General features: G+C 38.0%; 2 protein-coding genes and 1 long non-coding RNA gene across 10 annotated transcripts in view; 2 read left to right on the top strand and 1 right to left on the bottom strand.

Annotated features, from left to right (window-relative positions):
* Positions 1–15,297: 15,297 nt before the first annotated feature.
* On the top strand, positions 15,298–40,032 carry BNIP2 (BCL2 interacting protein 2). 6 transcript variants are annotated; one of them, XM_082388135.1, is made up of 14 exons: positions 15,298–15,681; positions 20,482–20,529; positions 22,129–22,235; positions 23,365–23,432; positions 23,916–24,092; positions 25,967–26,143; positions 29,691–29,793; positions 30,469–30,600; positions 31,738–31,824; positions 31,942–32,040; positions 32,771–32,806; positions 35,412–35,459; positions 36,525–36,563; positions 36,926–40,032. In XM_082388135.1, the coding sequence occupies exons 1-14, from the start codon at positions 15,481–15,483 to the stop codon at positions 37,050–37,052; spliced, it is 1,449 nt and encodes a 482-aa protein (XP_082244261.1). In that variant the 5' UTR covers positions 15,298–15,480; the 3' UTR covers positions 37,053–40,032. The 6 variants fall into 6 exon arrangements, with proteins under 6 accessions (XP_082244261.1, XP_082244264.1, XP_082244262.1 ...); XM_082388140.1 differs by having other exon boundaries at positions 15,304–15,681; positions 36,525–36,592; positions 36,926–37,095; XM_082388138.1 differs by lacking the exon at positions 20,482–20,529 and having other exon boundaries at positions 15,301–15,681.
* Positions 40,033–40,901: 869 nt separating this feature from the next.
* On the top strand, positions 40,902–62,599 carry GTF2A2 (general transcription factor IIA subunit 2). 3 transcript variants are annotated; one of them, XM_082388204.1, is made up of 7 exons: positions 40,924–41,060; positions 47,885–47,934; positions 50,870–50,934; positions 55,400–55,520; positions 56,133–56,237; positions 59,657–59,783; positions 62,291–62,599. In XM_082388204.1, exons 4-7 carry the CDS (start codon positions 55,449–55,451, stop codon positions 62,314–62,316), a joined length of 330 nt encoding a protein of 109 aa, XP_082244330.1. In that variant the 5' UTR covers positions 40,924–41,060; positions 47,885–47,934; positions 50,870–50,934; positions 55,400–55,448; the 3' UTR covers positions 62,317–62,599. The 3 variants fall into 3 exon arrangements, with proteins under 3 accessions (XP_082244329.1, XP_082244330.1, XP_082244331.1); XM_082388205.1 differs by lacking the exon at positions 47,885–47,934; XM_082388203.1 differs by lacking the exons at positions 47,885–47,934; positions 50,870–50,934 and having other exon boundaries at positions 40,902–41,060.
* A 1,535-nt stretch (positions 62,600–64,134) lies between these two features.
* The window catches only part of LOC309626855, a 19,741-nt gene continuing 12,080 nt past the window's right edge, over positions 64,135–71,795 (bottom strand). The window contains exon 2 of the long non-coding RNA XR_014243446.1: positions 64,135–71,795. This exon is cut by the window's right edge and continues 4,023 nt beyond it. This is a non-coding gene — a long non-coding RNA (uncharacterized lncRNA).

Raw genomic sequence — 71,795 nt, 5'->3', positions numbered from 1 at the left:
TTTTAGTAATAAACCAAGCATGGTAATACTATGTCTCATACTTTTGCAAGAGCATTAATTAATAAGTGGAGTGATTTTTTGGTAACGACCCCTATTCAGGGTAGATAGATCTCTGTCCATCATCTTCTTTCCAAATATGAATCACGATCTCCAATCTATTTGTTGCCATGATTTTGCCAAATTTTGTGCTTTTATATTATAAAATGTATACTGTCAGATACTTTTTAACTCATATTTGCCATTTCTTTTATGACACTGCATTAACATCTTCACAGAGGACTTGAATATGGACTTGAAGGTTTGTTCACACTATTAGTTTTGATCAGTAATCTGAGGTAGTACTAGTCTTTCCTAACTTCTGATGGATGAAATGCACATCATCCCCAACAAACATGACCATGTCCAGATCTGAACTCTTATTCTCACATGACTTTAACCCATAACCTAGCTATTTCCCTGTATAAGTTGAATCCTTAAAATCCTGCGGACTAAAATTGTCCAGTAAATAAGCCTAGTTTTCCTCTAAAATGGCCATAACCTAACTCTGCCTGTGAAAATATTTCGTAGGAATGTGTGCTGCTGCATCCCCGTACCTATCCTGTGGGATGTGGAAGCATCACTCAAGAGTGAGGTGTAATATATGTATGCCATCCAGTTTGAATTTTCTGAAATAGGGAAGCAGAAATTCTCTCTGGAACAATTTCTTTTACTGGTTCACTGTAGAAAAGAAACTTGTCACCATGCCAAAGACAAAACTGCTGCTGGGTTTAGTTTTGAATTTTATAAAGTGAATAAGTGAAAAATATATACACATTCATTTCAGACTCAAGTTATGAATAATTAAATGAATATATAATTGTATCCGGTTTTACCCTCAAGCTCAACCAGCAAAGACATCTTCAGCCCATGTAAAAAGGATACTTCATTTTTTTTTCAAAATTATGAGTGAGCTGCCAAACATCACTGAATTTATATGCTCATAAGCAAGAATAACAATCTGTCTATAAAATTATACAGTGGAGAGTGCAGCAGTGTTCAAGAATTTTGTTTAATGTACATTATATCTTCTGAAATTTGAATTTACACACGCATTTTCTTAGCATTGTCTCAGATGTCTTCTTCGTCATCACCTCTCATCTGACCTCTGGTCCAAGGTTGGGGTGGGGCTGGAATAGGGACAGCACCTCTTAAGTCCATCTTGACTGAGTGCTTTTGTTTTTTTTTTTGTTTTTTTTTTTTTCAATAAAAGTTTTTAAAATTTTATTTATTTATTTATTTATTTTTTTTGAGTTTCTAACGTTAATTTTTGTCCTTTATTTATTTATTTTTTTTAATTTTTTTAAACATCTTTATTGAAGTATAATTGCCTTACAATGGTGTGTTAGCTTCTGCTTTATAACAAAGTTAATCAGTTATACATATACAATATGTTCCCATATCTCTTCCCTCTTGCATCTCCCTCCCTCCCACCCTCCCCATCCCACCCCTCTAGGTGGTCACAAAGCACCGAGCTGATCTCCCTGTGCTATGCGGCTGCTTCCCACTAGCTATCTATTTTACATTTGGTAGTGTATATATGTCCATGACACTCTCTCACCCTGTCACATCTCACCCCACCCCCTCCCCATATCCTCAAGTCCATTCTCTAGTAGGTCTGTGTCTTTATTCCCGTCTTGCCACTAGGTTCTTCATGGCTTTTTTTTTTCCTTAGATTCCGTATATATGTGTTAGCATACTGTATTTGTTTTTCTCTTTCTGACTTACTTCACTCTGTATGACAGACTCTAACTCCATCCACCTCATTACAAATACCTCCATTTCATTTCTTTTTATGGCTGAGTAATATTCCATTGTATATATGTGCCACATCTTCTTTATCCATTCATCTGTCGATGGACATTTAGGTTGCTTCCATGTCCTGGCTATTGTAAATAGAGCTGCAATGAACATTTTGGTACATGACTCTTTTTGACCTATGGTTTTCTCAGGGTATATGCCCAGTAGTGGGATTGCTGGGTCGTATGGTAGTTCTATTTGTAGTTTTTTAAGGAACCTCCATACTGTTCTCCATAGTGGCTGTATCAATTTACATTCCCACCAACAGTGCAAGAGAGTTCCCTTTCCTCCACACCCTCTCCAGCATTTATTGTTTCTAGATTTTTTGATGATGGCCATTCTGACCGGTGTGAGATGATATCTCATTGTAGTTTTGATTTGCATTTCTCTAATGATTAATGATGTTGAGCATTCTTTCATGTGTCTGTTGGCCATCTGTATATCTTCTTTGGAGAAATGTCTATTTAGGTCTTCTGCCCATTTTTGGATTGGGTTGTTCGTTTTTTTGTTATTGAGCTGCATGAGCTGCTTGTAAATCTTGGAGATTAATCCTTTGTCAGTTGCTTCATTTGCAAATATTTTCTCCCATTCTGATGGTTGTCTTTTGGTCTTGTTTATGGTTTCCTTTGCTGTGCAAAAGCTTTTAAGTTTCATTAGGTCCCATTTGTTTATTTGTGTTCTTATTTCCATTTCTCTGGGAGCTGGGTCAAAAAGAATCTTGCTGTGATGTATGTCATAGAGTGTTCTGCCTATGTTTTCCTCTAAGAGTTCGATAGTGTCTGGTCTTACACTTAGGTCTTTAATCCATTTTGAGTTTATTTTTGTGCATGGTGTCAGGGAGTGTTCTAATTTCATACTTTTACATGTACCTGTCCAATTTTCCCAGCACCACTTATTGAAGAGGCTGTCTTTTCTCCACTGTATATGCTTGCCTCCTTTATCAAAGATAAGGTGACCATATGTGCGTGGGTTTATCTCTGGGCTTTCTATCCTGTTCCATTGATCTATATTTCTGTTTTTGTGCCAGTACCAAACTGTCTTGATTACTGTAGCTTTGTAATATAGTCTGAAGTCAGGGAGCCTGATTCCCCCAGCTCCATTTTTCGTTCTCAAGATTGCTTTGGCTATTCGGGGTCTTTTGTGTTTCCATACAAATTGTGAAATTTTTTGTTCTAGTTCTGTGAAAAATGCCAGTGGTAGTTTGATAGGGATTGCATTGAATCTGTAGATTGCTTTGGGTAGTAGACTCATTTTCACAATGTTGATTTTTCCAATCCAGGAACATGGTATATCTCTCCATCTGTTTGTATCATCTTTAATTTCTTTCATCAGTGTCTTATAATTTTCTGCATACAGGTCTTTTGTCTCCTTAGGTAGGTTTATTCCTAGATATTTTATTCTTTTTGTTGCAATGGTAAATGGGAGTGTTTTCTTAATTTCACTTTCAGATTTTTCGTCATTAGTGTATAGAAATGCAAGAGATTTCTGTGCATTAATTTTGTATCCTGCTACTTTACCAAATTCATTGACTAGCTCTAGGAGTTTTCTGGTAGCATCTTTAGGATTCTCTATGTATAGTATCATGTCATCTGCAAACAGTGACAGCTTTACTTCTTCTTTTCCGATTTGGATTCCTTTTATTTCTTTGTCTTCTCTGATTGCTGTGGCTAACACTTCCAAAACTATGTTGAATAATAGTGGTGAGAGTGGGCAACCTTGTCTTGTTCCTGATCTTAGTGGAAATGGTTTCAGTTTTTCACCATTGAGGACAATGTTGGCTGTGGGTTTGTCATATATGGCCTTTATTATGTTGAGGAAAGTTCCCTCTATGCCTACTTTCTGCAGGGCTTTTATCATAAATGGGTGTTGAATTTTGTCGAAAGCTTTCTCTGCATCTATTGAGATGATCATATGGTTTTTCTCCTTCAATTTGTTAATATGGTGTATCACATTGATTGATTTACGTATATTGAAGAATCCTTGCATTCCTGGGATAAACCCCACTTGATCATGGTGTATGATCCTTTTAATGTGCTGTTGGATTCTGTTTGCGAGTATTTTGTTGAGGATTTTTGCATCTGTGTTCATCAGTGATATTGGCCTGTAGTTTTCCTTCTTTGTGACATCTTTGTCTGGTTTTGGTATCAGGGTGATGGTGGCCTCGTAGAATGAGTTTGGGAGTGTTCCTCCCTCTGCAATATTTTGGAAGAGTTTGAGAAGGATAGGTGTTAGCTCTTCTCTAAATGTTTGATAGAATTCACCTGTGAAGCCATCTGGTCCTGGGCTTTTGTTTGTTGGAAGGTTTTTAATCACAGTTTCAATTTCAGTGCTTGTGATTGGTCTGTTCATATTTTCTATTTCTTCCTGGTTCAGTCTCGGCAGTTTGTGCATTTCTAAGAATCTGTCCATTTCTTCCAGGTTGTCCATTTTATTGGCGTAGAGTTGCTTGTAGTAATCTCTCATGATCTTTTGTATTTCTGCAGTGTCAGTGGTTACTTCTCCTTTTTCATTTCTAATTCTATTGATTTGAGTCTTCTCCCTTTTTCTCTTGATGAGTCTGGCTAATGGTTTATCAATTTTGTTTATCTTCTCAAAGAACCAGCTTTTAGTTTTATTGATTTTTGCTATTGTTTCCTTCATTTCTTTTTCATTTATTTCTGACCTGATCTTTATGATTTCTTTCCTTCTGCTAGCTTTGGGGTTTTTTTGTTCTTCTTTCTCTAATTGCTTTAGGTGCAAGGTTAGGTTGTTTATTCGAGATGTTTCCTGTTTCTTGAGGTAGGCTTGTATTGCTATAAACTTCCCTCTTAGCACTGCTTTTGCTGCGTCCCATAGATTTTGGGTCGTCGTATCTCCATTGTCATTTGTTTCTAGGTATTTTTTGATTTCCCCTTTGATTTCTTCAGTGATCACTTCCTTATTAAGTAGTGTATTGTGTAGCCTCCATGTGTTTGTATTTTTTACAGATCTTTTCCTGTAATTGATATCTAGTCTCATAGCGTTGTGGTCGGAAAAGATACTTGATACGATTTCAATTTTCTTAAATTTACCAAGGCTTGATTTGTGACCCAAGATATGATCTATCCTGGAGAATGTTCCATGCGCACTTGAGAAAAATGTGTATTCTGTTGTTTTTGGGTGGAATGTCCTATAAATATCAATTAAGTCCATCTTGTTTAATGTATCATTTAAAGCTTGTGTTTCCTTATTTATTTTCATTTTGGATGATCTGTCCATTGGTGAAAGTGGGGTGTTAAAGTCCCCTACTATGATTGTGTTGCTGTCAATTTCCCCTTTTATGGCTGTTAGTATTTGCCTTATGTATTGAGGTGCTCCTATGTTGGGTGCATAAATATTTACAATTGTTATACCTTCCTCTTGGATCGATCCCTTGATCATTATATAGTGTCCTTCTTTGTCTCTTATAATATTCTTTATTTTAAAGTCTATTTTGTCTGATATAAGAATTGCTACTCCAGCTTTCTTTTGATTTCCATTTGCATGGAATATCTTTTTCCATCCCCTCACTTTCAGTCTGTATGTGTCTCTAGGTCTGAAGTGGGTCTCTTGTAGACAGCATATATATGGGTCTTGTTTTTGTATCCATTCAGCCAGTCTGTGTCTTTTGGTGGGAGCATTTAATCCATTTACATTCAAGGTAATTATCGATATGTATGTTCCCATTCCCATTTTCTTAAATGTTTTGGGTTTGTTATTGTAGGTGTTTTCCTTCTCTTGTGTTTCCTGCCTAGAGAAGTTCCTTTAGCATTTGTTGTAAAGCTGGTTTTGTGGTGCTGAACTCTCTCAGCTTTTGCTTGTCTGTAAAGGTTTTAATTTCTCCATCAAATCTGAATGAGATCCTTGCTGGGTAGAGTAACCTTGGTTGTAGGTTTTTCTCCTTCATCACTTTAAGTATATCCTGCCACTCCCTTCTGGCTTGCAGAGTTTCTGCTGAAAGATCAGATGTTAACCTTATGGGGATTCCCTTGTGTGTTATTTGTTGTTTTTCCCTTGCTGCTTTTAATATGTTTTCTTTATATTTAATTTTTGACAGTTTGATTAATATGTGTCTTGGAGTGTTTCTCCTTGGGTTTATCCTGTATGGGACTCTCTGTGCTTCCTGGACTTGATTAACTATTTCCTTTCCCATATTAGGGAAGTTTTCAACTATAATCTCTTCAAATATTTTCTCAGTCCCTTTCTTTTTCTCTTCTTCTTCTGGGACCCCTATAATTCGAATGTTGGTGCGTTTAATGTTGTCCCAGAGGTCTCTGAGACTGTCCTCAGTTCTTTTCATTCTTTTTTCTTTATCCTGCTCTGCAGTAGTTATTTCCACCATTTTATCTTCCAGGTCACTTATCCTTTCTTCTGCCTCAGTTATTCTGCTAGTGATCCCATCTAGAGTATTTTTAATTTCATTTATTGTGTTTTTCATCGTTGCTTGGTTCCTCTTTAGTTCTTCTACGTCCTTGTTAAATGTTTCTTGCATTTTGTCTATTCTATTTCCAAGATTTTGGATCATCCTTACTATCATTATTCTGAATTCTTTTTCAGGTAGACTACCTATTTCCTCTTCATTTGTTAGGTCTGGTGTGTTTTGACCCTGCTCCTTCAACTGCTGTGTGTTTTTCTGTCGTCTCATTTTGCTTATCTTACTGTGTTTGGGGTCTCCTTTTCACAGGCTGCAGGTTCGTAGTTCTCGTTGTTTTTGGTATCTGTCCCCAGTGGGTAAGGTTGGTTCAGTGGGTTGTGTAGGCTTCCTGGTGGAGGGGACTATTGCCTGTGTTCTGGTTGATGAGGTTGAATCTTGTCTTTCTGGTGGGCACGTCCACGTCTGGTGGTGTGTTTTGGGGTGTCTGTGGCCTTATGATTTTAGGCAGCCTCCCTGCTAATGGATGGGGCTGTGTTCCTGTCTTGCTACTTGTTTGGCATAGGGTGTCCAGCCCTGTAGCTTGCTGGTCGTTGAGTGAAGCTGGGTCTTGATGTTGAGATGGAGATCTCTGAGAGATTCTTGCCGTTTGGTATTACGTGGAGCTGGTAGGTCTCTTGTGGACCAGTGTCCTGAAGTTGGCTCTCCCACCTCAGAGGCACAGCCCCGATGCCTGGCTGGAGCACCAAGAGCCTTTCATCCACACAGCTCAGAATATAAGGGAGAAAAAAATAGAAAGATAAAAAGAGGATAAAATAAAATAAAGCTATTATAATAAAAAATAAGAAAAAAAAATTATTAAGAGTAAATGTATTCAGAAAAATTTTTTTTTTAATTTTTAGAAACAGATTTATTAATTTTTTATAGTAAAAAATAAGAAAAAGATTTTTAAGAAAAAAATTTATTAAGAAAAAAATTTTAATTTTTTAAAATAAAAAATATGAAAAAACTTATTAAAAATTTTTTTAATTTCTAAAAATAGAAAATACGGAAAAAATTATTAAGAAAGCATATATTAGGAAAAAAAAATTTTTTTAAGTAAAAAAAAAAAAAAAAAAAGAAAGCATATATTAGGAAAAAAAAAAATGGACGGACCTAACCCTAGGACTGATGGTGAAAACAAAGCTATACAGACAAAATCTCACCCAGAAGCATACACATATACACTCACAAAAAAAGGAAAAGGGGAAATTAATATATCCTGCTCCTAAAGTCCACCTTTTGAATTTGGGATGATTCGTTGTCTATTCAGGTATTCAACAGATGCAGGCACATCAAGTTGTTTGTGGAGCTTTAATCAGCTGCTTCTGAGGCTGCTGGGGGAGATTTCCCTTTCTCTTCTTTGTTCGTACAGCTCCCAGCGTTCAGCTTTGGATTTGGACCCGCCTCTGCATGTACGTTGCCTGAGGGCGTCCGTTCCCCGCCCAGACAGAACGGGGTTAAAGGAGCAGCTGCTTGGGGGCTCTGGCTCACTCAGGCCGGGGGAGGGAGCGGTACGGAGGAGGCGGGGCGAGCCTGCGGCGTCAGAGGCGTCGTTGCAGCAGCCTGAGGCGCGCCGTGTGTTCTCCAGGGGAAGTTGTCCCTGGATCACGGGAGCCTGGCAGTGGCGAGCTGCACCGGCTCCCGGGAGGGGCAGTGTGGAGAGTGACCTGGGCTCGCACACAGGCTTCTTGGTGGCGGCAGCAGCAGCCTTAGCGTTTCCTACCAGTCTCTGGGGTCCGCGCTGTTAGCCGCGGCTCGCGCCCGCCTCTGGAGTTCGTCTAGGCGGCGCTCTGAATCCCCTCTCCTTGCGCGCCGTGAAACAAAGAGGCAAGAAAAAGTCTCTTGCCTCTTCGGTGGCTGCAGACCTCCTCTCCGGCTCCCTCCCGGCTCGCCGCGGCACGCCAACCCCTTCAGGCTGTGTTCACGCCGCCAACCCCAGTCCTCTCCCTGCGATCTGACCAAAGCCCGCACCTCAGCTCCCAGCCCCGCCTGCCCCAGCGGGTGAGCAGACAAGCCTCTCGGGCTGGTGAGCGCTGCTCGGCGCTGAGCCTCTGTCCGGGAATCTCTCCGTTTTTCCCTCTGCGCCCCTGTTGCTGTGGGATCCGCGCTGATAGCCGCGGCTCGCACCCGTCTCTGGATTTCGTTTAGGCAGCGCTCTGAATCCCCTCTCCTTGCGCGCCGCGAAACAAAGAGGCAAGAAAAAGTCTCTTGCCTCTTCGGCAGCTGCAGACTTTTTCCCGGACTCCCTCCCGGCTAGCACCGAAGCCCGAGCCTCAGCTCCCAGCCCCCGCCCGCCCCGGCGAGTGAGCAGACAAGCCTCTCAGGCTGGTGAGTGCTGGTTGGCGCCGAGCCTCTGTGCGGGAGTCTCTCCGCTTTGCCCTCCGCACCCCCGTGGCTGCGCTCTCCTCCGCGGCTCCGAAGCTTCCCCCCTCTGCCACCCGCAGTCTCTGCCCGCAAAGGGGCTTCCTAGTGCCTGGAAACCTTTCCTCCTTCACGGCTCCCTCCCACTGGCGCAGGTCCCGTCTCTATTCTTTTGTCTCTGTTATTTCTTTTTTCTTTTACCCTACCCAAGTACGTGGGGATTTTCTTGCCTTTTGGGAGGTCTGACGTCTTCTGCCAGCGTTCAGTGGGTGTTCTGTAGGAGCAGTTCCACGTGTAGATGTATTTCTGCTGTATCTGTGGGAAGGAAGGTGATCTCCGCGTCTTACTCTTCCGCCATCTTGCCCCTCCCTCGTGCTTTTGTTTTGATGTATGAAGTATGATGAAGTAACACACATACTAAAGTATATATTCCAATGAGTGTTATCCCTCTCAGAGTTGTTCTCTTAGGACTTATCCTAACGAGGCTGCCATCGTGTAGGACGTGTTTCAATTTCTTCTTTTGGAGGGTGATTATAAAGTGATAATTGATTGCTTTTCTATGTCGTCCATTATACTGGCTTGAATAAATCCTTAGTATTAAAAAAATCCCTTTTTACTTTTTAAAAAAATTTTTATTGAAATATAGTTGATTCACAGTGTTGTGTTAGTTTCAGGTGTGCAACGAAGTGATTCAGTTTTTTATACATATATATCATTTTTTACATTATAGGTTATTACAAGATGTTGAGTATAATTTCCTGTGCTATACAGTAGGTCCTTGTTGGTTATCTATTTTACATATAGTAGTGTGTATATTTTAATCCCAAACTCCTAATTTATCCTTCCCCCCCCTCCCCTTTGGTAACCATAAGTTCGTTTTCTATGTCTGTGAGTTTGTTTCTGTTTTATAAATAAGTTCATTTGCATCATTTTTTTAGATTCCACATATAAGTGATATCATATGATATTTATTTGTCTTTTTCTGTCTGGCTTACTTCACTTAGTATGATAATCCATGTTGCTGCAAATGGCACTATTTCATTCTTTTTAATGGCTAGGTAATATTCCACTGTATATATGTACCACATATTCTTTATCCATTCCTCTGTCGATGGACATTTAGGTTGCTTCCACGTCTTGGCTATTGTAAATAGTGCTGCTATGAACATGGGGGTGCATGTATCTTTTCAAATTATGTTCTTCTTCTGATATATAGCCAGACGTAGGATTGCAGGATCATATGGTAGCTCTAGTTTTAGGAAAAAATCCCTTTTTAAAAAATTTACTTATTTATTTATGGCCACACCCTGCGGCATGCGGAACTTCCCTGACCAGGGATCAAACCTGTGCCCCCTGCATTGGAAGGGTGGAGTCTTAACTACTGGACCACCAGGGAAGTCCAAAAAGTCCCTTTTTAATCTGGCCTTTAACTACTTATTATTGTTACTAGCCATTCATACCTGCTTATCTCACTGCTTGTGCTCTAGTCATGATGAACAGTGGGCACTTCCTAGAAGACTCCATGCATTTGCATATGCCATTCCCTCTACTTGGAAGATCCTCCTTTTATTCTTAAGCTCGATATCATTTCTTTCAGAAAGTCTTCCTTTCCTGACGCTACCTCCCACTCCCCCCCCCCCCAATCTGTTTAGCTGCACCTTGGAAGTACCAACATCACTTCAAGCCACCAAATTGTTTACGGTCTTCATTTGCCCCTCTCCCTGACTAGTCTATGAGTTTCTTGAAGACAAACATTGTGTCTTTTTCACCTGTACCCTCAGGGCCCAACCCTCAGGACTCACAATATTGTCCAATAAAGGTTTGTCCAATGATGGTTTGTGAATGGATACAAAGGTTTGTCAAAATGTTTCTGAATGCATACTTGAACGAAGTGGGTAACCTTAGATCAGGGGTCCCCAACCCCTGGGCCGCAGACCGGTACCGGTCCATGGCCTCTTACGAACCGGGCCACACAGCAGGAGGTGAGTAGCAGGCGAGCAAGCGAAGCTTCATCTGCCGCTTCCCACCGCTCCCCATTGCTCGCATTACCGCCTGAACTATCCCCGCCCCACCCCGGTCTGTGGAAAAATTGTCTTCGACAAAACCAGTCCCTGGTGCCAAAAAGGTTGGGGACCATTGCCTTAGATGATAACTTTGAAGGTAAACATTCACTTGATTGAGTCCTAGTCAAGTTAAAAAAAATTACTGGATTATTTAATAAATGATGTTAGGTGGAATATTTTGTCAGTAAACCAAAAATCAGATTCCCTACCTCATATCATAAGCGTATGTACAAAATTCCAATTGGATTTAATGTTCGTATTTTTTAAAAAGATGAACTCTAAACAACTATGACTAACTTGTATAATTTTAGGGTGAGGAGGGCCTGTTTAAACATAGCACCAAAACCAAAAACCACAAAGGAAAAGATTGATGGTGGCTCTGAGCTAATGTATCACTTTCCAAATGTATCACTTTCTGCTTAGGGTTTGGAAGACACACTTTTTTCCTTTGTGGACTTAAAAAAACCTTACAGTGTTAAAGTTGCTAGTAGAGTTTATTCCGTGTCTTCCTGAAGACTATAGCCTGGGAGACAGCCTTTCAGATAGCTCTGAGAAACTGCTCCAAAGACTTAAAGGGGGAGGTCAGTATACATGTGACTTTGGCAAAGGGGGTATGTGCAACCAAGCACACATCTTGGGAGAAGTTTGCTGCTAATCACGAGGAACACACATCTTAAAGGTTTTAGTGCTTTTCTAAGTATGGGCAGATGCAACAATCCAGGTTCATAAAAAATTTCTCCTGAAAATATCTAATTATCTAAAGGCCTGTTCTGTAGTGTTTTAGCACAGAGTGCCTCATTCCTGATCTCTGCCCTGAACTCCTTTCAGAGTCTGTTAAAAGTCAGCAACTGCAATGGCTAATGACTCAATCCTTGTAGGACCACATGTCTAGCAACATTCTTTAGTTGGCACCTCTGAACTATTTTCCAATTTTTAAGAGTCTAAATATCTGCCTATTCAAGGAGCCACACAGGAAAAACAAGTGATTGTAACAATACACTAAAGGTTGTCCAAAATTTTGGAAACACAGGGAAAATAGTGTCTATTATTCTCCTTTCAGATTAATAATTGGACCCATTGCTTAAAGGTATTTCACCTAAAAGTTGAAGGAAAATATATTGAGCGTATTATTTGAAAATATAACTAGTATATTGTTTGAAAGTAAGTTAGTCCTATGTTTCTGACCTTTCGGATACTCCATGCAGTGTTGTCTTTAACAGTGCATAGAGTATCCAAAATTGAGCAACCTAAATGTTCAATAAGGAATTATTAGCACATAAATTATCCATAATAAAAATTATGGTGTTGAAATATACGTATTGACCTGAAAAGGAATTCAGGATATATTTTTTTAAAATATTTATTTGTTTATTTATTTTTTGGCTGCATTGGGTCTTTGTTGCGGCATGCAGGGTCTTTTGTTGCGGTGCAGGGCTTCTCTCTAGTTGTGGAGCACAGGCTCAGTAGTTGCAGCGTGTGGGCTTAGTTGCCCCGCGGCATGTGGGATCTTAGTTCCCTGACCAGGGATCAAACTGGTGTCCCCTGCGTTGCAAGCTGGATTCTTTTTTTTTTTTTTTTTTTTTAATTTATTTTTGGCTCTGTTGGGTCTTCATTGCTGCACTCGGGCTTTCTCTAGTTGCGGCGAGCGGGGGCTACTCTTCGTTGCTGCGCACGGGCTTCTTATTGCACTGGCTTCTCTTTGTTGTGGAGCACGGGCTCTAGGCACGCGAGTTTCAGTAGTTGTGGCACACGGGCTCAGTAGCTGTGGCTCGTGGGCTCTAGAGCACACGCTCAGTAGTTGTGGCACACGGGCTTAGTTGCTCCGTGGCATGTGGGATCTTCCCACACCAGGGCTTGAACCTGTGTCCCCTGCATTGACAGGCGGATTCTTAACCACTGGACCACCAGGGAAGTCCCCAGGATATATTTTTAAATGAAAAGAAAATATGAGATTTAAACTGTTAGGTAAATTATTTTATTTTTATAAAATATATGCTATTTTTATAGTTATATGTATACAAAAATCTGAAAGGATGTACATAAATGTGATAATAGTGACTACCCTTCTTGCCTTATCTGAGTTTCTAATGTTTCAGCAATAAGAATAGATAATTCATGAGATGGGGATAAAAAGTCAAATAGTAGAATGGCTTAGTCAAAACCAAAGCAAATACTGACCAAACTTATTTAAACAATAAAGTTAGTGAAATGAAAAAGAAACTAAAGATTGCAAAACCACATAACTGTGTATGATTTCAAATGATTTTCTGCCACCCTGTGGAGAATACTACTCATTGCAGGACATGGAACTATGAAAAATCTAACTGAAGATGAAATTGTTGTCTAGGGGCATGGCCCAAGAAGTTGTTTAAAGCTCTGTTTATTAGGGCTTCCCTGGTGGCGCAGTGGTTAAGAATCTGCTTGCCAGTGCAGGGCACATGGGTTCAAGCCCTGGTCCAGGAAGATCCTATGTGCCACGGAGCAGCTAAGCCCATGCGCCACTACTAAACCTGCACTCTAGAGCCCGCGAGCCACAACTACTGAGCCCGCATGCTACAACTACTGAAGCCCGCACGCCTAGAGCCCTGCTCCGAAACAAGAGAAGCCACCGCAATGAGAAGCCCGCGCACCTCAGCGAAGAGTAGCCCCCACTCGCCGCAACTAGAGAAAGCCCGCGCACAACGAAGACCCAATGCAGCCAAAGATAAATAAATAAAATAAATAAATTTATTTTAAAAATCCTCTGTTTATTAGTTGATCAGTTTTGTTTGTTCACTCTGCCAGCTACTTAACAAAATTGATAGGAGGAAAATAATAATACCTAACACATATATAATTCCAATATGCCATGCACTGTTCTAATATACATAGGACTTTATCTCACAAAGATTCTATGAAGTAGGTATTACTTTTTCCCCATTTTATAGATGAGACACAGAGAGTTTAACCCCCTGCCAGCAGTAAATGTTGCCAAAGCAATGTAAACCCGGGAGCTGCATTTTGAGTCAATGACTTAAAATTTTGAGTTTTTCAGTTCCCTCAAACCCCACCATTCCATAATGCCTTAACAAAGAGTTGACTGCTGGGCCTTTCCAGGGATTTAGTGTTTGGGATTTAAGAGGGATAGTTACATTCTCCAAACTAATCTTAGTTCCTTGAAGCTGTAGAGCAGTGTTGCTACTCAAAATGTGGCCCGTCGACCTGAGCCCTTCAGAGAACTGTTTGTTACTGGTCCACGGCGAGACAGGTAGTACAGAAACTGAGAATAAGTGTTTAGGAAGCTTTATGGCGATTTTGCAGGTAATTTTATGGCTGTTGATTCTAATGATGAAATGTTTCTAATATTTTTATCTTACCAAAGCATGGTTCACAACTAATTGGAAATTTTTTAAAATAATAAGTTGATCGTTCTCTACATATACTTTTGTAAGCAGATAGGGTAGTGGGTCCCTGGAGAAAAAGAACTAGATCCAGCTTTTTTGACATAAGAGAAGCCATTTTAGGCCTAAGCCATTTTGTGATCCAAGCCTGGCCACAATGCTTGCCATTGAACAGGTGTCAGTAATAAGGATCTTAAAGGAACAAAAGAACAAATGACTGTTATCTGGCAAGAGAAGAAACAATAGCAAAGATAATAAATCAGTTGTGAAGACGCCCAGCTCCGTTTCAATGGTGAAGATTAGCCTGAAGCACTCAACCACCAGATCAACTGGAACCTAAGAGGTGATGATGTTGACCTTTTCTCAGCCTCAAGTGACTTCAACCAACTAAAGCTTGGACTCCGTCAACCTTTACCCCAATTCTATGCCGCAGTCTCCTCTGCTCAAGCCCCTTCATGAATGTGCATGAACCCTTAGCTTAAAACTTCCCCAGGTTCTCTGCTTGGCAGACACTGCTTTGGGAAAGATTCCCCAGCTTCCTCCTTACTTGGTGCCAGTAATAAATCCTTCCTTCTCCTGATCTTTACCTTGGTTGTCTTTTGGCTCAACTCCCTCTAAGAGGTGAACCCAATTTTCTGGTAACAATTTGAGAAGCACTGTTATAAAGCTGTTCGCCCGGGACAATTTTACCAAACTCTAAGGATTCTTCTGAGGTTAACTTCCCCAGTGAGACATCAGATATTTTTCCTCCTCTTTTTTTTTTTTTTATAATTTTTATTTTTTTTTTATTTTTATTTATTATTTATGGCTGTGTTGGGTCTTCGTTTCTGTGCGAGGGCTTTCTCTAGTTGCGGCAAGTGGGGGCCACTCTTCATCGCGGTGTGCGGGCCTCTCACTATCGCGGCCTCTCTTGTTGCGGAGCACAGGCTCCAGACGCGCAGGCTCAGTAGTTGTGGCTCACGGGCCCAGTTGCTCCGCGGCATGTGGGATCCTCCCAGACCAGGGCTCGAACCCGTGACCCCTGCATTGGCAGGCAGACTCCCAACCACTGCGCCACCAGGGAAGCCCTTTCCTCTTCTTTTTGCATCCGTTTTATTATATAGCACTATCATAAAGATCAGTAAAGCGAACATAAAGAATATAAAAATGGCTCCTTGAGACTCGAGGGCGGCGGTCCTGCGCCGGGCGAGGAAGCGCCTGTAGCCTCTCTCAAGGGCCGCAGGGGTGTGTAACAGGTCGCCGGCCGGACAGAAACGCTTGACAGCCCCGCGGGCCAAGTCGCGGGCGCCTGCGCAGGCATTAGCTCCTCCCTCCCTCCCTCCCACCCCACGGCTGAGGGTGTGGTCGGGAGGAGGGACCCTGAGGCTTCCCGAAGACGCCACGGCTCCGCCTCGGCTTCCGACAGCTGCGGCGTCTGGAGAAGATTGGCATGTTGTCACTTCCGCCGGAGCCGCTCTCTGCATCCGGGTCGGCTGCTGCCGCTGCCGCTGTGGCTGAGGGACTGGGCCCGGGTCTCACCGTCGGAGGGGAGCGGGCTCCGCTCGGCGCCACCTTCTGCGACCTGGCCGTCAGCCCTACGTCGCCGGCCTGGAGGGGCGAAGAAGACGAGGAGGCCAAGGGTTCCTCCGGGGTCAGTGCGACTCGGGAAGGCTGGGCACGGCGGGTCTGAGCTGGGAACAGTCCTGGGGTGGACGGGGGGGACGTCCGAGGGGCGCTTATCCCGGACCGCCCGACAGAGGAAGCCCAGAGCGGTATCCGCTGTAGGAGGCGCCGCGGAAACTGCCCGGAGGCGCTTCCCGGATCCCCGCCTCGCTTAGGCCCCCGCCCTTGGCCAGGCTTCTTTGCTTTTTGCCACCCTTGCGTCCCCTCTTCTCCCGCCTCTTTTCCGTTTGTAGGGGTGGTGCCCTCTTCTCTGCTCCCCTGCACATTCCCCGCTCTGGGGGCAGTGACTGGGCCACGCTGGTCCCTTATTTGTCACCAGCGTTGGTCCTGGTGCAGAACAAAGAAACTTGGACGTCTAATGTGCTCCATGCCCGCGGGGAATAGACACGGAAGTGGCATTTGTAACCAGGGCTTTAATGGACCTTGATATGTGAAAAGCCCAGTTCCTGCGTGGATTCAGACACTTCCTTTTACTTCCGTACCTGGCAAAAGTGGTTTGAGTTTCTTGATACCACTGGAGATCTACTAGAGCAACTCCTATTAAATCAGAAATGTATTTGGGTCTGTTACGTTGCTTTGAAACGTCCCCTCGGTCTTCCCTGTTCTGGGCAGCTCTTTGAGAGCACGGCTTTTGTCATTCAGGTAGCCGTAGCGCCTTCCATATAGTTAGTTTAATGAAGTGTGATTGTGTTTCGGTGGGTTTTTGTTTTTTGGGGGTTTTTTCTCACTTTAAAAAAAAATCAGGCTATTTCTCCTAATGCTTAATTACTTAATTTTTAAAATTAAACGTATTCTTTCTCTAAAATTATATAAGTATTTCTGCAATTTGTAAATGGGTGTTGTTTCCTCAAAATTATAACTGAAGTTACCGTGTCTAGTTACCCTACAGACTATTTTCTTATGATTTTGCATATCTTCTCCTTAGTTCTTATCATTTTACATTTTCTCCACACTCTCTTTTTGATTTTCATGATCTCCTCTATTGCAGCCTAATATTATTGGGTTTAGACAGAAGTATGACAGGTCCACTTCTGCAAACATGGGGCTTGAACTGGATCATCATAAGTCAGTGCTATTGTAGTCTTTAGGCATTACAGGACCTTTGAAGCGAAGTGTAGCCAAATCTGGCATTGCAGGCTTATTCTGTAGAAAGTTGCCAGTGAACTGGAGACAGTGTGCTGTATTAGAAACAGTCTAGGTCTAATCTGGAAACCAGAATGTAGTGTTATTTGCCTCATATATAAGATAAAATGGGGATAATAACATCAATGTTTTATACAACAGAAAATTTTTGGGTGGGACGCATGAGATGATGGATGAACAAGTGGTTAGTAAAGGGGAAAAGCACTCTTTGGGAAAGTAGTTCTCTTCCTTCTTCTGGTGTAATGCTCGTAGAAGGAGCAGTGGTGGAGAAAGGCACCTAAGAAAGGAGGTATATGTATAGCCAGATCCGATAATTTAACCTTGGCTGATAGTGGATCAAAAGATGCCATGTGAAGCTTACATCCTATAAAGCAGAGTGCTAGTATAATGTGATGATAATAATATTCCAAAGTTATAATTTTATGTTACATCCAGTATTTGTAACTCCACAGCAAAGTGTTACAGATCAGTTATTAGACTTTAATCTTCTTAAAGGTCTCAGAGCATTTCCAGTACATTCTGCATACTGATAATATAATGTACCTTGTATAGTTGGCATAATTATCCTGTGCTTTATCGTCACAATTTTGAGAAACAGCACTATTGTAATTTCTCTTGAATTTTGTGTTAACATTTCTGATAGGGTGTCACATTTAATTGAGATATATAATTGACGTGACTTTTTTTTAGTTTCAGGTGTACAACATCATGATTCGATATTTGAATATATTGCAAAATGATCACCACAATAAGTCTACTTAACATCCACACTTAGTTACAAAATTTTTTTTTCTTGTGATGAGGACTTTTAATATTTACTCTCTTAGCAACTTGCATATATCTAATACAGTTTTATTAACTATAGTCACTATGCTGTACATTACATTTCCAGGACTGACTTATTTTATAGCTGGAAGTTTGTACAGTTTGACCCCCTTCATCCATTTCACCCACCTCCCACCCCATGACCTCTGGCAACCACCAGTATGTTCTCTGTATCTATGAGCTTGGTTTCGGGGGTTTTGGTTTTTCTGTCTTTTTGGGTTTTTTTAAAGATTGTACACATAAGTGAGACCATATAATCTTCATCTTTCTCTTTCTGACTTATGTTACTTAGCATAATGCCCTCAGGGTCCATCCGTGTTGTTGCAAATGGCAAAGTTTTTTTTAAATAGCTGAATAATATTCCTTTGCGTGTGTGTGTGTGTGTGTGTGTGTGTGTGTTTATTCATCAATGGACACTTAGGTTGCTTGCATATCTTGGTTATTGTAAATAATGCTGCTGTGAATGTGAGGGTACAGATATCTTTTCCAGTTAGCGTTTTCATTTTCTTCCTATAAATACCCAGAAGTGGAATTGCTGGATCATATGGGAGTTCTGTTTCTAATTTTTTGAGGAACCTCCTTAACTGTTTTCCATAGTGGCTGCACCAGTTTACATTCCCATCAAGGATTCCCTTTTCTCCACATCCTCGCTAACGTTTGTTATTTCTGGTCTTTTTGATAATAGCCGTTCTAAGGTGTGAGGCAATATGATATCTTTGTGTCATTTCATTCTTAAAAACCTGCATGACTCTGCTCTCAAGGAAGCAATGACAAGCATATAGGATTTTTACAGGTGTTTTGGTGACCTTCCTAAACACATAGGCTGGCCTAAAGTATTTTCCCGTAGTGCTACCAGTATTGCCAGCTTCATAGGAAAAAGTGAACATAAATATTTAGAATGAAGCCCTTTCCTTTAAATGGGGATGTGAAAGCCTTGCCTAAGCATTTCCTTTTGCCAGATTGATTTCAGCATACGTGTTGGTTATTAACACCTATTCCAGCATCTAGGTTAAACTACATAATAATAAAGTTGTCATGTAAAATTGTAAGTTATAATTCAGGCAGTTCTAAATATGATCTTAATATTTAATTTTTGCTTATATTGTTAGGCTGCATGGGGAAATCCCCATTTTCATCTTGGTTGAATTCGCCACCACACCTCACTGAGGTCAGCTACTGTTTTTGAATTTGTCTCTGTAACCTCCACTGCTAACTGGCATAAATATTGATGTACCACCACTACCACACATTTGTTGAGAAATCAGGGTATTCCTGTTGCATTTGGTTATTTTAACAGTTGGCATCTTAAAGTATTACTTCCCCATTCTGATTTACCAAGTCTATAAACAAAAAACGGGAAACAGCCGCAATTAACTTGTGAATCAGCAGTATCCTGATTTCCTTCAGAGTAGTTGTGCTTTTATATTGCTCCTTTCTTGTTTCCTGTTCTTACAGCTGCTGATAATGTGCTTCTAAGAACAGTCCTCTCTCTGTCGTTTAAACTTTACCTAGTGTACTTTTCCCCTAAAATTTGTGATGAAATGGTTAAGAGTGAATCTGTGTTTCTCTCTCCTCCTAGGTTTCATTTAACTAGCTTAATTAATTATCCCCAAACTAAATATCCATGTCCATATGCTGGGGTGTATTAACATCACATGACTCAATGATATTAAAGTAAAAGTGGAATGAATCAGCTAAATGAGCTGACAGACTCTGGCTGTCGGTGTTTAGAGAAGTATTTTCACGTGGTTGACTTGTTCAAGTGATAAAGCAGCTAAAAGACATGGTTTATCTTTTAGAATTTCACAAGGTATGTATTTTCTCTTACAAACAAGGAATAATTTTACCAACAGAAATAGACACTGCTTGTATGTAGGTTGCCCCAAATATTTTCACTACTCTTTTTGAGGGGTAAAACTTAACAGGAAGCCTATTTATGTAGTTTAATTAGAAAAAAAAGCTTAAGAGGTTGAGCAAAACAAATGCTTACTATTCAGTGTTAAACCTTACAATTAAATGCTTACTTTTAAATTTAACTAATGTTTAAAGACCCATTATGTGCCAGACACTGTGCTGTATGTTGGGAGTATAGTGGTAGCAACTTCCATTCACCGCTTATATTTTTGAAATATTAAATGTTTTTCTGAGTATGTGGGGTATTTGAAAAAAATACTCAGAACATCCTAATATTTTTCCAACACCCAGTAAAAATGTGAAACTAAATAATGAAAGCTCTGATTATTAAATCTAGGAAAAAACATTAATTCACTTGATAGTGAGTATCAAAGATTTGAATAAACACTGAGAAGTGTAATGAATTTAAAAGTTGAGGGACTTCCCTGGTGGCGCAGTGGTTAAGAATCCGCCTGCCAGTGCAGGGGACATGGGTTCGATCCCTGGTCTGGGAAGATCCCACATGCCGTGCAGTAACCAAGCCCGTGCGCCACAAGTACTGAGCCTGTGCTCTAGAGCCCGTGAGCCACAACTCCTGAAGCCCGCGCACCTCAACGAAGAGTAGCCCCCGCTCGCCGCAGCTGGAGAAAGCCCGTGCGCAGGAATGAAGACCCAATGCAGCCAAAAAAGAAAAACAGTTATAAAAGTTGGAATAGACTGTCAGTTTTCAACCTTTAGTAATAGAATGCTGTGGTCTCACTTGAACATGAATTCTAGAGTAATAAGTATTAAGTATTAGGGTTTTATTGGTCATAATTTGGGGGTCTTTTCTAATAATTCTGTGTTCTAAATAGAAAATTATTTGTTAAAGTAGGTATCCCTTTTTTGTTTGTTTTCCTCTCTACAGAGAGTAAGAGTTGCTGTCAGAGAACAGTCTGTGAAGTGGTCCTTGAAGGTGTGTCAGATTACTTTATAGGTTATGTATCAGAAACAGAGAAACTGCTAAATAAATAAGTCAAGATTATTATATTTTAAGTGTGTTTTCTGTTCATTTCTCAAAATTGCCTGGCTCAGTTTTTCCCAGAGAATTAAAAATGCCTTACTCCTATGTATAAATTAACTGACTTTTCCCAGCAAACATGTTGGTGAAGAAAAGACAGCATTTGCTTCTTTCTATTTGCAAGTGGTTCCTCAAAAATTTAGATCTTTTGAGAATGTTTGAAATCTCTTGAGCATAAGTAAGAATTCAAACTGGGAAAAGAGCCTCCCAGTCTTGGCAGAGATATGAATTTAGTTTATTATGTGAAATCTAACACTTTAGAAAATTTCCAATGTAATTTTGTTGTTGTTGTTGTTCTAGAACATAATGGTTTTTTGGTACAACTTTGTGTATCTTTTGAATGTTGTAATGACACAGCAGGTAAGGCAACCATAAAATATGACCACAAGTTATACATACATGGTTTTAGAAGTTAAATAATTTAGAAGGATTTACCATGAATAGCATCATTCTCCCCATCCCACCTTCTTTCTTCTTCCACTGGTGTCAACCACTTTTAACTTTGTTTTAAAACTGCTAGTGATAACTAGTAATACTTTCTATCTCTTAAGACATCTATGTTTTACTTCTTTTTTAAAAGATAACTTTAGACATCTATTGACTTACTGTAATGTAAGTGAACTAAATATTCCGTTTATACCTCTTGCCCCCTAAAGTTGTCACGATTTTTGTTGCACTGTTAACCAGTTGATCTTAATGACTTCTTAAATAATATACTTAAACCTGTATTTCTTATTCCATCAACTATACCAAACTCTAGATCCTTCATTTTGTAAACTGAGGATAGTGGCACCCACATCCTTCCTTGGAAAAACTGAAACTAAGTTAAAACATGGAGTTGCGTGAATAGAAATATTCACTAAATTCAGTGTGTGAAAACTCATGCTAAACTACATGAGAAAAGCTTGTTATAGATATGAAGCAAATCAGAACATAGCATAATTCATTTACTGGACAGGTACTGAATAGCCTTCTTTAAGTGGCTCAGGAATTGTGGCATTGGAACTATGGAGAAGTAATATAAGAGACAGCACACCACTTGGACTCTGCTGAATCAAGCGAGTGTAAATGCTGTTTACCTAGTGTTCAATTTCCAGGATTAACCTCTCTCCAAAGGACAGAAAATTTAATTATGGGTCTAGAATAGAGCATATATTTATTTACTTTTATTATTTGTGTCCCCCATCCCGCAAATTGCTTTTACATAATACGCAGTACCTAATAAATTTTAAATCGTGTCCTGGGGCACACATGCATATATGCAAATGGAAGCAAGTACTTCACTGCACAATACCCTTATTACAAACAGTAATTACTAGAATATATACACTGTGTTTTCTGTTCTAATTCTTGGGGGAAAAAACTTGTAGTTGCAACCCACTAAATTTATTTCATGATCAGTGTGGAAGTATGAACTAAGGTATAAGATTACTGCATCTTTTCAGCAGATGAAGTGAAAAATAAGCCTATAAATTTTTTTTTCTTTTTTTACAGGACCTTGGCTCGCTGGATTATCAGGAGCTTGTAGTTGACATTGAGTCCAGGCTGAGGATGGAAGGTGTTGAACTTAAGGAAGAATGGCAAGATGAAGATTTTCCAATGTGAGCAATGCTTTTAAATGAAAACAAATTTAAAACAAAACTTCACAGTTTCTTTATTGAGATGTCACTTACTACAGGGGTCCCCAACCCCCAGGCCACGGACCACTACCGGTCTGTGGCCTGTTAGGAACCCGGCCGCACAGCAGGAGGTGAGCAGCGGGCGAGTGAGTGAAGCTTCATCTGCCGCTTCAATGCCGCTCCATCGCTCGCATTCCCGCCTGAACCATCCCCCCCCACCGCCCCCTCTGTCTGTGGAAGAATTGTCTTCCACAGAACCGGTCCCTGGTGCCGAAAAGGTTGGGGACTGCTGACTTACTAAATGAATATTGGGCTTCTTAAAGAAACCCAGTGTTGCAAAGTATTCATTTAATACTAGTAATAGAGTCTGAGGGGTTTCTAGGGGAAGATGGTCTTTCAAGTCTATAGGAATTGTTAAGTTGTATGCTTTTATTTTTAAAAAAAGCTTGTTAAGTAAACAAGGAAGGGCTTTCTAGATTATCTGGCGAGCTACCTTGACACATTTGCATTTGTGTTTACAATTGTATTGGCACCAGTTGGGTTAAGAGAAAAAGAGCAAAGGCAGACTTTATATTTAAGTGATGCTTCCGTGCCATCTTGGTCAGAAGACCATCCCAGTGCATAAGAAGGTTCCTTAGCAGTTGGAATATGGACAGCTGGTGAGAGTACTGAGCCATTGCATAGCATAGCATGATCATAGTAATAAAGAAATGCAGAGCTCAAAATATGTAATCATCATTACCATATTCCCATTGTGAGTGCCAGTTCAGCTTCATTATACATTGTATCATGCATCACATTAAATTCATGCATTTGAAATATATTTGTTTTGTAGATAAATGATTTTTTAATTTGTTGTGTAGTTGTATTTAAGAGCAGTTACATAAGGAGTATATATCTACTTTTATGTGTTGCTTATGTAAATGTGTAAGTCAATTCAGACAGTCTGAAAATTTTCTTTAACAGTGGTTTGTAAATTACTAAACCTTAAGAAACATTGGTTTATTCAGTTTTCCACATAATTGTTTCTATAAGCTATTTTAATAGATCTTTGAACTTCAAAAAATTTTTTTTTAATTTCTGGGTTAAAAATTGTGTCTGTGTGTTCTAGACCTTTACCGGAAGATGATAGTATTGAAGCAGATATATTAGCTGTAACTGGACCAGAGAGTCAGCCTGGTAAGAACTTGACACTTAGTGATAGACTTTAACTGTGCTATTTTTGGACACATTTCTTCGTCAAGATAAAAAATATACTCAGTTTTTGTTCCATCACAGGGTGCCAGAGGGTAATTTGAATGTTTAGGAAAGCGTTTTTGGATTGCTTTGGAATACTTTTTAGAAACATACCTTTGGGTTTTAGAAATTTCAACCATAAAGGGGTGAAATTTTTAATAGTTTTTAATAGTAAAAGGTGACTATAAGGTCTGCTTCTGTTATTTAAAAAGGCATATCCTTGCTGGGATGTGTCATCTTGCTGTGATACAGAAGCAATAGTGATCAAAATCCAAAGTTTGTAAATAAGTGCTTTGGAATTGTGTTTAATTAATGTTATTTTCTCAAGAATAAAGTGATTAAAGTTTTTCTCTTATTCAGTTTATACATCTAAGCATTTTTTCTAAATATATCTTTCACTTTTTTTTTTTTTTTAACCCATTCCAGGCCCACTAGAAGTTAATGGCAATAAAGTGAGAAAGAAACTAATGGCTCCTGACATTAGCCTAACCCTGGATCCTAGTGATGGCTCTGTGTTGTCAGATGATTTGGATGAAAGTGGGGAGATTGACTTAGATGACTTAGATACACCATCGGAGGACAGTAATGAATTTGAGTGGGAAGGTAAGTGTTTCATTATTTTTACCTGACCTTTATTAATGAATGTTCGTGTTTATATACATACATAGTGGCATTTTCATATTAGGATAATTGGAAAAACTTAAAACTTGATCATGAAACCAGCTAAGGGATTTTGTTGAAAAAATCAATGGCTGAGGGATTTTGTTGAAATGTTATACTTTCTAAAGTTCATATATTTATTGCAAAGATATGAAATTCGGCTAAACACCGAATATGATGGCTTTCAAAACTGTTTATAGTAGATTACACATGTGACTCTATTTTTTTCTTAATTGCCCAATGCTGTAAACTTATGTTTTTCCATGTTGCTCCCAATATTGCTTGATAATTATGGCATGTTCTTTTATTCAGTAGATAACTAAGAAGAAAAGCTTTGAAGAAACGTATGCTTTAGGGAGTGTGCTAGAAGTAGTTAAGAATTTGCAGAGAGGGAGTTCTGAAGGGAGTGGTTTTTTTGAGGGTGATTTTTTTTTTAAATAGGTTTGACTGATAGTGCTGCACTTTGTAAACAACTACCTTGAATTAATGTATTCTCCTAGGCTCCACCCTTACATTCTTTATCATTAGTTATTTGGAATTGAAAGGAATTGGCATGTGTTTTGCTTTGCATGCTTTCTTTAATTAGATAATTGCTGTCTACAGTATCTTTATAGTTGTTAATAATTTATATATGTTTAGTTCATCTTTAAAGTGATTTTTATTTCAAAGCAGTGTTTGTCACTAGGTATGTTATCTGCAGTAGAGTAAGGTCCTTAATGTGCTGTTATCTTTTATTCCTTTTTTCTTCCCTGTTTCACTGGTTCAATATGCAATCCGGTAATAAGCAATATTTTATAAAGATACTGAAATAGTTTTCTGCCTATGTGTTTTGTCTCTTCTTTCTTTAATGCTGCTGTAGTCATTTCCTGGAAGGATATTTTCCGTTAACAGCTTTGTCTTGGAAACAAACAACTAACATACAGTAGGTTTCCCCTTCCCCCCGTCTTTTGGTAAGGACTATGATACTAAAATTTCGAAAATCATTGCTTCATTAAAAATCAGCTAAAGTGCAATCTTAAAATGTAAATTATACCTAATCATTGGTGCTTGTGCTTTGACTAATGTCAATTTAAAATAGACTTTTGCATGTACACTTCAGAATATTATCAATAATTTTCTGCTTTATAAGACTGATCAAATGATAAATAATCATTGACTCGTTAACCACTTTCTATCTGGTATTATAATGTTTGGGGAATAATTTATGTGCTCAACAACAAAAAACATTGGCTCCCAGAGAGTTGCTCTAAGTAACCTATAGTGGTAACTGTCTGTCAAGGACAGTGTTGTAAATAAAATCTGGAAAGGCATTGTAGGGCCAGTGTACTAAGATTTTGATGGCTGTATGAATTATTGTTTCTGAATTTGTGGATGTACGTTGTACTGCGATTAGGTCCTTTCTGAATTAAGCAATTCAAAAAAACTTAAAGAACCATGATTTCCAAAAACAAAATGGCCTTATATCAAGAATAAGCCTTTTCCTCTATTACGGAAGAAATATTTAAAATTCCACATACGGGGAACTCTGCTCAATATTATGTAACAACCTAAATGGAAAAAGAATTTGAAAAAGAATAGATACATGTATATGTATAACTAAATCACTTTGCTGTACACCTGAAACTATCACAACATTGTTAATCAACTATACTCCAATATAAAATAAAAAGTTAAAAAATGAATAAATAAAATTCCACAGAAGGTATAATAAAAAAATTCTCTGAACAATCTAATTAGATAGTAAAGTGGTTAACATGTAATTTGATTTTTATTTTATAAATAACAATCTGTGATTCAAAAACCTTTTATTTTGACAGATGATCTTCCGAAACCCAAGACTACTGAAGTTATTAGGAAAGGCTCAATTACTGAATATACAGCAGCAGAGGAAAAAGAAGATGGACGACGCTGGCGTATGTTCAGAATTGGAGAACAGGACCACAGGGTTGATATGAAAGCAATTGAACCCTATAAAAAAGTTATCAGCCATGGAGGTAACGGTTACCAAAGATTTTTTAGATTATTTAATACAATATCAGAAATCTGAATGCTTAAGAGAATCTCTCCTTTGAGATATTACATAATTTTGAAAGCATAATAAACATCATGTCCTTTTAGAAATGTAACAGGTTTGAAGTAAAAGGCTAAAGCCAACATTTAAAAATTGTTAACACGTGCATACAGTAAGTTCAAAAGGTGTAAGAGTGTACAGTGAAAACTGTCTCCCTCCACCCTTATCCCTAGACACCCCTAAACTGGGACTTTCTCCCTTTTTTATCCATTTATAATTTATATACAGTGAACTACTCTAATCCTTTTTTTGTAGCATTTGCATATTCCTTTTTTTTCCACCTTCATTGAGATAAAACTGACATAGTGTATAAGTTTAAGGTGTAAAATATGTTGATTTGATACATTATATATTTTTTAATTTTAATATTTATTTATTTATTTGGCTGCCTCGGGTCTTACTTGCAGCACGTGGGCTCTTTCTTTGCAATGCAGGCTTCTCTTTAGTTGTGGCCCTCGGGCTCAGTAGTTGTGGCATGTGGGCTTCAGAGCGCGCAGGCTTGGTTGCCCCACGGCATGTGGGATCTTAATTCCCCAACCAGGGATCGAAAATGCGTCCCCTGCATTGGAAGGTGGATTCTTTTTTTTCTTTTTCTTTCTTTCTTTTTTTTTTAAAAAAGATTTATTTATTATTTATTTTATTTATTTTTGGCTGCATTGGGTCTTAGTTGTGGCACGCGGGATCATTCTTTGCAGTGCATGGGCGTCTCTCTAGCAGTGGCGTGCGGGTTTTCTCTTCTCTAGTTGTGGTGCACAGGCTGCAGGGCGCCCGGGCTCTGTAGTTGTGACGCACAGGTTCCAGAGCACGTGGGCTCTGTAGTTTGCGGCACGCAGACTCTCTAGTTGAGGCACGCAGGTTGCCCCGCAGCATGTGGGATCCTAGTTCACTGACCAGGGATCAAACCCGAGTCCCCTGGATTGTAAGGCGGATTCTTTACCACTGGACCACCAGGGAGGTCCCTGGAAGGCGGATTCTTAACCAGTGGACCATCAGGAAAGTCCCTGACACATTACATACTGCGAGTGATTGCTACCATAGCATTTGCTAACACCTGTATCACATCACATAATTACCATTTCTTTTTTGTGGTGGGAACATTTAAGGTCTAGTCTACTCTTTTAGCAACTTTCAAGTACATAATACAGTATTGTTAACTATAGTCACTATGTGGTACATTAGTCCCCAGAAATTATTCATCTTCTAACTCGAAGTTTGTACTTTGACCAACATCTCCCCTTTACCCCCAGCCCCTGGTAACCACCATTTTAGTCTCGGTTTCTGTGAGTTCAGCTATTTTAGATTTCAGATGCAAGTGACATACAGTATTTGTCATTCTTCTGTCTGACTTATTTCACAAGAAATGCTCTAATCTTAAGTGTACAGTTCACTGAATTTTGATGAATGCCCATATAACCATATATACTTATAATCTACACCCCGAGACAGACAGAACATTTTCATTGCCCCAGAAAATTCTCTGGTTCTCCCTCTCAATGAATACCCTCTCTCCAGTAACCACTATTCTAATGCCTACCCCATGATTAGTGTTGCTTGTTAAAGAATTTCATGTAACTGGAATCATAGTTTACACTCTTGTCTGCTTTCACTCAGCGTAATGATTTTGACATTTATCCATGTTGTTGCATGTATCCATAGTTCATTCCTTGTTACTGCCGGTTTGCTTCTCCATCACTATTTTGATGGCCATGTGAGTTTTTTTCCAGTTTGAGCTATTATGATTAAAACTGCTGTGAACATTCTTTTTTTTTTTTCTTTGCCATTCATTTGTTTTTGGCGGGGGGAGCTGTGTTGGGCTGCACGCGGGTTTCTTTCATTGCTGCACGCAGGCTTTCTCTAGTTGCGGCGAGTGGGGGCTACTCTTCGTTACAGTGCACAGGCTTTTCGCTGTGGTGGCTTCTCTTGTTGTGGAGCACGGGCTCTAGGCACGGGGGCTTCAGTAGTTGCGGCTCGTGGGCTCTAGAGCGCAGACCCAGTAGTTGCAGCGCACCGGCTTAGTTGCTCCGCGGCATGTGGGATCTTCCAGGACCAGGGATCAAACCCGTGTCCCCTGCATTGGCAGGCGGGTTCTTAACCACTGCGCCACCAGGGAAGTCCCCTGTGAACGTTGTTATACTCTTTTGTGCTTATAAATACAACCTGGCCCTTTAAAATATGAATCTTAATTTGCCTTAAAACCCTGAACAAATCATTTAGCTTTACCACAAAGTAGAGAATTAGTTCATTCCACATTTTTTTGGAACACCCACTTTTCATATTTATGGAATATATAAAAATAAGGCTTTGTTCCTTAAGAAATTTACAAGTCAGATAGGAAGAGTTATGAAGTGCAATTATAACATCTATCAGTCTGACTGTCTTGTATGTAGAAGTTTACATAGTCACTGGGTAAATAGCACCAGAATGTTAGTGGTAGTCAAAATACAACTCTTTAGAGCATGTCATACCACCTGAAATCCTCCTAATTCAGGACAGGGGGCCACATAGGTCAAGCAGATTGGTTTTTTCACATAGTCATTTCTGCTTAATTTACTCTCTGCCAAATGCATTCTGCTTATTTCTGTAGTCTTCATTCATCTGAAAGCAAATCTCTTGAATATTTGCAGTTACATTATTCTGCCTAATTTAGTCTTACTCAGTGAAGAAAACAGGATAATATGGATCACGAAGTCCACAGACATGTATTAATTCATCTAGTTCATTGGAAGCAAGTTGTGAGACCTGCCTCATGGTTTAAACCTAATATTTTTGAGAAATAGCACTTTATTTTTTTAGGAGAAAATAATTAGGGCCATTTTATCCTATTGAGTTACCACAAGGTGTTTTGTGACTAAGGGATTAAAAAAGGTAGTGAATATTCTAATGTACTTGAAATGTTCCTTTTTAGTGCATATTTGTAAACAATAGGAATGAAAGTTAAAGCAGAAGTATTTGTTGCGGGTTACAGCTTAATATCTGTATGAGAATTAAAACATTTATATTTTAGAGATTGTAATTAAAACATATATTTTAGTGCTGTTTTTGTTCACTTAGACTTATGTCAGACATAATCTTTTCTTACTATTTAATACTCTAAAAGCTGCAAAATGCTAGATATCATTGAATGTAAAACTTTTTTAAAGAGCAACTACTTTAAGCAGAAGTTGCAAAAGAATGTTTTATTGCAGATGTATCTGGTTGGATTATCTATCTACTTGCTAAAATAAGGCAGCTTTCTGAGTATGCTAATTTAAGTGGGTTTCTGGTTTTTATGCCTACTCTTTCCTCTTTAAATTTTATTGTTCTCTTTTTGAGAAGAGAGGATTTAAAGACTATACAGGGTCAGAACAAAAAAAAAAAAACATACTTTTTGATTCAGAAATGTGTGGAACATACACCACTATAATTTATCAACCATAAATGATATCCCCTGAAAAATCTTCAGAGTATAATCATGCTGGTTTCTTTTTCAGGATATTATGGGGATGGATTAAATGCCATTGTTGTGTTTGCTGTCTGTTTTATGCCTGAAAGTGGTCAACCTAACTATAGATACCTGATGGACAATCTCTTTAAGTAAGTAGATCATCACAAAAATGTTTGGACAGAATTGAGTACGTTAGATCTCCAGTTTAAGGAAGGGAACTTTATTTATTTAGCTGGGTAGAAATTATTGGGTTGGCCAAAAAGTTCATTCAGGTTTTTCCATAAGATCTTACAGAAAAACCTGAGGGAACTTTTTGGCCAACCCAATATAAGTAATCCTAGTTCTGATTCCTTAAGTCTATCCCTTGGCATTATAAAAACTATCCATTTTCCAACTCAACAGAAGAATTGTCATTTTAAAACTGGAAGAGATATTACAGATTATGTGTTCCAACTTCATTTTACACTTGAGGACACATTAAGTGCTTTATTGGGGAAAATTTCAAACATATACAAAGGCAGAGAGAAGTATATTAAATCTTTGTGTAACAATCACCCAGTTCCACAATTATCAGTTTATACTTTATTCCCACAAATACTTCCCCCATGGCATAATTTTGAAGCAAATCCCAGACATCATATCATTTATAAACATTTCAAGATGTATTTCTAAAAGAAAAGAACTTTTTTTCTTTAAATAACCATAATACCAACTAATGCTGTTTTAAATTTTTGCTCTTACTGAAGGGGAGGGAAGAGAATTGCCTTATTTGGATAACCTGGTTTGGTTCTGCATAGCATTGTTCTAAGACTTTATTTTTACAGGTACGTTATTGGCACTTTGGAGCTGTTAGTAGCAGAAAACTACATGATCGTTTATTTAAATGGTGCAACAACTCGAAGAAAAATGCCCAGTCTGGGATGGCTCAGGAAATGCTATCAACAAATTGATAGAAGGTATTGTAAATGCAACTGGAAAGCTAGTCTGAATAATGTTTATTATGTCCTTATTAGATTAAATTTTATTTTCTGTTGCCACTTAAAGTCACCATGTATTTCTTCAGAAATTACATTTATTAATTTCGTAACAAGTTTCTATTTTCAAACTTATAAAATAGCTCTTTATTTCTCCTTTGTACCACATCAAACATTTTCCTATAATTTACATTTTGGGAAAGAATGGAGAATTTAGTACATTTCTTATTTTATTACATTCTGGATTTTGCCTCATTTATAGTGCTTAGTATATTTTGTTACTTAAGATGCTTATTTAGCTGTAATCTTTCTTTGGAATGAGTTCTAGAAATGTATTCTCCTTGGAGGTAGTCATCCATGCTAATGGAAGGAATTTTGATCCTCTATTTGGTTTGATTTGACCACAGCTAATTCAAACTAGGTCAATCAACTCAGATCCAGTAACAGGTTTCTCTTCATACCTGAACATGACATTGGCTGGTTCTTGTGATTTTTTTTTTTTTTTTAAATACTTAGTCATCACTGTAAGTGTGAAATATGATGATAAAAACAACAGTTTTTATTTCATCATTTTAAGTTGCCTAGGATAATGCTTTTAACTTTTAATCAAAATTTTAGACTCCATAAGAATACATTAGATCTGATTCATGTTTCCTGTTCCTGTGGTGATCTCTCCTCTCACCTTTCTGCCTTCCCAGTGCCTTTCATGGTGTTGAAGAAATTAATAACAGTTTCCCCTCCATCCTGAAAAATGAAAAGAGCTTACTTCTATATTCAGTATTGGCTTCTACCCCTGGTTGACAGTCTTGAAGACAAGTGAATGTATACTAGGAGACATTTAATAACAGGCTACACTGTGGACGTAAATTTAGGCAAATGAAGTACAGTTCATTTCGTGGCAGTGGGAAGGACCATTGGAATTCAAGAGTGCATTTTCTTTTGTTTTGTTTGTTATCTTTTTGTTGTCTTTAGGAATATCATATCCAAATGACAACTCTTGAATGAGGATTTCTTCAATTTTTTGTATAGACTTGCACATACTTACTGATGTCTTAGCTTTTCTTCTAGCATTAGAATTTGTAGAACTTTTACGTTTTTCTTTTTTTTTTTAAACTCCAGGTTACGGAAAAACCTAAAGTCTCTAATCATTGTACATCCCTCTTGGTTTATCAGAACACTTCTGGCTGTTACAAGACCATTTATTAGGTAATTTTCTGAGAACCATTGACTCTTAAAAAAACCCCCACAGACTCCTTGTATGAATTTCTTGTCAGTTCTGTTGGTCAGAAATATTAAGGTAATTATCTTTATTTCCTTCCATAGCTCAAAATTCAGCCAAAAAATTAGATACGTCTTTAATTTGGCAGAACTAGCGGAACTTGTCCCCATGGAATATGTTGGAATACCAGAATGCATAAAACAGTATGTTTTGTTTCATTTCTTTAATTGTATTGGATCTTTATATTTTGATGTGCAAGAGGTAAATATTTCAGTACCCATTCTTTCTCCCTTCATATATTATAATTATTTTATAACTGCTCTTGTTTTTATAACAAAGAAAAGAGGGAAGAAGACACTTTCCAGCACTTTCCCCATAAGTCACCATTTTCTTCAGGCTATCAGTTGAGTAGGAGGAATTGTTTCTGGTTTGGTTCATTTATATTTTTAAAGATAGTTACAGTCTTAAGAGATGGTTTCTTGATTGGTTAGTACTAAAGAACGTTCTCCAGGCTTGAACATGCTGGTCTCCAAATTTGAGTAAGCTCGTCATGGCATCAAATAATATTATTAGGGAAGTAAAATATTTATATCAATCTAACCTTAATACTTTCCAGTGGCTGGAGTTTGTTCTGTTTACCAAATTCACTTATCTAACTTCTAAAAGGAATTGGTAGAAGACTGTTACCATAAATACTTGAGTATCACAGTGCTATAATATAGAAAAATGTTTCTTTGTTCTATTAATGTGAGGTTTTAGTCTGTTGAATGTGTCAAAACCACATTTCTTAAGTCAGTTCTGACTTCCTGTATAGTATGTTAAATATTTTTGGTTTTGCCTGCAAACTTTTGAGTTTATTTTTAGTGCCTTTTTTTGAGTTTTTGTTCATCTTCATAACATGTATGTTTACTAAAATAACTCTTCCCTACCAAGGTATGAAGAAGAAAAGTTAAAAAAGAAACAGAAAAGGTATATGCACACCTTGACTGGGTTGCATCTAGACTAGTCCATTTGCATTGCACAGACTAACTCTTCCTTATTGGTTGGTTAGCTCGTAGACAAAGATAATAGCATTTGTAAATATAAATATACCCCAGGATTCAAATATAGAGTGAATCCAAATTTCCTGATGCTGAGTATGGCTTGGATTCACTCTGTTTTAACACCATAATAATGCCAATTACAAAATAAAGACCACACCTCCTCCTCCCTGCTTTTGGTATAAATACTGACAGTAAATTCCTAAGAATACTATTTGGAAAACCAATTATTTATAATACCTTACCAGTTTCACCATACTTTAAATCTCTAACTTGTGCTTTTGAAATATTTATGCACTTTTTTAATGTATCAGTTTTCCCCCCTGGGACTGATGATTATATTTGCAATGCACATATTCTTTGGCTAACCAACATTGATTTTCTTGTATGCTTAAATGGCCTGCTAACTAGTCAAATTCTACATGTGATAAAATACCTAAAAGTTCAACGTACCATTTAATAGTTAAACACTCTGCTTTCCATCTTTAATTTAATTTTGAATACTTCTGCTTTGAGCATAACAAACTGTCATCTGTTAATATCTTGGCATAGAAGATGAAAGGCAAGTGTATAAAATAGTTACCATTTTATATAGTAATTTAGAAAAGTATAGAATTTAGCTCTAACTTGTTAATGGATTTTTAAAATATTAACAATTAAATTAGCAAAACAGATTGATACAGTCTCATAAGAGTTAAGGTGAGAGATTTGTATGTAGTTATCATTTGGACCATTGTAAGGAACTGGAGCTGGAATATTCTTAACTTTGAACACATTTTGGCTCTGTTCATGAACAAGAATTCAGTTGACCATGTGATAGAGTCATAGCTTTACATTTCTATGTGACACTTTGCAGCTAAACATTTTAAGATAGGGATAAGGACAGTGATTTTAGATCTTGCTAATTTCTCGTTCCTCTCAAGACATTGGTGTGAATTTGCCAGACAAGTGGCTGAAGTTTAAAATGTAGTCTGTAATTGTAGAATATTTTGAAGCCACCTGCTTCATGGATTTCAAAATGAATTGCCTTTGTTGATGAAATCTGCTATGTTGTGCCTTTTTACAAAATTCTTAAGTAACTTAGGCATCAGAAAAAAAGTAGAATTGTACTTTTTATTTAAATGTATTGTTTGAAACCTACCAATATTATTTTATCTTGATTTTTTTTTTTACTTTCATTTGATCTTAAATAGAATCATTACATATATCTTTTAGGCACTTCTAAGTTTTTGTACCAAGTTTCTTTAGCCTTGAAAAATAATAAATCCTTGTCAGCTTGAAAAAGGTAACACTCAAGTTTTCAAAATAGAAGGGCATGTTTTTAAAACCAAGTTAACAGAAACTGCATGGGGGAGCTTATTACCCAAGGTGAAATTTCTATGAGTACTGGTGATAAGGATTCAAGACTGAGTGTGCTGAAATATAGCAGTTTTAAATGTTTTAGATGTTTGTTTCAAATAACTCAGTGCAAGTGTAGCCAGGTAGATGTTGATTGTTAAAATATTTGAACAGAGTTTAAAAATAAAGTGATTATGAATTTAGTTCATACCGATATTTCAGATGTTGAAAAGATTGATGTGTTTTGCATGCCTTATCAAGAATATGTACCTTTCAAATTTTTGTTACCAATATAAAAAATATTTTAAAATGTTGTTAATCTGGCTTTACCACAGGCCAAGGCTTTTAGGTCTGACTCACTAATGTTCAGGTGATTGTAGTAATGGAAACAAGTATGAAAAGTATCTTCGTATATCATACCAAGTTGTTTTAAACTCTCCTCCATCAGTGATTCAAACCACTACAAATATAAATATACAAATATAATAGTAAGAGATTGTTGTACATTATCTGTGAAGGGTTGTCTATAATTTTTGTGTGGTAATTACATAATTCTTCTAATCCCCACTTGCCTAAATTTTGATGTGATCTCTATGGATCCCACTCCTGATCCAGTCGTATTTTTAATCTACATCTAGATACTTCTGATTATTAAATTCTGTGGCTTCTTACTATCAAGATAAATAAAAAGTATTCACATTCTAAGTGTACCAATAAATTTCAGAGAATAATTATGGCATCCATAAATATGTACTTTTACCACTGAACTTAAGAGTTGATCAGTTGATGGCATTAGTGGCATTTAAATATTTCAGTTAACAAAATCATTTTTGAGGGAATTATTTTTCCTACCACTCAGATCACTTTGCTCCCTGCCTCAGCCATGCTACAGTTCAACATTTTAATATGCCTGTTGTAATTTGAACTTTTAATAAAGTTTATGTGCATTTGTATATAAAGTATCTTATAATCTTTAAAAAAAAACAATAGTCACATTCTTGCCAGTGTCCTCTTGCCTTTAAAAATTATCTTTCCTGGTTGGGAAAATGTTTGGTAACCTTTTTACTATGTCTGCTTCTTTGCAAAGCTTTGATTTTAACAGAACAATAATCTATGGTAAAATTAGCCATTATTTTTAGAAAGAAAATTGTTCATTTGCTGATACCTTATTATCTATATTGGTTTTCATTAAACAGAGTTGATCAAGAGCTTAATGGAAAACAAGATGAACCGAAAAGTGAACAGTAAGTTTGGCATCTAGTCCAAACACGACTGAAGAATGTGCTGATGAAGCAGTGCTTTTTTGCATTTATAATGCATTTATTGGTCCTGATTTTTATGTAACCTGTTACAAAACTGACTTGACTTTTTCTTAATGGACTTTTGTATAAGGGACTGTTCACTGCTGTACTGGTTTGCAGATCTCTTGAATTTAGCTCTTTACTAGCTAATTATATTGTAATCATTTTATATTTTATATTGCTAAATAGCAGAGAATCACACTTTATATAAAGCAGTTTTTGCATTTGTTTATTAAATGATGCATTTTCTTCAGTAAAATATTTATATGCCTAAATGGAAAAGGAAAGAGATAATATATATTTTTATGTTTTTGAGCAATATTTTTTAATGTATACCTTTCTTATGGAAGAATATGCAGGTAAATAAGACCATGATTTTGTAAAATGCATGTTAAAATTTTTGTGTTTGTAAATGGTTAAATACACTTCCTGGGTCACTTAGAAAATATGCTCATAAGGTGAGGGACAGTTAAACTGGTTCTCATGAATATCCAAAGGTCATGTACATAATCTAAATAGATTAGTACCATTCTGAGTTTTTTTCTCACTTAACATTTATTTCTTAATTCAGACACAAATACAAGTGTATTGCACACTTTTTTTTTAAACATAAAGACAAGTCAAAAAGCCATTTTTAGAATTAGAGAATTTAAGAAGTTAAGAATTGGGGTTTGTATATATGTATATATCAGACATTTTATCTTCTGGCCAAAAGTCAGAACTTCATAAAATTTTAGGTTTGTTCACTAATGTGAAATAAGCTGTGTGTCCAGGGTATCACTCTCCTGAATTTGTGTGAGTGCAGTGTAATATTCAGAGAATGTGATGAGTTATTCACTGTCACTACTTTTCTTTAGAAAATAGGGGCTGCTTTTTTAACTACTTTCAATGTGGGCACTTTACCAAAATACTTTCATATCAGGTGTTTGACCCAGTCAGATAAGGTGTGTTTTCCCATTTTCTGTTGAATTATGTTGACAGTACTGTAAATTAAGTTATTTTGTTAAGTCTTAGAGCATCATCATATTACGGTGTTTCGCGTTTGGGGTAAGCATATAAACTCCTTGGTTAATTTGGTAAGTACCTTGACTCTACATTGAAATTGTATTTATGCCCCAGATAGAACTTAATTACCCACAAAATCATCCAAAAACAACAGGTTGGTCTAATACTGTGTCACATACTTGTGTGACGTATACATTTGGTAAACTTAGTACCTGCCTAATTTAAGGGTCACACCACACTCCAGCCCTTCTTATAAGGTAATTTACAAAAGAGTAGTAAAATTGAGGTGCAGGAGCTAAACCTCTAGGATTTATTCTATCCTAGACTGGCTTTTATCATTGCTGTTTTTAGTGTAAAGTTTTCTATTACAAAAGAGAATTTCCTTTACTTTTTGTCCTCCTCAGTTATAAACTTGACACAGTAACCCAAGTCCAATTATGGCAGATGCTGGAGGATTCCCAGGACGAGACTTTCCTCAGCAGCCTCCTGACTTCACTTGGATCCAGCTGCTGTAGGCAAATCCTGAACTAATGTCATTATAGTCAATAAAGCTAAAACCATTATTGCTTGCTCAGATCTTAGAAATACTTTGTGTTCAAAAAGCAAACTAACAGTTTAGGCATTCCTTCTGAATTTACGAATAAAAGATCATATTGAATTTAATTGTGATTAGAGTTTATATTTGTAGAGTGCTTTAAGTGACCTTTCATCAGTAAAAGTAGTCTTTCATCTATAAATCTGGGTCTCAGTCAAACCTGGCTGAGCTTTTTAAATAGGTGGCTTTCCTCCACATTAAGTACCCAGTTCTTCAGTTTCAACACGTTACTGTTTATTGACTTTTGCATTTGCAAGCATTGTCCCTGATTATAGATACAACTCGTTGCAAAAGTGGTGCATTTTCCTACATATTTTTTTTAAAGTAGAGGTAGCCTATATTCTATCAGAACATTAAAATTTAGAGGGAACAGTGATAACATTTGGGATATAACCAAAGGGATGTGCTGTGAATCACTAGATATAAAAACATACCTGTTCTAACCTATACCTTGATGAAATCTGGTATAACGACATGCCCCGTAATGTTTCATAGCTATGAGACTTGAGATCATAAGTAGGTCAGAGGAAAAGCATTTATTAAACTTGTTATTTGTAATTACTAGCTATGTGACATTTTCCCCATATCATTCAGTTTTAATTTTCCATTACAGATTGAGGTGAAAGTACATATAATTGTGTTATTTTATCTTTCTGCTGGGATCATGGTTCTAACTTGTTTAATTTGATGCTTACGCCACTATTTTTTGTTGTGTTTGGGTTCTGAGTGCCTCTTTTTAGTCAAAAGTTTCTCTTATAAAGTAATCTGATTGTGTTCTGCTTGGTCATATTCCTTATTAGCACCAAGGGAAGACACTATATTGATCCCACAGTTTAAGCTTAATAGTCTTTAACTGGGGGTGGGGGGAGTATAAAGAAATATGATTCCAAGTAGGGCCTAGCAGGACCTGGAAAGGAAGATAACAAAACAAGGAAGTAAGAGAAAGAAAACTATAAAGGGATAATGAGTTAGCTAAGATTCCACTGAATGTGTCCTTGTTAAGGGAAGTGCTGTATATGGCAGCGGTTGGTACCATTTCTTGTATCAATCAGGAAAACCTGCAGGCTACATACAGAATATGTGAATAAGGAGACTGTGGAGTGAAGGGGGCAAAGGCTGGTAATACCTACAATGAAAATTCGTATTTTCCTCTGCTTTGTCTCTTCATACAAAAGCAAGTTTAAACAGGGAGGGTCAGCAATTACAATGCTCAGATTAAAGTGTAGGGCTACGTTACTTTTGACATTCATAGCTGGTAAACATTTAATGTATTGTTCCAAAATGGATATCACTCTTTAGTAACTATACTGAATACTGAAATTTGCTGATGGACAGGTATATATAGGTAGCTAGACTTTCTTCAACTGCAATTCCAGACTTTAAAAAGGTAAGGAATCTGCTTTTCTGATAGAGTCTTCTTTTAAATGACGGTGTTACTCTGGCTGTTTTTATGTGATTGCTCAGGGAATTTGAAAGTGTTTGAATTAAAGGAGAACGGGCTTTTTAGATTTCTTCAATTGATAGTTAAACATTAGCATTAGGATATATCCAGTTTCCTAATGAGATCGGTAAAGTTGTATATAAGGTGACAGTAGCTTCATCCTTTTCCCCATGTTACATGTGGAAAATTGCTAACATTGCTCCGACAGGAGGAGGAGGAGGTAGACTGAAAATAGGTAGATACGGCTACCACATTCTGTTTTGTTTTCATGCCTATTTTTTCTCATCCTGTATAGCTATTTGAGAAGTGGATCACAAATGTCAGAAGGGTGGGATAGCTAGAGGAATTAATGTACTTAAAGTTAGACCAACTATTCTGTTAGAGTTTATCTTGTAGGAACAGGGATTGTGTAATTTGAGTTGCTGGGAGAAAGAGTTAAGGACTTAGACTTGCATGAGAAGGTCAGCTGGTAAGAGAAGTGGGAGATTATCAATGTTCTAATAGTGAGGAAGAATTACCTGGAGAGCCTTTCATCCCCCTCTTCCTATCCCAAGATTCTGAATGAATTAGAATCATATCAGTGGTGAGTCCCAGTAATGTAATCCTTTAAAATTCTCAATGGTAATTGAAAATAATGTGTTGACCAGCAAGGAGTGACTCTAAAATTTGAACAGAACTGTTACTTTGTTTCAGTTATATATGATAGATCTACTTAATTTCTTATGTTTTGAGAACTACTTTTATGAAAAGTTTACATGAAGCACTTAATACAACACATCAAACACCAGAAGAAAATCAAAGTTTAATGCTTTCACGTTACTAAAGAATTATTATAATATCTGTCTAATTCTATTTTATAAGACATTCTACAAGAGGTTAAAACATTGGCATTTTGAAATTTTTATGCGTTTTCACATTCAGTGTAGCTAAGGAGGAACTTGGAAAATAATGTTAATTAGCTACTCTACTGCACTTTTTGTATTTGAATTTTCTGAAGTTATGCCCCTTAAACAGTTTATTTACATGAACTAGCTAGTAAATATTTGTGGTGTTCAGGGCACTGACTTGCACAGCCCTTGGGGCACATGGAACACAATTCAGAGTTCGTTAGACACTAATGCACTTTGATATATATTTCAAAGATTAATACATTTTTCTTACCATGAATTCACATGCTGTCATTTAGACACAATTAATGTACTGTGATCATTTTACCACTGTTCAGATAATGTTGCGTAGCCTAGTGCTCTCCTTTTACAGTGAGAGAAATTCAGTTCTGAAGACTGTGTGTGCAAGATGTTGATGTGGTCCCTGTAAGAAATACTAGGGTTGGTCTTGATTTACTAAGAAGATGTAATATTTTCTTTTTCTCTGACTTGTTAGGAATACAATAACTTGTGTCCTGATTTGTTGCACATCGTATTTTTGCAACGTTAATGAATTTAAATAAATTAATTGGAAAGTTTTGTTTTTGACTCATTTATCACATTTTTCTGTTTCCCGTTTCACTACTGAATTTTTACAAAGTTTATCTTGTAAGCTTTTCAAATAGTTTTAGACCTTTTGTTTCTGTAGTTTGGGTGCTGCTTCCTATTCGAGGGGGTGAAGAGTTCATCCTGCTTCAATTTTAAACATTAGCTTAACTATAAGCACACCTTGTATTTCATAGTTTAGAATTATTTTAGTTATGGGGAATCCACCAATGAAATCAGTTCAATAAGTGGCTGAAAACATGGCATAAAAAATAACCTGTTTGCTCTATGGACCTGCGCAGAGGTTCGAGTTGGTTGCAGTTGTTTTGCATTTACTCCTTAATCACTGTTCAACTGCTTAACGGCAAACAGCTGTGCACATTACTGCAGCCTTTAATCCACAGTTAGGATACCGTTTGGGATTACGTAAACGCAAATACAAACTGAAGTATTTGTCTTGCATTAAGCGTAATTTTTAAGTACAGATTCTCCCGAATTGAAATTCTGTGTTTCACAAACTAAACGCTTGCAGGGTTAAATGAATTGCCGCCCTGTTTCGTTAAACAAACTTTTCAGAATTTGTCTTCAATTTAGTATTACTGGGTCTTCAACAGTATTACGCTGAACACACTTGAGGCATAAAATGTGACTGCCTTACATTTTCTAATTGTGCGTCTAACAGTGGAGAAGAGTCTGTAAAATTGTAATTATTAACGATTTAGTGAACCTGGTGAATTACTTGGGAGCTAAACCTGTTCAGCTGTCTGAGGCTTGAAAACTGCGGCCCCACGCTCCTCCTCTCTCCGCATCCCTCCCCTCTCACAAGACTTGAGTGGCTGGCGGGAGCAGGAACGGGCGGGGCTTCCGGGCTGCGTCATTTCCAGGTTCTGCGAGTGCTTCCGGGTCGTCGACCCAACGCCGCTTTCTCTGCGGCGGCCGGAGAGGTACTCCGGGGAAAGTAGGTGCCTCCTGCTGCGTTCCTGGCCGACCCACTTCTTTCGGCTCCGAGGCGGGAAGCGCCTTTTCCACAGGTACTGGGTGAGCCGGCCCGCGCTCCCTGCCACCATTCAGAGCAGGCATTGCGTCCTTTGGGTCTTCTGCGGGGGCCTTTTCGACCTGGGTTCGGCCTGTTACCGACTTCGCTGCCGGGATGGCCCCGCGGCGCTTCCCGGGGTGGGAAGGGAAGGAAAGGGAGGCGGCCGGGAGGCTTGTTGTACTCGGGGCGCCATGTGAACAGTCCGGAGGGTAGGGGGTTGGGGGGCAGGGGTCCTCAGCCCAGCACCGTATTTTTGGCCAGGTGAAAGTCTTAAAGCTTACATGGTGATTTTTCCCCACAGTATTGGGGCGGGCTTGGGGCGGGGGGCGTTTCTTAAGTGTCTCATTCTTGTGTGTCTTCGGTGCTTGAAGTCGGCTTTCCAACCTCATGTGAACTCGGTACCGGAATGAATTTAAACTGGATGGTTTGCTCAAGAAAGACTAGGACTATCAGGTTACTTCCGAATGTGGAGCCTTCTACTTTAATTTTCTAAACTGCAAAATGGAGTAGTACTAAATTTACGTGGCTCATACCACATCTGAAAGAATTAAACATTTCACAAGGAATTTTTAGAAATTTAAGATTATTAAAGCAAGTAATTTTAACATTTAAATAACAGCTATTTCTAAAATTATTTTTTATTGAGGTATAATTGACATATAACTTAACTACATTACTTTCAGGTGTACAGCATAATGATTCAATATTTGTACACATTGTGAAAGGATCACCACAGTAAGTCTAGTTAACATCCGTCACCAAACATAGTTGCAAAAAAATTTTTTTTCATATGATGAGGACTTTTAAGATCTACTCTCTTAGCAACTTTCAAATATGCAATGCAATATTAGTAACTCTGGTCACCATCCTGTACGTTTTATCCCCATGACTTACTTATTTTATAATGCAAGTTTGTAATTTCACCCATCCTTTTCCCCAACCCCCAATCTTCTATCTATGAGCTTAATTTTCTTCTCTTTTGTTTTTTAGTTTGCACATGTAAGTGAGATCATGTGGTGTTTTTTTCTCTGACTTATTTCACTTGGTGTAATGACCTCAAAGCCCATTCACATTGTCCCAAATGGCAGGATTTCATTTTTCTAAATGTCTGAATAATATTCCATTCTATATACCGCATCGTTTTTATCCATTCATCCATGGATGGATACTTTAATTGTTTCTGTATCTTGGCTATTGTAAATAATGCTGCAGTGAAAGAAAAGTGCATGTATCTTCTTGTGGGTTTTTTTTGGGGGGAGGATATAGTTGATTTACAATGATATGTTAGTTTTAGGTGTACAGCAAACTGAATCAGTTATACATATATCTACTTCTTTTTTTTTTAAGATTCTTTTCCCATATAGGTCATTACAGAGTATTGAATAGAGTTTCCCGTACTTTACAGTAGGTCCTTATTAGTTATCTGTTTTATATATAGTAGTATGTATATGTCAATCCCGATCTCCCAATTTATCCCCCCGCTTTTCCCCCTGGTAACCATAAATTTGTTTTCTACATCTGTGACTCTGTTTCTGTTTTGTAAATAAGTTCATTTGTACCATTTTTGTAGATTCCACGTATAAGTGATATCATATGATATTTGTCTTTTTCTGACTTACTTCACTCAGTATGACAATCTCTAGGTCCATCCATGTTGCTGCAAATGGCATTATTTCATTCTGTTTTTATGGCTGAGTAATATTCCATTGTATATATGGCACATCTTTTTCATCCACTCCTCTGTCAATGGACATTTAGGTTGCCTCTGTGTCTTGGCTATTGTAAATAATGCGGTAACGAACACTGGGGTGCATGTATCTTTTCGAATTACAGTTTTCTCCAATTATATGCCCAGGAGTGGGACTGCTGGATCATGTGGTAGCTCTATATTCAGTTTTTTAAGGAACCTCCACACTGTTCTTGATAATGGGTGCACTAGTTTACATGCCCACCATCAGTGTAGGAGGGTTCCCTTTTCTCCACACCCTCTCCAGCATTTATTGTTTGTAGATTTTTTTGATGATGCCCATTCTGACCGGTGTGAGGTGATACCTCATTGCAGCTTTGATCTGCATTTCTCCAATAACCAGTGATCTTGAGCATCTTTTCATGTGCTTCTTGGCAATCTGTATGTCTTCTTTGGAGAAACGTCCATTTTGATCTTCTGCCCATTGTTTGATTGTTTTCTTTGTTTTGTATATTGAGCTTCATGAGCTGTTTGTATATTTTGGAGATTAATCCTTTGTAGGTCGCCTCGTTTGCAAATATTTTCTCCCATTCTCTGGGTTATTTTCGTTTTGTTTATGGTTTCCTTTGCTCTGCAAAAGCTTTTAAGTTTAATTAGGTCCCACCTGTTCATTTTTGTCTTTATTTTCATTACTCTAAGAGGTGGGTCAAAAAAGATATTGCTGTGATTTATGTCAGAGAGTGTTCTGCCTATGTTTTCCTCTAAGAGTTTTATAATATCCGGTCTTACATTTAGGTCTTTAATCCATGTCAAGTTTATTTTTGTGTATGGTGTTAGAGAATGTTCTAATTTCATTCTTTTACATGTAGCTGTCCAGTTTTCCTAGCACCACTTATTGAAGAGACAGTCTTTTCTCCATTGTATATTCTTGCCTCCTTTGTCATAGACTAGTTGACCATAGGTGTGTGGGTTTACCTCTGGACTGTCTATCCTGTTCCATTGATGTATATTTCTGGTTTTGTGCCAGTACTATACTGTTTTGATTACTACAGCTTTGCAGCACACTTTGAAGTCAGGGAGCCCGATTCCCGCAGCTCCATTTTTCTTTCTCAAGATTGCTTTGGCTATTCGGGGTCTTTTATGTTTCCATACAAATTGTGAAATTTTTGGTTCTAATTCTGTGAAAAATGCCATTGATAATTTGATAGGGATTGCATTGAATCTGTAGATTGCCCCAGTTAGTATAGTCATTTTGACAATGTTGATTCTTCCAATCCAAGAACATGTTATATCTCTCCATATGTTTGTGTCATCTTCAAGTTCTTTCATCAGCGTTTTGTAGATTTCAGAGTACAGGTCTTTTGCCTCCTTTGGTAGATTTATTCCTAGGTATTTTATTCTTTTTGATGCGATGGTAAATGGGATTGTTTCTTTAATTTCTCCTTCTGATCTTTCGTTGTTAGTGTGTAGAAATGCATCAGATTTCTGTGTATTAATTTTGTGTGCTACAACTTTACCAGATTCATAGATGAGCTCTAGCAGTTTTCTGGTAGCATCTTTAGGATTTTCTATGTATAGTATCGTGTCATCTGCAAACAGTGACAGTTTTATTTTATTTTTTTCCAATTTGGATTCCTTTTATTTCTTTTTCTTCTCTGATTGCCACGGCTCGGACTTCCAAAACTATGTTGAATAAAAGTGGTGAGAGTGGACATCCTTGTCTTGTTCCTATCTTAGAGGAAATGCTTTCAGCTTTTCACCATTGAGTATGATGTTAACTGTAGGTTTGTTATATATGGCCTTTATTATGTTGAGGTAGGTTCCCTGTATGCCCACTTTCTGGAGAGTTCTTATCATAAATGGGTGTTGAATTTTGTTAAAAGCTTTTTCTGCATCTGTTGAGATGATCATATGGTTTTTATTCTTCAATTTGTTGGTGTGGTGTATCACACTGATTGATTTGTGGATATTGAAGAATCCTTGCATCCCTGGGATAAATCCCACTTGATCATAACGTATGATCCTTTTAATGTGTTGTTGCATTTGGTTTGCTAGTGTTTTCTTGAGGAATTTTGCGTCTATGTTCATCTGTCATATTGGCCTGTAATTTTCTTTTTTTGTGGTATCTTTATCTGGTTTTGGTATCAGGGTGATGGTGGCCTCATAGAATGTGTTTGGGAGTGTTCATCTGCAATTTTGGGGAATAGTTTCAGAAGGATAGGTGTTAACTCTTCTCTAAGTGGTTGATAGAATTTACCTCTGAAGCCATCTGGTCTTGGACTTTTGTTTGTTGGAAGTGGATTTTTTTTTTTTTTTAAACATCTTTATTGGAGTATAATTGCTTTACAGTGGTGTTAGTTTCTGCTTTATGACAAAGTGAATCAGTTATACATATGTTCCCATATCTCTTCCCTCTTGCATCTCGCTCCCTCCCACCCTCCCTATCCCACCCCTCTAGGTGGTCACAAAGCACCGAGCTGATCTCCCTGTGCTATGCGGCTGCTTCCCACTAGCTATCTATTTTACATTTGGTAGTGTATATATGTCCATGCCACTCTCTCACCCTGTCACATCTCACCCCTCCCCCTCCCCATATCCTCAAGTCCATTCTCTAGTAGGTCTGTGTCTTTATTCCCGTCTTGCCACTAGGTTCTTCATGACCTTTTTTTTTTTTTTCTTAGATTCCATATATATGTGTTAACACACTGTATTTGCTTTTCTCTTTCTGACTTACTTCACTCTGTATGACAGACTCTAACTCCAACCACCTCACTACAAATACCTCCATTTCGTTTCTTTTTATGGCTGAGTAATATTCCATTGTATATATGTGCCACATCTTCTTTGTCCATTCATCCGATGATGGACACTTAGGTTGCTTCCATGTCCTGGCTATTGTAAATAGAGCTGCAATGAACATTTTGGTACATGACTCTTTTTGAATTATGGTTTTCTCAGGGTATATGCCCAGTAGTGGGATTGCTGGGTCATATGGTAGTTCTATTTTTAGTTTTTTAAGGAACCTCCATACTGTTCTCCATAGTGGCTGTATCAATTTACATTCCCACCAACAGTGCAAGAGGGTTCCCTTTCCTCCACACCCTCTCCAGCATTTATTGTTTGTAGATTTTTTGATGATGGCCATTCTGACTGGTGTGAGGTGATATCTCACTGTAGTTTTGATTTGCATTTCTCTAATGATTAATGATGTTGAGCATTCTTTCATGTGTCTGTTGGCAATCTGTATATCTTCTTTGGAGAAATGTCTATTTAGGTCTTCTGCCCATTTTTGGATTGGGTTGTTTGTTTTTTAGTTGTTGAGCTGCATGAGCTGCTTGTAAATTTTGGAGAGTAATCCTTTGTCAGTTACTTCATTTGCAAATATTTTCTCCCATTCTGAGGGTTGTCTTTTGATCGTGTTTATGGTTTCCTTTGCTGTGCAAAAGCTTTTAAGTTTCCTTAGGTCCCATTTGATTATTTTTGTTTTTATTTCCATTTCTGTAGGAGCTGGGTCAAAAAGGATCTTGCTGTGATTTATGTCATAGAGTGTTCTGCCTATGTTTTCCTCTAAGAGTTTGATAGTGTCTGGCCTTACACTTAGGTCTTTAATCCATTTTGAGTTTATTTTTGTGTATGGTGTCAGGGAGTGTTCTAATTTCATACTTTCACATGTACCTGTCCAATTTTCCCAGCACCACTTATTGAAGAGGCTGTCTTTTCTCCACTGTATATGCTTGCCTCCTTTATCAAAGATAAGGTGACCATGTGTGCATGGGTTTATCTCTGGGCTTTCTATCCTGTTCCATTGATCTATATTTCTGTTTTTGTGCCAGTACCGAACTGTCTTGATTACTGTAGCTTTGTAATATAGTCTGAAGTCAGGGAGCCTGATTCCTCCAGCTCCATTTTTCGTTCTCAAGATTGCTTTGGCTATTCGGGGGTTGTAGGTTCTTGCCTTTCATCACTTTAAACATATTTTGCCACTTCCTTCTAGTCTGCAGTTTCTGCTGAAAAATTAGCTGATAACCTTATGGGAATTCTCTTGTATGTTATTTGTTGCTTTTCCCTTGTTGCTTTTAATATTTTTTCTTTGTGTTTAATTTTTGTCAGTTTCATTACTATGTGTCTTGGCGTGTTCCTCCTTGGGTTTAATCCTTTATGAGACTCTGTGCTTCCTGGACTTGGGTGACTTTTTCCTTTCCCATGTTAGGGAAGTTTTCAGCTATTAATCTCTTCAAATATTTTCTCAGGTGCTTTCTGTCTCTCTTGTCCTGGGACTCATATAATGTGAATGTTGGTGCATCTAACAAAGTCCCAGAGGTCTCTTTAACTGTCCTATTTTTTTTCATTCTTTTTTCTTTTCTCTGTTCTGTGGCAGTGATTTCCGCCATTCTGTCTTCCAGCTCCCTTATCCGTTCTTCTGCCTCATTTATTCTGCTATTTATTCCTTCTAGTATATTTTTCATTTCAGGTATTTTATTGTTCATTTCTGTTTGTTTCTTCTTTAGATCTTCTAGCTTGCTCTTAAACATTTCTTGCACCTTTTAGGTCTGTGCTTCCATTCTTTTTCCGAGATCTTGGATCGTCTTTACCATCGTTACTCTGAATTCTTTTTTGGGTAGATTGCCTGTCTCCATTTCATTTAGTTGTTCTTCTGGGGCTTTATTTTGTTTTTTCGTGTGGGACATATTTCTCCAATATCTTATTTTGTCTAACTTTCTGTATTGTGGTTTCTGTTCCACAGGCTGCCGAGTTGTAGTTCTTCTTGCTTCTGCTTCTGCCCCCTTGTGGATGAGGCTGGTCTAAGAGGCTTTTGCAGGTTTCCTGGTGGGAGGGACTGGTTCCTGCCCACTGATGGGTGCAGCTGGGTCTTGTCCCTCTGGTGGGCAGGCCTGTGTCAAGAAGTGTTTAGCAGGCAGCTGTGGGCTCAGGAAGACTTTTGGCAGCCTGTCTGCTGATGGGTGGGGCTGTGTTCCCACCCTGTCAGTTCTTTGGCCTGAGGTGTCCCCGCACTGGAGCCTAGAGGGTGTTGGGTGGGGCCAAGTGTTGGTGAGAAAATGGCAGCCTCTAGGAGGGCCCACACCAATGAGTACTCCCCAGAACTATCGCCACCTGTGTTTTTGTCCCTGCAGTGAGCCACAGCTGCTCCCCACCTCTACAGGAGACTCTCCAATACCAGCAGGTCGGTCTGGCCCAGGATCCTGTGAGCTCACTGCTTTTTCCCTTGGGTCCTGGTATGCACAAGACCTTGTGTGTGCTAAGAGTGGAGTTTCTGTCTCCCCCAGTCCTGTGGAATTCCTGCAATCAAACGCCACTGGCACTCAAAGCCAGATGCTCTGGGGGTGGCTCCTCCCATTGCCAGACCCCCAGGCTGGGGATCCTGATGTGGGGCTCAGAACTTTCACTCCTATGAGATAACCTCTGTGGTAATCATTATTTTCCGGTTTGTTGATCGCCCACCCAGTGGGTATGGGATTTGATTTTACTGCAGTTGTGCCCCTCCTGCCATCTCAATGTGGCTTCTTCTTTGTCTTTGGATATAGGATATCTTTTTTGGTAGGTTCCAGTCTTTTTTTGTCAATAGTTGTTCAGCAGTTAGTTGTGATTTCGGTGTTTTTGTGAGAGGAGGTGAACCCACGTCCTTCTACTCTGCCATCTTGTTTCCCATCCCACAATTTCTTTATCCATTCATCCTTCGATGGACACTTAAGTTGTTTTCATATCTTGGCTATTGTGAATAGTGCTACAGTGAACATGTGGGTGCATATATCTTTTCCAGTTAGTGTTTTCTTTTTCTTCCGATAAGTACTTCAAAGTGGAATTGTTGGATCATATGGGAGTTCTCTTTTACTTTTTTGAGAAACGTCCATACTTTTCCCTAGTGGCTGCACCACAGTTTGCATGTCTACCAACAATGCACAAGGGTTCCCTTTAATCCACATCTTCTCCAACACTTGCTATTAATTGTCATTTTGATAATAGTTATTTTAACAGGTGTGAGGTGATATTTCACTGTGGTTTTGATTTGCATATCCCTGATAATTAGTGATGTTGAGCAGCTTTTCATGTACTGTTTGGCATCTGTATATGTTCTTTGGAAAAGTGTTCACATCTTTTGCCCAATTTTTTTTTATAGAAGTACAGTTAATTTACAACATTGTGTTAGTCTCAAGTGTACAACAAAGTGATTCAGTTATACATATATATAAATATATGTGTTTTTTCAAGTTCTTTTCCCTTACAGGTTATTACAAGATATTGAGTATAATTTCCTGTGCTATACAGTAGGGCCTTGTTGCTACCCATTTTATATGTAGTATTGTGTATATGTTAATCCCAAACTCCTAATTCATCCCCTCCCCCCTCCGCTCCCCAATTCCTTTGGTAACCATAAGTTTGTTTTCTGTGTGTGAGTTGATTTCTGTTTTGTAAATAAGTTTATTTATATCATTTTTTAGATTCTACATGTAAGTGATATCATATGATATTTTGTCTTTCTCTGACTTCACTTAATATGATCACCTCTAGGTCCATCCATGTTGCTGCATATGTTCTGTCCAATTTTTAATTGGATTGTTTGTTTTTTTTGCTATTGAGTTTTATGTATTCTTTATATATTTTGGATATCAGGCCCATATGAGATACATGATTTGCAAATATTTTCCCCCATTCAGTAGGTAGCCTGTTTTTTTTTATCGTTTCCTTTGCTGTGCATGAGCTTTTTAGTATGATCCTGTCCCACTTATTTATTTTTGCTTTTATTGCTTTTGCTTTTGCTTTTGGTGTCAGATTCAAAAAATCATCACCAAGACCTGTGTCAAGGAGCTTACCACCTATGTTTTCTTCTAGGAGTTTTAGGGGTTTTATGGTATTAGGTCTTACATTTCAAGCCTTTAATCCATTTTGAGTTCAGTTTTGTGTATGGTGTATGATAATGGTCTAGTGTCTTTTTTCTTGCATGTGGATGCCCAGTTTTCCCAGCACCCTTTATTGAAGAGACTGTCCTTTCCCCATTGTCCTTCCTTCCTTCCTTCCTTCCTTTGCTGTGTTGGGTCTTCGTTGCTGCGCACAGGCTTTCTCTAGTTGCAGTGAGCAGTGGCTACTCTTCATTGCGGTGCGCGGGCTTCTCATTGCAGTGGCTTCTCGTTGCGGAGTACAGGCTCTAGGCGCACAGGCTTCAATAGTTGCGGCATGCGGGCTCAGTAGTTGTGGCACGGGGTCTCTAGAGTGCAGGCTCAGTAGCTGTGGCGCACGGGCTTAGTTGCTCCGCAGCATGTGGCATCTTCCTGGACCAGGGCTCGAACCTGTTCCCCTGCATTGGCAGGCAGATTCTTAACCACTGCACCATCAGGGAAGCCCTCCCAATTGTACATTCTCACCTCCTTTGTTGTTAATTACTTGACCATACATGTGTAGGTTTATTTCTGGGCTCTTTATTCTATTCCATTCATCTATACATCTGTTTTTATGGCAGTAATGTACTGTTTTGATTACTATAGCTTTGTGATGGAATTAGATATCAGCAAACATGATGCCTCGAGCTTTGTCCTTCTTTCTCAAGATTGCTTTGGCATTTTGGCATCTTTGTGGTTTCATATATATTTTAAGACTGTTTGTTCTATTTGTGAAAAATGCCATTGGAATTTTGATAGGAATTATGTTGAATCTGTAGATTGCTTTAGGTAGTATGGACATTTTAATAATACTGATTCTTCCAGTCCACATGCCTGGAATTTCTTTCTGTTTATTTGTGTCATATTCAGTTTCTTTCATCATTGTCTTACAGTTTTCAATGTCCAAGTCTTTCATCTCTTTGGCTAAATTTATTTCTAAGTATCTTGTTCTTTTTGATGCAATCGTAAATGGGATTATTTCTCTTTCTGATAATTCATTATTAACTTATAGTTATCTTCTGGTAACTCTTAGACTTTTGTTAAATGGGCAGGACACAAGATTCTGTACTCTCACTTTGTCAAGTTTATATCTTCTTACTGGGACCCCTTCTTGCCCTTTTTATCCCCCCCCACCTCAGCTACCCACACACGTTATACTAACTGATTTTTTTGTCTTCATTTATTTATTGAACAAATATTTAATTGTCTCCTATTACGTCTCAGGTAGTGTTTGTTCTAGATGCCTGGTTTACTTCAGTGAACAAAAACAGACCAAAGTCCCTGCCCTGGTAGGTCGTACAGTCTATTGAAGGATGCAGAAAATAAACATTAAACTAAGGAAACTATATAACGTGTTAGAAGGTGATGGTGCCATCAAAGAAACATAGCAGGGTGAGGGGGATTGGGCAGTTCCAGAGTGGAGGTGGGAGTTGGGGTTTTAAATATGGTGGTCTGTTTAGGCCTCATTAAGTACATGCTATACTTGAAGGAATTAAGAAAAACAAGAGGATATCTGGGAGAAGAGCATTCCAGGTAAAAAGGACAGCCTTTACAAAGGCTTACATAGGCAGGAACATGTCTGTCATGTTCTAAGAAAAACAGGGAGAAGCCAGTTTGTCTGGAGAAGGGCAAGAACAAGGGGGAGATGGCAAATGAGGTCAGTGAGATAATGGGTAGCCAGATTATTATAAGGACTGAATGAAATGGAAACCATGGGAGGTTTGCACAGAGAAGAGATATGTTCTAACCTGTGTTTTAAAAGATCACCTGACTGCTGAATTGGGATTAGAATCTAGGGGGCAAGCATGGAAGCAGGGAAACCAGTTAGGAAGCTATTTCAGGAATCCCAATGACAGGTGATGGCGGCACATACCAGGGTGATAACAACGGAAATGGTGAGAAATGGTTGGATTCTGAATCCATATTGAAGGTAGAGTTTACAGATTATGCTAGGGATTGGATGTGGAGGTAAGATGGCCAGACTCGGGGTGTAGGGAGTGGTGGTCGGGAATAACTTCAAAGGTTTTTGCCTAAGCGCATAGAGGTATGGAGTTATATCAACTGAGATGGGAAGGACAACACATAGAGATGTTGAGTAGTCAGTTGGATCCAGAGTGAGTTCAGGGCAAGGTCTGTTCTAGTATATGAATTTGGGAATCATCAGCAATGGTATGTAAAACCATGACACAAAGCGATATCACCAAGGAACGAGTGTAGACAGAAAGCAGAGAACCAAAGAGGTGTCTTGTGACATTAAGAGTTAAGGGAGAAGAGCCTCAACCAACAAACAATATTTTTTTTAACATCTTTATTGGAGTATAATTGCTTTACAATGGTGCAACAAACAATATTGAGAAGGATGAACCAGTGAGTTTAAGAGAACAACCCAAAAAGTGTACTGTCCCAGAAGCTAAGCCAAGATCCTTTATCAAAGAGGAGGGAGTAATCAGCCACGTCAAATGATTAAGTCTGGTGAGAATTAAGAATTGAGGATTATTAGTTTTAGCATTGCCAGTGGTGACTTTCACCATCTGTTTCATTTGAGTGCTTGAGGCAAAACTGTATAAGGAGTGAGTTTAAGAGAAAATGTGAGAAAAGGAATGAGAGACAGTGAGTACAGACAACTCAGGAGTTTTTGCTGCAAAGAGGAATAGAGAAATAGAGTGTAGCTGGCCAGAGAAGCGAGTTGAGACTATTTTTTTTTAAGATGGGAGAAGTAGCCGCCTGTTTGTTTGCTGATGGGAAGGATCCGTAGAGATGGGAAATTTGACAGGGATAGAAGGAATAATTGAATTGTTGGAAAAATATCCTGTCCGTAATAGTGGGGATAGGGCCTGATCCACAGGTAGAAGGATTGTATTTAGGTAACAGCATGGATAGTTTGACTATAGTGACAGGCAGAGTATATGGGTGTAGATATTGGTAGGTGGTTAGATGTAGTTTTGAGAGTTGAAGTTTTCATTGCTTCACTTTCCTCAGTAAAGTAGAAAACCTATTATAAATGCATCTAAGTGCAATACAGTTTGATATTAGCATTTTGACATATCACCAGGTTATTTATTCACTAACAAATACTTATTGAATTCATACTAGGCATTGTTCTAGATGGTAAATATATAACTGAGCAAAAGTCCTATCTTTAGGGAACGTCTGTTTTAGTGGATGGAAATAGAATAAGCATATATATGTCAGCTTCAGTTAGTGATATGAATGAAAATAAAGCAGTGTAAAGGGCAAGGGAGATAGTTCTTTCTTATAGGTTGGTCACAAAAGTCATTTCTGATGAAGTGACATCTGAGCAGAGATCTGAATCAGATGAGAGGTAAACCCTGCAGGTATCTGCGCAGTACATTTGAAACAGAAAGAACAGCCAGTGCAAAGGCCCTAAAGCAAGAACACCTTGCCATATTGGAGCAAGGGACTAGTATGGCTGAAGCAGAGTGAATGAGGGGTTAGGTGGAAGAAGTCAAGTTCAGAGAGGTAGTGGGGGTGGGGGGGGCCCAGATCATGCAGGCCTTGTAAACCATTAGGAGGACCTTGGTTTTTACTCTGAGATAGGATGCTGCCTTGGGAGGTTTTGAATAGATGAGTGATGTGATTTTATTTGTGTTTTAAAAGGCTCAGCATGGCTGCTCTGGGGGCAGGGGTGGGATAGACAAGGGTAGAAAGAAGGAGATGCCTTACTTGGCTATCACCATAAATCTTAGTGACAGATTGATGGTGACTTAGTGCTAGCAGTGGAGATGGTCAAAGTTGTTGGATTCCGGTTATATTCAGAAGGAAGAACTGAAAGGATTGGCTGACAGATTGCACGCAGGGTGAGAGAGAATTTGACTGTAAGGTTTTGGGGCCGTCTTACTGGAAGACTAGATTTACTGTTCATTGAGGTGGACAAACCGAGGGCAGAAAAGGTTTGGAGGAGTATCCAGAATTTGGTTTGTAACAAATTTAATTTGATCTACCACTTCATATTTCCATCCAGTGTCAAGTAGGCAGTTTTATATATGGCAACATGGGCATATAAAAGGTCAGGACTGGCAACGTAAGTTTGCACGTCATCAGCAGATAAATAGAACGTATTTAAAGCCATAAGCCTAGATGAGGTAACTACGGGAGTAAAGCATATAGAGAAGACATGAGAAGCCTGGGGCACTCAAGTAGTTAGAAGTTAGATTGCTGAGGAGCAACCAACAGAAGGAAACAAGAAACAGTACTATCCAGTGAGGTGGGAGGAGAAAACTGAGTGTGGGGTCCCAAAAGCCAAAGAAAAGACTTCAAGAAGGCAGAAATGAACAAGTGTATCAAATGCTCACAAGGTGTGTAATGTGAAGACTGAGAACTATTATTTTTGCTGAGTTTTACCTGATGTTTACTCCTGAATACACCTGTCTCCTTCTGTCCATCTCTAAACTGAAAGTGCCATGAGGTCAGGTATCTAATACACGACATATAGTAAAAGCTCAGTATTTGCTGAATATGTGCAACTGGCACCCTCTTCGAGCCCTCATCACTTTCTAATCTTGCACTTGAGTACATTGTTTACATTGCTGCCCATTTGTCTGATCTGTCCTGTCTAGAAAGCTTCAGGGGCTCCCCATTACCTGCACTGTAAAATCCTGGCACCTCCTGACAAATCCATCCATGTCATCTTTTTCAGCCTCATGTCCTACCACTTCCTATTCATACCTATACCCTAATATGGAACAATTTATAGTTCTGTCTACGGACTGTATTATTTCATCCTTCTGTGGCTTTACTCATTCTATTTATTTTTTCAGCCTAAGATGACTTTCCTCCTTTGCTTGGCTAAAGTCTAGCTTGAAGAATCAGGAAGCTTTTGTGAGCCAACTCATTCAGTCCACAGGCAGCCTCCATAATAACTGTATAATCTCTATCACAGTTCTTATTCTCTATTTAACTTTTTTATGTGTCTGTTACCTTTTCTAAAGTATAAATTTTTTAGGGTCAGAAGTATATCTTTATTTATCTTCCTTTCCATGGTACCTGTCACAGTGCTATCTTCTGGGTAGGCAGTCTGTAAATACTGAATTTTAAGAGAAAAGGAAAATGAAGGGGAAGGCATTCAAATGTGAGCTGAAGATTGGATCAGTGACTTAACAGTAAGTAGAAAAGAATGGTACATGGTAAATTCTAGACTAGGTCAAAAGGTAGATATTTGGGGCTTCCCCGGTGGCGCAGTGGTTGAGAATCTGCCTGCCAATGCAGGGGACACGGGTTCGAGCCCTGGTCTGGGAAGATCCCACATGCCACGGAGCAACTGGGCCCGTGAGCCACAATTACTGAGCCTGCGCGTCTGGAGCCTGTGCTCCGCAACAAGAGGCCGCGATGGTGAGACGCCCGCGCACCGCGATGAAGAGTGGTCCCCACTTGCCGCAACTAGAGAAAGCCCTCACACAGAAACGAAGACTCAACACAGTCATAAGTAAATAAATAAAAGAACGTGAATTTCTTAAAAAAAAAAAAAAAAAAATAGCTTTCTTAAAAAAAAAAAAAAGGTAGATATTTGAAAGAAATGGTAAAGATGTACATTTTAATATATATATCTATACTTTGTACAAAGGAGTATAAATGCCTATGTCGAAATAATAGAAAAATAGAAAAACTATTTTTAACTATTCCTTGTAATTCCTCAGTTATTATATAGTATGCTAATAGTATGTATTAGAAAATATGAAGTGCCTATGTTACATACGTAATTTATTTTTTTTTAATACTTTCATATTAAATTTTTAGGATATCAATGCAAGCCTGAATAAGAAAAAGAATTTCTCCCTCCTAAGCCATGGCATATCAGTTGTACAGAAATACCACTTTGGGAAACAGTCTTCAGGAGAGCCTCGATGAGCTTATACAGGTGAGGGACTAAAAATCAACATTTTTATTTAGATGGATTCTTGTTCTCATACTTATGGGAATGGCATAGTCTATGTAGCTCTAAGATAACTTTGGATAAGTTAATACAAGTCTTGAGATTTAAATTAGAATTTTGAATTTATATTTTAATTTTAGGAAAATGAACCTTTTTATGTAAACCTCTCATCTAAGAACATATTACATATTTCCATTTATTTTCATATATTTTGAGCTTTGATAAGATTAGACTTTTTTTTTTTTTTTAACATATTATTGGTCCCAAGTTTTTTATTTAAAAGAAACTTGGTTCCTTCAATTTATCGAACACTTCTTTCCAGATACTGTGAAGGAGTGGTAGACAAAGTTTTGTCCTGGTGCTGTAACATCACTGCATGTTTTCTTTTCAAAGTTATGTTTGTGTCAAGATAATGCAAGAAAATATTGTCAGGCTTTGCTTCTTAGTTGTCAGTTATGGCAAAAAAGAATAAGGGATTCTAGTTTAGAGGCTCTGGTTAACCTCAGTTAAATTTTAGATGATAATTCATGTATTTTTGTTTTATTTTTTCTTTAATGTTCTTCTCTAAGAAGATTCATGACCTTTATTTTTTCTCAGTCTCAACAGATTACCCCCCAACTTGCCCTTCAAGTTCTACTTCAGTTTGATAAGGCTATAAATTCAGCGTTGGCACAGAGGGTCAGGAACAGAGTCAATTTCAGGGTAAGTATATTTTCTTAAATCTAGAAGCTGCACCATGGTTGTCACAATAGTGCTTTTTAGGACACCTACATATTTATTAATCATAAAGAGATGGCTTAATCAAACTTTGGAACTTGTTTGATAACAACTGAATCCTGCTTGATGTTTAAATAATCTGTATACTAAGTTCATCCACTTAATGTGAGATACAGAGTTGTTTTTAGATTCTTATTCCATTGTTTCACAAATCAGCCTATGTTATGTTTGGCTACCTTCCCTGAAGAGTTACTGAGATTTCAAATGTCTGAAACATTATCTGCAGGATTGAAGGTAAGTGAGAGTAATCTCTAAGGATCAGTTATGTTTTTTAAACTCTGACCAGGGAAGTTCAGAGTTATTTCTAGAAACTTCACGTTGCCTCCCACCTACTCTCAGATAACATGGCTTATAAAGACCTGACCTGTTGGCAGATAATGGTCTCTTCTGGTAGCTTGGTCTCATTTGAATCATTTGTACTTTGAACAGTAATCCCAAACTGAATAAAACTGTCTTTCTCAATTCGATGGTAAATTCAGGTTAAAAGATACGAAAATCAACAAATGAAAAGAATATAGACGTTAATTTGCATTTAAGAGAACGTCAGTGTTTGGGGGTTTTGGTTTTAGTTTGTGATGAAAAACACAAAAGAAAAATTTATCATTTATTCATCGAACATTTCAATGCCTGTTAAATACGAGGCATTGTTCTGGATATTGGGTATACAGGACAAAAGAAGACAGGCCCGTTATTTTAGTGAAGGGGTAAAATCTGCATGTATTTTATATTCATATAAATAAGTCACATCAGTTTCACATGCCTAACAATTATCTGGAGTAAAACGTGTCTTTATAAAATTTTATCAGTGGATTCTTGAATTTTTAACAGTAATAATGCTGGCACAGTTTCCTTTTTGTACAACCATACATACAAATGTGCCTAGTTGGTCATTCAGAACCTGATCCTTTAATTCTAAATTGATCCATGTTGATACACATTTGCCCATGTAGAAAATTTGTTTGACTACTTATCAGAGTCGTAGGGTTCACAAGGCCTGAGTGGTCTTCTAGTTGTATTATTGTAGGTTTCTAGTTTGGATCTCTTTAGCTAAAGGTAAATTAACTTTAAAAAAGTGTTATTCAGTAGATATATGTAAAAAATATATGTATTTATTAGAGGTGCATTAAAGATACAGTTTAGCCACATGTTATCTATCATATAGAAGGAAATTTTTAATATAAAGAACAGAATTTCAGCATATTTGAATGTTCACATGCTAATCATAAATAGTAGTGACTTGCCTGGTTCAAATTATTGACACATCTGCCACCAACTGGATATGACAGTAACCTACACACTTTATACACAAGCCAGAAGTGAACATTGAGGTTGGCATTTGGTTGTTCAGCCTTCCAAAGGCTCAAACTATAGTCAAGGAACAGATCTAATTAAAGTTTTTTTTTTACATTTACAACTCTGCATCTTTTACTTAATAATATGTCCTAAGTGATCTTCTATGCATTACTCCCACCTCTCCACTGAAACTTCTCTTGCCAAGTTATTTATTGCTGAATCTAATGCATAATCAGTGATACTATTGATTAGTCTCTTTTGAAACCCATACTTCCCTTGAAATCATACTATTTTGGCTTTTTTTTCTATTCTCTGGCCCCTCTCTCAGGCTACTTTGTATCACTTAATTGCTGGTTTTCCTTAAGGGTTATCTAGGGCTCCACATACCCTCCTTGAATGATCTCATCCAGTCCTTGGCTTTAAAATTGATATGCTCCCACGCTTGCTTCTACACTCCAGCTGCTTACTGGATATGGTAAGATGTAGCTGAAACTCGAATTTAACTTTCCTCCCAAACCAGTTTTTTCTATGAATGCGTTGTTACACAAGCCAGAAACTTGGGAATAACAAAGATTTCTCCCTTCCCCACCCGACCATATCCAGTTGGTTATCAAGCGTTGACAGATCTACCTTTTAAAATCTCTCCACTTCCCTGGACCCCCTTGCCTCTGCTATCGCCCAGCCACTTTGACCTGTGATTCAGCCAGCTAAAAGCTATCGGCTTCTTAGCTGCTCTCCTTCCTCCAGTCAGACTCCCCTCTAGTCTGTTCATGTTATCACCAAAAATGCAGATCTCAGCATGTTACTCCTCTGCTTGAAATCCTTCATTGACGTCCTAATGCCCTCACAATAGGGAAAAGCTTTCCCAAGGCTCTCCATGATCTCTTTCGCCTTAGGACCTCCTGTCATATTCTCGTTTCAGGAACTTACTATCCCATTCCAAGTGTTTGTCTTCCTTTCTGCTGTCCCACCTTTCCCTTGACTCTTTTTCATTCTTTGGGACTCAGGCTTCCTCTGTCCTATCTCCTGTACCCTTGGATGCCTCTACTGTACTCCCATTGTACCCAGTAACAATCTTTCATAGCACTATGTATTTACTTGTTTGAATGATCTCCCCTGCTAACCTAAGCTTCTTGGATGGCAGGGATCATACGTGTATTGCTTACCATTGTATCCTTAGTGCCTAGTATAGTCTAACAAATAGTAATTATTCATTATTTATTAAATGTATTCATTCATAGCCATTATAATTTCCCTAATGATTCTAACTTAAGCCATTAATGAGAACTCAGTTTTTGATATTACAAGTAACACTGCAGGGAACAGTTTTGTGCTGAATTTTTTTTTTTCTGAAGGCATAGAAATGTCTCATTGAATACTAAATTTCATATGTAAATACTTGTGCATGTATATGTCTCTCAGGTTTTGATTATATTCTGTTGGTGTCCACCCTTGCACCTTCATCACACTTTTCAAAAAGTTCCTTTTAATGTTCAGATAAAATTTTTTTTAGGAGAAATATGTATTAGAAGAATGTCAGTTGCACAGGACAATAATGTTGTAATTTTAGTGGCCAGTACAGTAATTCATCTGAGCTAAGTCACAGGACTAAAATTAATGTTTCTAGGAATCCCCTGCTTTTGTACAAACTCAGAGGATCAACATACACAATAAAATAGGTTGCTTTTAAAAAGTATTTATATAAAAAATTCAAATGAATTTTCATAATTTAGCCACATGAGGGCAGTAGACATACAGATTCAAATTTCCATTCAGTTTTTCTTCAGGTAAGTAATTTGCAGGCTTTTCCAGTGCTGAAAATAGTGTGCTAACTAAAATATTTTTTAACTCTTCCCTTAGCAAATTTATCTAGGATTTTTTTAAGTGATAGTATGATTAACACTTAAGATTGCTTGCTTAAGAATTTCCTTAATTTTCATCCTATTTTGAGAATTATGTACTTGTAGCTAGGTTTTCTTAAATTGTCTGGAGAAAAATGTGAGGGGGAAAAAATGACTTTTCATGGTTTGTCTAAATGTTTTGTTTTAAAGGGCTCTCTAAATACATACAGATTCTGCGATAATGTGTGGACTTTTGTATTGAATGATGTTGAATTCAGAGAGGTGACAGAACTTATTAAAGTGGATAAAGTGAAAATTGTAGCCTGTGATGGTAAAAGTAAGTGTTTGCCCTAATTACTGTGAAAGCAAAGCTACTTGAAATCTTGTTTTCATGAGTCTTTAGAAAATTTTCATCTGAAATTAAGGGAGAAAATGGCCAGTGATCCACTCCCAGATAGAGACCAGGCTTCTTTCTCAGCTAGATTCTGGATTCCAGATCTCACATAGTCCTCTTACTAACTTTAGGTATAAACATTTCATATGACACGACACATAGACTACTTCTACGGGTTGAATTTGTTTGCGGGGGTGGGGGAAGCATATTAATAAGCTTTTCTTCCCTATTTCAGTTGCAGATTTGAAGTGTTTCTAAAGCTTTTCTTTTTCTTTAAGGAAGTGTTTAATTTCAGTTTATCCTATGGTTTCTGTTTTGTTGGCTACCTATACATTTTATATTTTAAAAATGATTACTTAAAAGACTTCTTCAAATAACCATAAGAGCCTTATCAGTCGTAATGGTAAATATCTAGTCCTCTGATCTGTTACATGCAGATATTTTTACAGCAGACCGAGGAACTTCTTCAGGTCCTTAAATGTTTCCTGCTTTCTGTTCCATGATTATTTTCTTTTTGCTAATAGAATTTTAAATATATAAATTGTATTTGAAATATACTTAACTTTTACTTTGTAATCTGAACAATTTGTGTTTAAAGCAGCTATTCCTGAAATTAGAGAATACTGTCAGTCACTTTCCAAGAAGGGGAATTTTGAAAAGAAAGAGAAATGTAGAAAGCAGTACCCTACGTTGCTCAGTTTGTAGGTTAGGTTTTTTTGTTTTTATGTTTTGGGTTTCAAAGAAATGCCCTATCACCACTGAAAAGATATAAAGACAGAAAACCACACAAGAAAGACGTCATTTGTAACATCGTCATCTGGAGATAACATATCACTTAATATATTAATGTATAACCTTCAAGTCTTTATATACATATCATCTTTACAGTAATATATGTATGCACATACTTATTTGCAAATATATCATTTTTCACACGTAAGTCATTCTCTTAAACCTGATTTTGGATAGCTGCCTGAAATTATATACCTTTATCCCTTTTTAAAGAAATCATCTCTTCCAGATGTCAGAGTCTCTGAAACTAGCAATGTTACAGTGGCTCATACATTTTGGAAGGTTAAGTAGGGATAATCATTCTAAGAAGACCTTTAAGATGACTTTTTTATATAATTACCAAATACTTTGTTCTTTGCTGTAACAATAACAAAAAAAATCTATGTTTATAATTTTATACTTCCTGGATCATAGATAACATTTCTGTTTGTCAGATAATGTATACTTTCTTTCATGTCTGTCTTATAATTTAGGCTAAATCATCACCCTTAGGTTTTCAAATGTTTAGTAGACTATAGAATTTGAGTGTTAATGTATAATTTCTAGACCACTATCAAAGTGACTCAATGATATGGATCAGTACTGTTCATAAAGCTTTCATGCTGATGGAGATGTTTCCTGTCTGTACCCTCCACTAGCCACATCTGACTATTAAGCACTTGAAATGGATTAGGGCAACTGAGAAATTTAATGCTTTAATTTTAATTTAAATAGCCAGATGTGGTTAGCCAGTAGCTACCACATTGGACAGCACAGATGTAGACTAGTAGAGTGTCTGTCAATCAATCAATCATTTGAAACATAGCTAAGAACCAAAAAGTCAGTGAAGGCCCCTGAGCAAACTTAATAATATCAAAGAGTCCATGTAAACATATGTATTTTACTTATAGGTAGTCCTTAGAGTGTATTTCTCTTGCTTCTTAAAGATATAAGATTATCTGTTTGTTTTTTTTCAAACTTCAGTGCATATAAAATACAAATCAATCAGCCTTACCTACTGCAGTGGCTTCTGAGGAACTTGGCCCACTTACAGCACAGTATAGTAATTGTTCTTCAAAGAAAAGATTGTTGAGTATTCAAGAAAAGCTTAGATTGTGTTCCATGCACTCGTGTCTGTCAGCAGAAAATAATGCAATCAATCATTAAAATATAAATGGTTGTGGCATTTAGAGATAGAAGCTTAAGTAATGATTAATACCATTCCTTAGTAACCAGATAAATGCAGTACTACTGCGAAATAAAGTTCAATTCCAAATAGAGAAGTAGAGAAAGTGATTGATAGTGGCTAGAATTTTGGTATTTTTCTTGCCAGGAATTACTAAAACAATTCTCTTCTATGTTATATAGTCCTTTGTGGTTTTAAATTTTTGGACAGTAGAGGACTTGGAAAAAAAGTATAGCAGCTATATGAACCAAATGTAGTATAACTTGATTTTTCTTAACATAAATATGGAGACTAAGCATTAACTTTCCTTTTAAGGCAGAGGTAAAAAGATATTTACGTACACAAGGTATTACTTTGGTCAGCTTTTCCTTTCCACCCTTGTCTCCCCTTCTTCACCACCATTAGTTCCTGTTTTACTTTTACTTTTGAAAGATTTTCTCAACATATTTAAAGTTGCTGCTTGAATTTACTGTTTCTCTCCTCTGTTTCCTAGATACTGGCTCCAATACTACAGAATGAATAGGAAAAAAATGGCTTTTTAATGCCATCCTGTTATTGTTCATCAGTTTTTGAAGAGAAGCATAGAAGAGACTTTTTTTTTAATTTATTCTAGCATTGCAGAAATGACTACACTGTGCCGTACTATCAATCAGAGAATTCCAGTAGAAAGAAGCTTATAATTCTGTACCTTCTTACATTACCTTATTATACAGCATGAAGAAACAGAACTTTTTTTTAACAACAAATCAAACATTGTGGCCTTCCTAAGACCATTCTTTAATAAATTCATTTTAAAACTCAATGTGAGTAATAACTGCTAGAGCTGCTAAGCTATAATAACTGCTAGAGCTGCTAAGCTAGCAACATGGACATATTAGATAAGCATTTTGAAAGAGCACCGTGTTCCTTGCAAAGGAAATTAGAAAAATGCATTCATTTCAGTAGTTAGTTTCTATCAATTGTTTGTTAGTTTAGCTGATGAAAGCATTAGCAGGGGGCAAGACCAAAATTCCAGACTAGAACTTTCCTTACAAAAATCATTTTTTAAAAAGTACAAAACCAAGGGTAATTATTGGTGTGAAAAATCTAAGTACAACTCAACTAGGAAAAATTAGACAGACAAACAACAAAATGTAGTCTTTACATGGACAATTTAAGAAATAATTTACATATCATCAGTCAGGTTTCATTTTTAGAATTTTCTACATCTTACTAGTTATTAGACTTTCAATAAAAAGTCCTATTAAATGTATCCCATATCTTTATGTACTTGAAGGAAAAAGTTTTGTCAATCTAGGAATATATGATGAAGAAAGTGGCATTTCTAAAACGTCACAGAGGGAGAATGTTTATCATTTAGTGGAAGTAGGCTTTTACAGCCCCATCCTGTGGTCATTCCCAATTCAACCCTTTTCAAGGTGAAGCTGTCCTTTCACTCTCACTCTGCTGAGACATAATTAATTAATAGAGGAGTAGAGTTGGCAGTAATCGTCAGCAAAATAGCTTTTCATAAACCTATTAAAGTACTAAAAAAGATCTTTATATTGTGCACTGTCCCCCTATTTTTTAGCTGTAGAAGCATGTTATATAATAGGTTTCATCATTTTTAAGTAATCCGTGCTCAGGTCCGATCTACGTAAGATAATGGCCAACATCACTAACTTGATTATCAGTGCTGTGTTACATATATTCTTCTAGATAATCCTCACAACAGCCCTGGAAGAACTTTGTTCCCCTTTTACAGATTTAGAAGCTTAATTACCAGAGGTTACATAATTATTAGGATTTTTCTTAATTGCAATGAATCAAGATCAATACCTTTTTATTTTGGAGGTTCAACATAATGGTTAGCAGACAGGTTATGTTGATAGTAAACTTACAATGGTTGTAGAAGTTTCTGTTTCTTAAGGAGTAAATTATGGTTTAAACTTTTTTCATGTTATTAACAGTCGTCACTGAGATCTTAAGAAAAGTATAGGGCTGGAGGTGTATACTTTGGGGGATTTTAAATCCTATAAATGATGTCACTAGATTGTGCTTTCAAACATACAAAAGTAACATTGACCTAGATGAGTTTCTTACAGGAAATGGTTGACTGCCATGACCTACTAATTGGAGTAATGCCTTCGCACTCACTCCTAGTATTACCTCAGCACATCAGTGTAGTCCTTGATTCTTAGATTAAAACTAACTTTCATCCTTGCAGCCCATTCTGCATAATCTATTCCAGTGTTCTCTTCCTGACCTTCCCTACTAATGAGCACAGAGTCTGCTCCAGTTAAATTTGAGAAAGAAACAAGTCAGATCTCAGATTTCTCTTCTGTCTTGGTTATGCTGTTTCCTTCATTTCTCATGACTTTCCTTTCAGAATCAAAATCCTATCCATCATTCAAAACTTAAACCCACTTGTATCTGAGTACAACCCATATTGAGCTCTTCCCTTGTGAGCTCTTAACAAAGGAGTCATGAGAAAACACAACAAAGGACAGGAAGAACTTACATCACTCTCAGTACTCACTCGTACTCATCCAGGAAACTGGTGTGGAATACCTAGGGTTTATAGTGTACCTAGGTGTAAACCCTAGGGATTATACCACATTCCACCAGTTGAAACCAATTCTTGTACTTAGGACAGCCACCACATACACACCTCTCTTTTCGCCTGGGCAGGAGTACAGAAATCATAGCCTGACATTTCCTCCTCTCAGTTCTAATTACTTGCATACACATGGCTAACATTTGCATAGTGATATAGGTGTTCTAATCTTCCCACAGCAGTACTCGGACTTCACTGGAAATTACAGAAGAGACACGGCCAGAGCTTACGGCCAAAGGTACCCACTTTGGCCATAAGCTCTCCCACCTGGCCACAGACTCCAGTGATAATAAGCTTACTTGCCTGTTAATGTGGAAGAAGAAAAAAAGTCCATTAATTCTTCTATTAGTAGGACTAAATGTAAAATCTGGGCTTTGTGTGGTAACGTACAGTTGGTCCTGTCTCAATGTATTACTGAGTACTACTTTAACACCCAAATAGTGGACAAAGAATAGCTTCTTTGGGTTTAATGCCTGACTGGTCATTGTTTGGTTTGTTTATAGTGATCTGTCTTCAGCTGATGTTAAGGGGAAAAAAAGTATTTTATCTCTTGGTAGACATCAATCCCAGTGTCATAAGGTATGTTATCGTCAGTTTTGAGTGGGTCATAATTGAATCACTAATAGTAAAATATGTAAAATATGTACATATATTGGAATGTGTGTGTTTTCACTCAACTGGAGAAGCAATTTTTTGTAGCATAGTTATAAAATTTGGAATCAATAAAACAATGCATGGTAAGGGAAAGTGCAAATTCTCCATAAGAATTTGCAACATTTGTTTTGTCAATCCATCCTAAAAATGCCCCCTAATTTGGTGAAAACATCCAGCTATTTTTTATATGCTGTAGTAATAATAAGAATCTTATTTTTCTAGTACATGGGTAGATAGAATGTGCTTGGGGTTTGGGGCAAGGCATTCTACCTTGTAAGAGGTATAAGAACTTTGCAACATACGGCAAAGGATTTAGCAGCATTAGTTCAAGAGAGCATTGTGCAAGAAAACTGAACAGTGTGCTCCCGTGAGTGTCCCAACTCTCTTATTCTCTGACACTTTCTTCCTCTGCTTTTACTCATTGTTTACCAAAGTGAGCCACAAAACACCTGAATAGCCAAAGCAAGAACAAAGCTGAAGGCATCACACTTCCTGCTTTCTGACTGTATTACAAATCTATAGTAATCAAAATAGCATGATAATGTTGGCATAAAAACAGACACATAGATCAGTGGAACAGAATAGAGAGCCCAGAAATAAACCCACACATGTATGGTCAATTAATTTATGACAAAGGAGGCAAGAATGTACGATGGGGAAAGGACAGTCTTGTCCATAAATGGTGTTGGGAAAACTGGACCACTATCTTACACTACACACAAAAAACTAACCAAAATGGACTAAAGACTTGAACCTAAGACCTGAAGCCATAAAACCAGAAGAAAACATGTGTAAAGCTCCCTGACATCAGTCTTGGCAGTGATTTTTTTGTATTTGATACCAAAAGCGAAGGCAACAAAAGTAAAATTAAGCGGAACTACATCAAACTAAAAAGCTTCTCTGCACAGTAAAGGAAACCATCAGTAAAATGAGCAGGCAGCCTACAGAATAGGAGAAAATACTTGCAAATAATACACCTGATAGATTTATATCCAAAATATAAAGAATGCAGACAATAGCTAAAAAACCGTTCTGAATAGACATTTTCCCAAAGAAGACATAAATACAGCCAACAGGTACATGAAAATATGCTCATCATTAACCAGGGAAATGCAAATCAAAACCACAGTAAGACATCACCTCACACCTGTTAGAATGGCTACTGTCAAAAAACAACAAGCATTGGTGAAGATGCGGAGAAAAGGGAACCCTCGTGCACTGTTGGGAGGAATGTAAATTAGTGCAACCAGTATGGAAAAGTATGGAGATTCCTCAGAAAATTAAAAATAAAACTTACCTTATGGGGCTTCCCTGGTGGCGCAGTCGTTGAGAGTCTGCCTGCCAATGCAGGGGACACGGGTTCGAGCCCTGGTCTGGGAAGGTCCCACATGCCGCGGAGCAGCTGGGCCCATGAGCCACAGTTACTGAGCCTGCGCGTCTGGAGCCTGTGGTCCGCAACGAGTGAGGCCGCGGTGGTGAGAGGCCCGCGCACCGCGATGAAGAGTGGCCCCCGCTTGCCACAACTAGAGAAAGCCCTCACACAGAAACAAGGACCCAACACAGCCATAAATAAATAAATAAAATAAATTTTTAAAAAAACAAACTTACCTTATGATCCAGCAATTCCACTTCTGGGTATTTATGTGAAGGGAATGAAATCACTATCTTGAAAAGAATGAAATCACTATCTTGAAAAGATATCTGCATCTATGTTCAAAGCAGCATTATTTACAACAGCCAAGACAGGAAAATACGTATCCGTTGATGGATGAATGCATAAAGAAAATGTGTCATCTGTGGCCCACAAGAACCAGATTATTCAGCCATTAAAAAAAGGAAATCCTGTCATTTGCAACAAAACAGATGGATCCTGAGGGCATTATGCCAAGTGAAATAAGTTAGAGAAAGATAGATACTGTATGACCTCATATGTGGAATCTACAATAAATTGCACTCATGGATACAGAGAACAGATTGGTTGTTGCCAGAGGCAGATGGTGATGGGGTGAGCAAAATGAGTGAAAGTGGTCATAAGATACAAACTTGTAGTTATAAATAAGTCCAGGGAGTGTAATGTACAGCACAGTGACTATAGTTAACAATACTGTGTTGTACACCACCAGTTTGAACTGTGTGAGTCCACTTACTTATACAGGGATTTTTGTTTTTTAATAGTAAATACTACAATGCTACACGATCCACAGTAGGTTGAATCCACAAATGTGGAACCACAGATACAAAAGAACCACATATACAGAAGGCCAACTCTAAGTTATACGTGGATTTTCGACTGCAGAGGATCAGCAACCCTAACCCCCTCATTGTTCAAGGGTCAACTGTGTATATTTAAAAGTTGCTGAGAGTAGATCTTAAAAGTTCTCATCATAAGAAAAAAGATTTCTAACTGTATGGTGATGGATATTAACATTATGGTAATCATTTTGCAGTATACACGTATATAAAATCACCATTTTGTACACCTAAAACTAATGTTATATGTCAATTTTAATCTCAATTTTTTTTTTTTAAGTTCCCATCTTCAGAGACTTCTAGTCATTCCAGAATAACAAGGACAGGACTTAACTTCCTTCCATAAACAACTAGAAAAGTAGACAAAATATATGAAAGTGTTTTTCAGACATTGGAAAACAGGCAGCACAAGGCTGTAATCTCTGAGAAAGGGGGCAAAGAAATAGTTGAGGTCTATAACCTTCCAGCTCACTGCATGGAGGCAATACCCAGACTATAGGAACTTCCCTGGTGGTTCAGTGGCTAAGACTGGGTCCCAGTACAGGGGGCCCAGGTTCAACTCCTGGTCAGGGAACTAGGTCCCACATGCCACAACTAAGAGTTTGCATGCCACAACTAAAGATCCCGCATGCCGCAACGAAGATCCTGCATGCCACAACTAAGACCTGATGCAGCCAAGTAAATAAATAAAAATTTTTTTTAAATACCCAGACTATAGACACAGGGAGAGGGGAACCCAAACAGAGCCTGACAACCTTGCTGAGTTGAGAAGACACTGAGATCAGAGTTTAGGAAAGCTGAGGTGATTGAAAGATGCAGCATTCTAGAAAGGAATCAAAACAGTGGTCCCCTAGAGTGTTTGCTGTGTACTTGGTTGCACATAAGTAGAATGACGCCTTACAAAACCAAGCAAAGAGTAGCTAGGGAGTTAGTTATAAACAGCAATTCCCAAAGCTCACATAGGGTGGGGAACCAGAGTAAACAGTTCTCAGTAGTCACCTAAGGCATCAAATAGAGTGAGACTCCAGAGGGTCATGCCTCAATAATAGGCTAAAATGGAGTAAAAGCTACTCTAGCTTAGAACCACCCTAGCAAAGGTGAAAAACAGGATTTGAGGGAATCAAACTGATTAATAAATAATTGTCAAAACAATTATTTATATGTATATATATGGCATTTTTCACAGAATTAGAACAAAAAATTTCACAATTTGTGTGGAAATACAAAAGATCCCGAATAGCCAAAGCAATCTTGAGAAAGAAAAATGGAGCTGAGGGAATCAGGCTCCCCAACTTCAAACCATACTACAAAACTACAGTAACCAAGGCAGTATGGTACTGGCACAAAAACAGAAATATAGATCAATGCTACAGGACAGAATGCCCAGAGATAAACCCACACACATATGGTCACCTAATCTATGACAAAGGAGGCAAGAACATACAATGGAGAAAAGACAGCCTCTTCAATAAGTGGTGCTGGGAAAACTGGATAGCTACATGTAAAAATGAAATTAGAACACTACCTAACAGCATACACAAAAATAAACTCCAGATGGATTAAAGACCTAAATGTAAGACCGGACACTCTAAAACTCTTAGAGGAAAACAGGAAAAATACTCTTTGACATAAACCACAGCAAACTCTTTTTTTGACCCACCTCCTAGAATAATGAAAATAAGAACACAAATAAACAAATGGGACCTAATGAAACTTAAAAGCTTTTGCACAGCAAAGGAAACCATAAACAAGACCAAAAAACAACCCTCAGAATGGGAGAAAATATTTGCAAATGAAGCAACTGACAAAGGATTAATCTCCAAAATTTACAAGCAGCTCATGCAGCTCAGTATCAAAAAACAAACAACCCAATCCAAAAATGGGCAGAAGACCTAAATAGACATTTCTCCAAAGAAGGCATACAGATGGCCGAGAGGCACATGAAAAGATGCTCAACATCACTAATTATTAGAGAAATGCAAATCAAAACTACAATGAGGTATCAACTCACGCGAGTCAGAATGGCCATCATCAAAAAATCTAGAAACAATAAATGCCGGAGAGGGTGTGGAGAAAAGGGAACCCTTTTGTACTGTTGGTGGGAATGTAAATTGATACAGCTGCTATGGAGAACCTAAATGTCCAACGACAGATGAATGGATAAAGATGTGGTACGTATATACAATGGACTATTACTCAGCCATAAAAAGGAATGAAATTGGGTCATTTGTAGAGATGTGGGTGGACCTAGAGTGTGTCATACAGAGTGAAGTGGGCCTGGGCCAGAAAGAAAAACAAATATCGTATATTAACGCATATATGTGGAACCGAGAAAAAAATGGTACAAATGAACCTATTTGCAGGGCAGGAATAGAGACAAAGATGTAGAGAATGGACATGTGGACACGGGGGGAAGAGCAGGGTGGGATGAATTGGGAGATTAAGATGGACATATATACACTACCATGAGTAAAATAGCTAGCTAGTGGGAACGAGCTATAAAGCACAGGAAGCTCAGTTCGGTGCTCTGTGACGACCTAGATGGATGGGATGGGGGGGTGGGGTAGGAGGGAGGTCCAAGAGGGAGGGAATATAGGTATACATATAACTGATTCACTGCATTGTACAGCAGAAACTAACACAACATTGTAAAGCAATTATACTCCAATTTAAAAAAAAATACAGCACAGAGACAAAAAGACTGGAGAAAATGAAGAGCCTCAGTGACGTGCGGGATCATATCAAGTGGAGATTTCTACATATTGTGTGCCAACCCCCCTCCCCCCCCAAGAAGGAAAGGAACAATTTTTAGGAAATAGTCAAATGTTTCCAAATTTGATGAAAACGATAAATCAACAGAGCAAAGAAGCCTTAATAAACTCTAAACAGGATAACCACATACCTCATAATATCATTGCTAAAAACCAGTGACAAAGAGGAAATTTTTTTAAGTAATCAGAGGTAAAAGTCACTTTGTAACCAGAGACAAAGATAACAAACCCATGGGTTTCTAGTTAAAAACTATGTACTTAGAAAACAATACAACAAAATCTTAGAAGTGCTTAAAAAGGGCCACCTCACATCCATTAAAATGGCCACTATCAAAAACAGAAACACAAAATATGTGTTGGTGAGGATGTAGAGAACTTGGAAGTTTTGTACACTGTTGGTGTGAATGTAAAATGTTGCAGGTGCTATGGAAAACAGTACGGCAGTTCCTAAACAAGTTAAAAATAGAATTTTGATATAATCCAGCAACTCTACTTCTGCATTTATACCCAAAAGAATTGAAAGCAGAGACTCAGAAATATTTGTACACCCATATTCATAGCAGCATTATTCACGATAGCCAAAAGGTGGAAGCAACCCAAGTGTCTATTAACAACTGAATGGATAAACAAAGTTGTATATACATATACAATGAAATATCATTCAGCCTTAAAAAGAAATCCTGATACATGCTAAAATGGATGGACCTTGAGGACATTGTACTAAATGAAATAAGCCAGTCAAAAAAAGATAAATATTATATAATTCCACTTAGATAGGGAGCAGTCAAATTTTTAGAGAAAGAAAGAATGGTGGTTGTCAGGCTGTGAGGGCTGGAGGATTGAGTTGTTTAATGGGTGTAAAGTTTTGGTTTTGCAAAATGAAAAAGTTCTGGAGATTGGTTGCTCAACAACATGAATGAACTGTACACATAAAAATGATTAAGATGGTAAATTTTATGTCTATTTTACAACTGTTATTAAACTTATAAAAAATGCTGAGGGAAAAATTTGTCTCCTCCCTGCCTATCACAGATCTGTTTGCTCTACTCAAGCCTCACCGCTTCTAAGATTTCCTCACCATTCTGCTTCACACGTTTCTTAACCTCCCCTGAACTCCCAGACCACCGTACACAGTGTTATGTAATCTACCTGTCTTGAAACTTAACCTCTAGGAGCCTTGAAAAAGACTAAGTCTTCAGCTTGTTTGGGGGCCCCTCTAGTGCCTACTTTATTTTTTTTTAATAAATTTATTTATTATTTTTGGCTGCGTTGAGTCTTTCGTTGCTGCGTGCAGGTTTTCTCTAGTTGCGGCGAGTGGGGGCTACTCTTCGTTGCGGCTCTAGTTGCGTGGGCTTCAGTAGTTGTGGCTCATGGGCTCTAGAGCCCAGGCTCAGTAGTTGTGATGCACGGGCTTAGCTGCTCTGCAGCACGTGGGATCTTCCCAGACCAGGGCTCAAACCCGTGTCCCCTGCATTGGCAAGCGGATTCGCAACCACTGCGCCACCAGGGAAGCCTGTGCCTACTTTAGAGGAAATGTATCAGTCATTGTCCACTCGGAAAAAGAAACCACATTAAGGGCTTCCCTGGTGGCGCAGTGGTTGGGAATCCACCTGCCAATGCAGGGGACACGGGTTCGAGCCCTGGTCTGGGAAGATCCCACATGCCGCCAAGCAACTGGGCCCGTGCACCACAGCTACTGAGCCTGCGCTCTGGAGCCCATGAGTCAT

The sequence above is a fragment of the Balaenoptera borealis genome (assembly GCF_965194805.1).
Source record: "Balaenoptera borealis genome assembly, chromosome: 3".
Lineage (NCBI taxonomy): Eukaryota > Metazoa > Chordata > Mammalia > Artiodactyla > Balaenopteridae > Balaenoptera > Balaenoptera borealis.
The sequence above is the reverse complement of the archived record's forward strand: the minus strand, read 5'-3'. Positions and strand labels throughout refer to the sequence as shown.

Bases quoted from the DNA above. Each gene is read 5' to 3' on its own strand.
- BNIP2 (XM_082388135.1), top strand. From the start codon at position 15,481: ATGTTGTCACTTCCGCCGGAGCCGCTCTCTGCATCCGGGTCGGCTGCT. The intron at 22,236-23,364 runs GTGAGCAATGCT...TGTGTGTTCTAG, and splicing joins CAAGATGAAGATTTTCCAAT to ACCTTTACCGGAAGATGATA. The intron at 30,601-31,737 runs GTATTGTAAATG...TTTAAACTCCAG, and splicing joins TATCAACAAATTGATAGAAG to GTTACGGAAAAACCTAAAGT.
- GTF2A2 (XM_082388203.1), top strand. From the start codon at position 55,449: ATGGCATATCAGTTGTACAGAAATACCACTTTGGGAAACAGTCTTCAG. The intron at 56,238-59,656 runs GTAAGTATATTT...TTTGTTTTAAAG, and splicing joins GGAACAGAGTCAATTTCAGG to GGCTCTCTAAATACATACAG. The intron at 59,784-62,290 runs GTAAGTGTTTGC...TCTGTTTCCTAG, and splicing joins TGTAGCCTGTGATGGTAAAA to ATACTGGCTCCAATACTACA.